Genomic DNA, 72,089 nt, shown 5'->3' with positions numbered 1-72,089 from the left:
CCGTCAAGACCCACGGACCGCTTATCGTTCAAGAGTTTCAAGTGAGCCCCTATGGCTATCTCTCACCTAGCCAACATGCCTTCGATCCTACCGGGGTATACTGAGCTTACCTTGATGCCAAAATGAGTTGCTTCCTCTCTCAAGCACTCCGATAGCTCCACAATTCATGATGCAAGCTCAAGATTGTTCCTCCAAGCTCCATTCTCCATAGCCACGCACGAGACAAGAGAAGAGAAAAGAAGAGAATAAGAAGAGAGGAGATGGCGGAGAGCTTCACCTCCAAGATCCCTCACCCTCACTCACTCACACTCCCTCTCTCAAGCACTCACAAGCAAGCAAAGAGAAGAGAGGGAGAGAAGAAGGAGAGTCCACTTTTACCACACACCAAAGAATGAGCTCTACATTCACTTTTCAACTTTATATACAAAACCCTAAATCCCTTTTGGGCGGTCATCCTCTTATCCCCTTTTTTTACATGGCCTAGGCCCTCTTTCCCATTGTCCTCATATCTTTCTAGCTTCCTTTCTACCGCCCATCTACCTTTACAATTTGCATAGGAGGGAGCCTCGCGCTCTTTAACAATAGTTTTAGGGGCACCTTGCATTCAAAAATGTGATTTTTCCTTTGACTTAATTTTTGAGGAAGCCCTTGCGCTTTTAGTCGTTCTCCCGTGTGCCTCTTCCATTGTGTTTGATTTCCTCTCGGGCCACCTCTTTTAGGTCCTGCTTGCACTTTTCCACTTTTTTCGCTTTCTTCTCATTGATGAGGTTAACAACAATGAGGTAAATCCAATATAATTTAAAGTGATGACAAGGGCTTAAGAAAAGTAGGCAAGTGTCTTGGTGCTTGGACCTAGCAACTTGGATGCTTTGTCTCAATAGGGAAGAAGAACAAAAAGAAGACAAAAAAGAGTTGCGATCAAGATCAATCTAAATATTGATAGTGCAAGAAGATAAGTCCAAGATGAGATAGAGTAATAAGTCACAACACAGTTCTAGTCTATTGTAGATAGTTCTAGCGCGGTAGAGAAATAGGGGGCAAACATAGAAGAAGGTGGACACAAGTCTATTAGCCACATTGGCCTCAACTAAAGTCTCATTACCTCTTGGACTATTGATGAAACAAAATCATATCATATGGCAAGACTTTAAGGCTTGGATAGATGGAACTATGCAACCAATAGTTAATGTAACCATACAGGAATAAAACTTGAAACCCACATACCTAACTTAAGATCTAGCTGCTGCTGATGCAACAATGCATGAAGAAAGTGTTGAAACCTACATACCTAAACACTCAACCTAGTTTTAGGAGCTTTGCATATTAGCACCTTTTAGGAAGGGACCAAAATGCATACAATCCTTTCACTCATTGTGTTAGGGGACACAATCAAAAAAGGGATTATCGACATTGAAGTGGGTGTAAGCATTCTCCATCATGCAGTTCTACAAGCTTGGGCTAGCCCCCTTGTTGAGCTTGCTTGATTCAACATAGCATTGATTAATAATACTAAAGTTAGGCCATTCAAAATCTTAAAATCTTGGCCAATAAAGACCATAGATGTCTAGTTCTCCATGAACTTCATTGTGATGAAGGGAGTGTATTACAACAAGTTGCAAGGTAGACCCTAGATGAGGAGTGCTCAATTGATTAAGGATTGTGTAATATATTGATATTCTTTGAGAACATAGAGATGGATACTTGAAAGAACTCGTCTACCAACCTCAATGCCATCTTTGCAATGCTTAAGGGACACCTATCCAACGAATGCAAAACCTAAACGGTAGGAAGGAAAGGGGGGTTGTAAAAGTAAGTGGTCATTGAAAATGTTTTAAATTCTGATTTATTTGATTATGCATAGCATATAGGCCAATCACCATTTAAATTTAAGAGAGACTAGTAGCACAAGGAAACTCGATGCTAGTCTCTAGCAACGTCGCAATTATGAGTAGCTTAAAAATCATTAAAGGATTGTTTTTGCACCTCACGTTACTATTTTTCTTATCATAAAATACTTAAGCACAAGGTGTGCCATCCACAATTGCATTATGCACATCACATGGTAAACCTGGATGCATAGCAATTGATTGCCAAACACATGGCCTACGCTGAGTTGTGAGGAAACCCAAGCTATAAGCTAGACGATCGAATCTTTGGGAAATTGTCAAGTGAGGAAATTTTATATCCTGAAACATTTGAAATATATAAGAGTGGAGTGTGTTCGTATGTGCTTTATGTTAGAGCAGCGCATCTTGGGGCCAATCCCCGAGGTGTAGGAGAGCTACAATGGGGCCATGGCATTCAGCTAGAGGGCTATACTACACCAAGATGTGTGGGATCTCCCTCCAAGGAGTAAGGAAGGGCAATTGTTGAACTACGTTCCACTACAAATGCAATATCTACATTAGCAATTAGGGCAGTGTATCCCTTAGATACTCCTAGTTGTGAGGCTGAGAGGGTGTGTTGTTTGAGTGTAAAGAGGCCTGGCTAGTGTTTATAGCCAGTGTTGGGCCTGTTGTTGGTCCCACCATAATGTGATGCCTTTCACTATTATTTATTTGATGGCTATAGCAATCGCTAAAGATAGAGATAGCACAAAGGGTAATGCACTACAAAATCACCCATTTGAGGTTATTAAGCCTCTAACTTTCCACAAGTCATATACACTCCCATCAAGCTAGACTATTCTTCATTTATTTACATAGTGATGTGCTGACCCCAACAAGATGTATATTTCTTATGTGTTTTCTATATTATTTTCACCTCAAGGTACTCGGTTATAATTAAATATTGAATTTATTGTCATATTTGTTAAAAAACTGGACCTTTTGTGGACATGAAGTGGGGATTCTTATTAGGTCTTACAATCTAGACGTGGGGATACTTCCATTGCTTTCATCATTAAAGAAATGTTACAAATTCAAGTCCCTTATACAAATATCAAACATCAATTCTTGGTATTCAAAGTTAAAAATATGTTAGGAGTGTTATTAAATTTCTTAGTATCTTTTCTATATAGAAACTACTTTCATAGTATGGTTTTTACAACCGTATATGATTCTTATACTTGTGCCCATTGAGTTTGTGTAGGTAGGGGAGTATTACTTAAGATCCATGCTAAAATATTGAAAGGAAACTAAAGTTGGAATGTAGCTACTTAATGCTTTTACCATATTATTATATATATTTTTTAGGCATACGTGTATGTTAGGATATATGAATCTCTCTCTCTCTCTCTCTCTCTCTCTCTCTCTCTCTCTCTCTCATCAAGCCAAAGCTATAGATGTATCATAAAACCCTTATTGATGAGAGAAAGTTATCACCGTTAATATAAATTTAAAGCTAACATGGGATCAATTGATTGGTCTTAAGGTAAATAATAGCATTCTTTAACATTTTGGGATCCTCCCTTTTTGGGATTTTTAGGACCCCTTTATCAAGCCAGATTCATTAATGAAGATAGTTTTTGAACACTAATATGGCTATATTTTCTAGTTATGAGATATAGGTAGTATTTTTTGTTCCTCCTTTTGTATAATTTGCTTGATTTTTGGAATGACGTGATAAGTATTTAATAGGCTAGTTGCAATCATTATTGTTACATATAAGGTCTTAGGATCCAATGCTCTTATATGTGGGTGACTTATTTTGTTTTCTTTTCATATTTTTTTCCTTCAACTATATTTACTTGCATTTTGGTTTGTATTAACTTCCCTCCTTTTATTTTATATTGATGTAGTATCTTTTTTACTTTTGTTGATTTTGAAAGGACCATGCTACTTGTTCACACGATGTCCCCTTTCCTTTATTTTTATCTCTCTACATATAATAAGCTTGTAGTTGATATTGGTTCTTGTTCATCTCTCTCTCTCTCTCTCTCTCTCTCTCTCTCTCTCTCTCTCTCTCTGTGATTGTGTATTAAAATTTTTGACCTTTTAATTTTGTTAGAAACATAGAATGTCTCCTTTATGGTTCAAGTATTTTAACTAATGTAATCCACTTATGGTTGCATCAAATAGAAATGGATTTTCACATGGCTACACTTTTCATTGAATCAAAAGAACCAATAAAACATGTAAGAGAAAAACAAGTTTCTCCATACAGTCATAAACTGAAATATTTTTATCACAAAGCAATGTTTTCCCCTACATTTTGCAATGGGTTTTCTCCCCAAGTTCAAGATAATGGGGGTCATTGATGTCTTTCTAACCAAATACTTCTTGAAGATTATTTTAGTGCCATGCACTATGGTGAGGAGAAGATTCCAACTACGTATTACACTAATTTTGCAATGGGTTTTCTCCCCAAGTTCAAGATAATGGGGGTCATTGATGTCTTTCTAACCAAATACTTCTTGAAGATTATTTTAGTGCCATGCACTATGGTGAGGAGAAGATTCCAACTACGATTGCCTTGTTTTCTCTATCCATAATAGCTACCACTATCACAAATAGTAACTAGAAGGGAGGCCATGCACATTCCCACCTAAGAATTAGGTTAGGTCAAGTGCTTGTGTGTGTGTGTGTGTGTGTGTGTGTGTGTGTGTGTGTGTGTGTGTGTGTGTGTGTGTGTGTGTGTGTGTGTGTGTGTGTGTGTGTGTGTGTGTGTGTGTGTGTGTGTGTGCGTGCGTGCGTGCGTGCGTGCGTGCGTGCGTGCGTGCGTGCGTGCGTGTGTGGGCACGTGCGCGCACCATGCACATGTGGAATTATTAAAATACTCTTTGTTTTGGGTTGCCAAATGCAAGGGCCATTGCAATCTTTATTAGGAAATTTCAATTTTCTTGAGAGCACAAGAAAGGCATTTGATATGGAGCATTGAAGAATGTGAGAGAAGACTAGAGAAACGATCATGGTTTGCTTTTGTTCTTTACTTTTTGACCTACTCCTCTAAGGTCTTAGTGGTAATGAAATGGACCAATGTTCCTTTTGAGCACAATATAAAATTTTCAAATATATGAAAACCGTTTATTATTTTGCTTTCTTGTATATCTTATATTTTTGAAAAGTGATAATGGTACGACCAATATTTTATGGGTTTGCTTTTCATCTTGCATTTTTGGCTTGCCATTGGAAGGGTTTAATTATCAAGTTGCTTTGCCCCATAACTTAAAGGATTTTTCAAAATTGAAGTATGACCTTTGGTGTATTAGCAGATAATCATTAGCAAACATTCTACGGGCTAGATGTCGTTTTGAGGCCTAATAAATATTTAAATGTTACATAAGCATTGAAGAAAAAGGGTTCCTGTAAGGTGGGAGAGGCTAGCTCTAGTGGGCAAGGGCCCAATAAAATGGTCCAATTGGGTGCCCTAAGGATAATCTTAAAAGGGTTCCTTATAAGGGCCAAGATAATAACTCTAGCCCTCTTTGAATTCCTTCTTTGCTCTCTTTCTCCTCTTTCCTCCATGATGATGAGCAATAATTTGCCTCCTCAATTTGTATCCCCCGTTGTGAGATGTGAACAACAATCTCCCTCTTATCTCTATAGCTCTCATTCTTCAAACTTGTAGCTTCAACTATTGTCTTTGGCTTGCCTCTCATACACTTAATAGATGATCTATTGCCACCTACATATCTCAAGGTCAAATTGATCATAAAAAGAAAGCACACCCTTGATGCTCTCATTAATGAAGGCTTCGATTTTGACTTATTGATTTATGTGTTTTTGTAATGCGTGATATTGTATTTCAAAAAAGTGAGTATTTACAACATTGGTAAAGGGTGCAATAGGCTAAAGACCAAATACAAAATTAGCACTATGGCTAAGGCATTAACTTGAGCTTATTGCCAAAGAGTTTGAAGTTAGGATTCAAAGGCTTTTAGCAACAAGACAAAGTCAACATGTAGAGAACTGATACACTCAATAAGAGGTAGCTGGGAATTCTCTTTGAAAACCAAATTATTCCTCTTGATCCATATAAATTTTAGGGGCACAACAAATAGTAACACAATCAATTTCCAAGAGGCATCATCTAGATTGGTCTAGTCACTAAAAAAGGCCATGGCAAAGCCAAAGTCCAATATCAGATTGGTGCCTTTGAGCCACGTTCTGATCATGTGTCATATAGGCTTGATTGTTAGGCAATCTTAGAAGAGGTGCTTCTAATCCTCTATGTGCATTTTGTAGAAAACACAAAGAGGGGACGAAGGAATCCTCTTAGACAATCTAAATCTAAGCAGAAGCCTCTTTATGAGAAGTGAGCACCTAAAAATTTTCAATTTATAAGAGGGAGTGGTCTTCCATAAGCGCTTCAACTGACACTACCATGTTGATGGTTTAGCCATTAGGTAGCACCCCTTCCAAAACTTAGTGAGGGAAAGGGGAATAGCCGGGGAGTGGGAGTAAAAGTCACCATGCTTGTTGCACTTGATCAGCTGCTTTCCCACAGGGCTCTTTAGAGCCATAAGGGGGAGAGTTACGAACGATGATACATGTAGGCCATTCTGTCCTTACAGAATGAGGGACATGATGGAACCATAGTGCCTCCCTATCAATCAGGTTAAACTTGTCTCTGATTGTCTCAATGGGCATCCAATATGTGTCCACCATCTTATTCTAGACTTGTTCCCAAGTCCTTAGGCCTTTTAGGTAAATGCTCTTGGCAAGGATATATAGTTAGCTAGGACTAGGGCTACTGGAAGATCAAAGGCAAACAAACTATACCAAATGTTGCTAGTTAACAAAGGGTCACTATTTTTGCTAAATTTTGATGATCAAGTTGCATGGGACACCATTTGCTACCAACTTCAAACCATTACATGGGAAAGATTCAATTGGGGGACCCTAACTAGCTATATGTTGCACACTATGTCTTGCCCCAAGACCTATCATGCCAAGCATTTCCCTTTTGAGAATTGAAGCATGATCCAAGATACTAGCACCAAGGACCATGGCTAAGACTTGTCCATTCTATGAATGAGCCTGAGGTTGAGTTTTTTGGCCTTGTAAAGGCCAAGACCACCTTCATCTTTGGCAACAGCAATGACATGCCAACTCATACCATTTGCTTCATGTCCCCTCTCTAAACCAAAGGAGTTGCTTGAATAGTTTTCCAACTTGGTCCCAAGCTAATTTACTAATGGAAAATAGTGATGCCATATATATTGTCATAAAGGTTAGGGTAATTTTAAACCTTGCTTGCTAGTGAAAGAGGAGCATTGTGCCACTTGGCCACCTTAGTTTGTATTTTGTCATAGTACCAGTAGAATCTCTACTTGATCCTAAGCCCAACTCTAATCATGGCTCCCAAATATCTAATTACCTCTCCAAGTCTGATCACTTTAAAGCCATAGTTGAGCATCCACCCACTTGGTCCATCCCAAGTGAAGGGGAGGAATTTTGTCTTAGACTAACTGACAACAAATGCAAATAGTACAACAAATTCTGAGAATGTGTCTAGTAAGGTGTCAACAAACTCCTTCTCAATAGCCACTATGGAAGTGCCATCATCTACAAAGAACTAAAAATGGTTGTTTGACCCTTTCAACATGGGGAGCCCTTTGATGGCACCAATCTAGACTTTCTTCTCTATCTTACAAAGCAAGGGATCAATAATTAATGTGAACAATAAAGGTGCCAATGAATAGCCCTAGCAAATGGATCTCTTCAAAGAAAAGCCCCTAGAGAGATTACTGATGCTTATGGAGGAAGAAGGATTTGTGAAAAGAGCATTAACCATACTTGCAAAGGTGGGACCAAGGAGGAAGGCCTCCAAAATGTGCCTAATAAAGTTCCAACAAGTGATTCTATCGTGGGCTTTGTCTAGGTTAATATTAACCATGACAAAGTCAAAGTGATGTGATAAGGCAAGATCAATTGAAAGGAGCAGATTAAGGACTACATCTTGAATTTGCATGCCATGCATGAAACTGTACTAGTTTGGATGTACAATCGTCCCTAGCAAATGCTTGATCCTTAATGCTAGTGCCTTGGATAATACCTTAGAGGTGAAATTGAGCATGGTAAGTGGCCATCAATTTGAGGTCTTAGTATAGATAGGGAACTTTGGGATCAATTTGATTAAGCCCTAATTCATTTCCTATAGCAATAGCCCAACTTCTAAATGGCGTTCATCATGTTCATCATGTCGGGACCATAGAGATCACATGGTTTTTGAAAAAATTTCCACCAAGAACCCAGAGCATGAAGCTTTCGATGTTTTCATCTTGAAGACAACAAACCTAGCCTCTTCAATGGAGAAGGGCCTATCGAACATAGGAGGAGGGATTTAGCTAGGAGGATAGGAGATATGGTACCTTCTAAAAATTCCTCAAGGTGAGTATCACAATTATCAAGATTTTTGGGTCCCAGCTATGGCTAAAAGGTGCTTCTCAAATATCCTTGAGATGGAGAGCTTGTCTTGGTGATGAGGGTTCCCTTCTCATCCTCTATAGTAGTGATCAATTCTTTTGATTGCTTGAGTTTGAGGGAGCTAAAAAAGAACAAATTATGGGCATCCCCCATGGATTCCCATTTGCCTCTCAAGAGGGTTTTAGCTGTATGGACTACATAGGCCTCCTGCATTCCCTGGAACTATTCAATATCCTTCAATACAACTCGCATGATAGAGTCATCCAGGGACAAGGAGAGGACAAAAAATGTATTCATTCTAGCTCTAGCAGCATCCTCTCTATCTCTTCTCCCGCAAGCAACCACCCTCCGTCTGTGATCCTTGGCAACTCGCCCTAGGGCACCAATGCACTTTTTCCATCAAATTCCAGGGGATACCAAGAGGTCCCTAGATTAATTCTAGGCTTGAGTGGCCCTTGTCATGAAGTTCTCATATTCTAAAAGAAGAAAATGCTAAACCAAAAGTGTAGCAGGCTTCTTTATGCATGACTTGTAACAACAACCTGAAATATGCAATTATCATTGGAAGATGATCCGAGGCAGAGATGGCAATGAGACTATGATATATGACACAGCCACATTGCCACCAAGCTCCCTAAGACATGTAGAAGCAATCTAGTCTATATTTCCTCCATGTTCCATTGATACCCCCCACTCTAGACTTCATGAGCCTATTTCAAGTGCAAAGCAACAATATTTGGACGGGGCAGTTGATGTTATATTCAATGCGTGTGTCACTGAACTTGAACAAGTGGAGGCCCCCACCTGGGCTAGTTTTGATCTTAGAGGGGAAAGACTGGTGTGGTCTTCTCATTCAAAACACTCGACCTAAGCGATAGTAGTCACTACCTCAGCCCAAAACTATTATGGTAAGCTTGCTTGGCTACTATGGACCCTTTCCTATATTGTTCTATTCATGCGCTCAGCCATACCATTTTGGGGTGGGGTGTATGGGGTGGTCAACTGACGTTTAATGCCCCTTTTATCACAAAATTGCTCAAAGGCTTTAGAGACATACTCACCGCCATTATTTGACCATAGGCATTTTAGCCTATACCTAGACTAGTTCTCAACCAATGCAAGCCAATGTTGAAAGATAGCCAAAACATCATATTTCAACTTTATGGGATATGTCCTCACCTTATGTAAGTAATTATCAATGAATGTGACAAAGTACTTTGCACCTTCTAATGATTGACAAGGCATAGATCCACAAACATCAAAATGAATAAGAGCCAAAGGCTCACCCATGCGTAGAGTGCTAGACTTCTTATGCATACTATGTGTCTGCCTACCATACAAACAATGATCACATTACTCAAAACACATAGTCAAGGGGCGGAAGATATTGCAAATGAGTAAGCATTTTTATTCCCTTTAAGGACATGTGCCCAAGGCGATGATACCAAAGAGATACAAGTGGAATTGCAGCCAACAGACAAAACATGGTCTATGAATCCAGATACAACCAAAGGATATAAAGTGTCAGACTGTGCCAAAACAAGGTTCCCACGGCGGATGATCTTCCAAGAAGAATCCCCAAAGGAAACAAAGTAACCCTCATCATCCAGTGTGCCAATAGAGATAAGACTCTTCGTGAGAGCTAGTACATGTCGAATGTTATGCAAAGTAAACATACTACCTAAACCAAACTGCAACCGAATATCACCAATACCAACTATGTGCAATGCCAAGTCATTTCCCAAATGGACAAATCCAGTTATACTACGATAGGAGTGGAACCACTCTCTATGAGGGGTCACATGAAAGGAAGCCCTTGAATCCATCAACCAACACTGAGTAAAACTAGGCAAGGCATCAAACAGCTGTGACTCATCCAAAGAAGAAGTTGCAAGTATGTAATTATCATTAGAATCAAGTTGTTGCACTACATTAATCTCTTCGATCTTAACATTGGACTTAGCAGGGACAATGCTACGATCATCAAGCTTTTCCTGTGCTTTCCCTTTGCCCTTTCCCTTGTGCTTGCCATTGTGCATTTTATGGCACTACGGCCGGATATGTCTTGCTTTTCCACAATAATGGCATGTCAAATCGGAATCCACAAGACTTACATCCACGAGACTTACAGCGAGACTTTCCATGGGACCTAGAATGAGACTTCTACAAGTCTCTACCACTGTGATCATTCCCGCTCTTGCCATCATGGAAACCCCAAACAATGAGAAGTACGAGAAGCATCCACATTCTTCCTATTAATCTCCTCTATCAGGAGGAGTGCACCCTCTACATCAAACAATTTCAGCCCCCATTCTCGAGCATATTTGTACACATAGCACTATGGAATGTGTCACCAGGACTCAGGAATTGTGACCAACAAGAATAAAAGTGGAAGATTGTCCTTAAAGTAAATACCTTGCAATGACAGCTGGCCAATGATAGCATGAAACTCACTCTGCTCAGAAACACTGGTATTTTCCTTCATATGAAGGTCCATAAGCTACTTTAGCCAATACATCTGAGAAGCATGGCTCGACTTATCATAGAGATTGTGGATTTCCTCCCAAAGATCCCATGTAGACTACCCATCTGTGACAACATTATAATAAACCTGCATGTTGAGGGATAGGATAATCATGAACCTACAAAGCTCATCTAAGTCATCCCATACATCCTGATCGTGACCTTTAGGCTTAATGCTTTTACATTGGATCAGGCTAATCTGAGATTTCTACACCAAATCCTACCAAATTTGGGTCTTTCAATAGCCATAATTGTTGCTGCCATCCAACTTTTCAATGTTGAAGATGGCACTATCATTTGAATGACCAGCCATACTGCAGGAAAAAGAGGCATAGTACAAACCAAACAAACTGTTGTAATGCTTGCAAACAACCCCAAAACAACTGGCAAAACAAGCTGAAAGCAAGAGGTATGGATCAAATAATGAGCTGTCCACAAACTATGACCAAAATAGCACCAAATGGAGGAGATTGCTCTCATAAATAGTACAGCAATCTGCAATTATAGCATGCTGAAAATGAGGTACATCAGCATACTCAAGCTCACTGCTGCAAATAAAATCCAAAGGTCAATCTAACATCCAAGTGTCAAGTAAGCGACTCCCACTAGAACAAAAGTCAGATATGCTAGACGAGCAAACAAAGCTCAAATCCTCATGTGAGTGGCATCTAAGCATCCAAGATACATCAAGTATATAGCCGAGAGCATAAGACCCAATAAAAGCTTCAAGCCCATATGGTCATATACCTCTAAAGCATCCAATGAAGTAACTGATAGCCAATGTCAAATTTCTTAGGCTCAAATCAAAGCTCAAATGCATTCAATAGCATAACCAAGCATAGAGCTTCAATGTCATGCACCAATACATCCAATAGAATGCCCGAATAGCATGAAAGAGCATTAGGCATAGACTATCCCTATTAAAAGATTGTTGTCCACTATATGTACAATAGTAAAATGACAATCAAAAGTGAGAAAAAGTGAGCTGAATCAAAGCCCAAAAGCATTCCGAGAGCCTAGTCAAGCATGTGGCATCAAACATAGACATCAATGTATCATCCCAAGTAGCTAGGAAGCATCAACAAGCTCTTTCATTATAGATAATTAGCACGTGTACTAATAAAATAACCTTTAGCCCTACTTATTACAACAATAAAAATGACAATAAAATTGAGCCAAATATAGACTCAAATCAATCCAAAAGCATTCAAATACATTGGCCAAACATTCCCCAAGTGCCCATCATCAAAGGAGCATCCTGGGAGCATCACATAAGCCAAGAGCATGACGTTGACCAAATAAATAGCATTCAGCCATGTTATTATAGTAGTGATATCTATGAGAAAATTGAGCTAAAAGAGTGCTCAATTCAGTCCAATAGCATCTCAAACCAATGATATATGATCCCCCAAGTATCCGATAACAAAACATAGGTATACGGGCATCCCAAGAAGCATATACGAGCTCCAAACATTGAAGATAAGGCTGTCCTTGTTTTATGACATCATGTTGCCTTTTTTGCACGGTTAATAGGTGGAGCTCAATGACTCAAAACCAATGCTCAATGTTAATTGTTAATGCCAGGAGGAGTGGTAAACAATGCCAAACATTTGTCCAATGCCGAGAAGTGGTTGAGTAAGCACAAGTACTTGAAAGTGGCTATAGCTAAAAAAACGTGTTTGTATTTCTAGCCCTGAATATTGAGCTAAATATTACCTAAAATAAGCTCAATGTAGGCTCAAGATTGCCTTGAGATAGCCCCAATAGGTCCTAAAAAGTCCTATAGCAATGAGAGCTCAATATGAACCTCAAGAGGTGGAGCTATGGTTGCCAATGGTGAAACCTTGTTGTAGGTAACTCAAATGAGAGCTGAAGCCATGCCGAATTAAGCTCAACCTCACAAAGAATTTGGCTCTGATACTAATTGAAGGGATAAGCCCAAGTGAAACCTTGTTGTAGGTAACTCAAATGAGAGCTGAAGCAATGCCGAATTAAGCTCAACCTCACAAAGAATTTGGCTCTGATACTAATTGAAGGGATAAGCCCAAGTGGAAGCACGAGAAAGCGAAAGTAAGAGAAGTGTGAGCTATGGCAGATGGACAAAGAGAGCAAGAGAGAGAGACTCGATACGTGGGAACTCCAACAGCACAATGTGTGATTGACCTTTCCTTTATTCAAATGTCACTAAAAGAATAAAGAATGAAGCGACAGTGATGGGTGCCCATCACTTGCAGTGTGCAGGTGTGGGTACTATCAATGTAGTAATACATGGGCGGCTAAGCACATATGCCTTTAGCCCCAACATCCAAATGTAAGTGGATTTTGTAGTGCAAATTTCTTTTGTTAATCAAAGCTTGCATCTTGGTAACAAGTTTTTATGCATGTAGAAGATGAATTGACACATGTCCTCAAATTTTGATCTAAAGAAATTTGAAATCACTACAATTCAACATCTTGTTATTGCAATGCACAGTCATCACACAAAGGAGGTGGCCCAAGCACAGGAATCTACTAGAGATAGCGAAAGAGATAGAAGATGGTGCAAATATAAAGAAGCCCAACTTAGGGTTATGCAAGCCATGAGGTAGTACAAGATTGGCTAACTAGGCCCAATCAAGGGAAATAGTACAGAGGGAGTCATAGCTACAAAGGGAGTCACAAGTGCAAAGGGAATGTGTAAAGGGCATCACAAGAAGCAATGTGGTGTGATATGGTGCCTACGGTTGCTATTCATGCTCTAGAAGCCCAAGATCAACCTACTGTGTAAAATCATGTTGATGATGGATAGAGAGGACAAGACATACTAGCTCCACAACCAATTTTGCAATGCTCTACTAGAGCATCTCATCCTCTTGATCCGTATGAGTCAACTATGTGTTATGTCATGGTTAGAGATTTTAATCAATCCCTTACTTATGAGGAGGCTATGTGTATATGTAATACCTCATCTTGGGAAAGGGCTATGCAGTCTGAGCTTGACTCATTGCAGAAGAATCATACTTGGGATTTGGTTTCCTTCCCTAATGGAAAACATGCATTGCCATGTAAGTGGGTGTATAAGCTAAAGAGCACCCCTAATTTCCCTAAACTAGCATATAAGGCTCGATTAGTTGCAAAGGGTTTTAAACAGGTAAAGGGCTTTGAGTTTGATGAGATCTTCTCCCCTATGGTCAAGTTGACAATCGTTTGCTTGGTTTTGGCCTTGGTTGCACATTGTCTTTATGGAAAAGCAAGTAGCTAGGGAATGGTATCATAAGTTTGATGCCTTTATGTGTTCACAATCCTATAACTGCTGCACTATGGATGGGTGTTATTATAGACAAAGGCCCATGATGGTAGCCGAATCATTTTGATATTATATATTGATGATATGGTGATTTCTAGGAGTGCTCATCATGAGCTAAATGATTTGAAGACTCAGCCCAAGAGGAGCTTTGAGATGAAGAACATGGGGCATGCTTCTCACATACTTGGAATGTGCATTACATGCAACCACTCTATGGGACTCCTCTACTTGTCATAAAAGGAGTACATTCACAGGGCACTTGAGCAGTTTCATATGCAAGGTGGTAAGTCCATTGGTAGCCCTTTACCTTCCCATATTGAAGGGGATGCAATGGCAGTGGAAAAGGAGAAGAGGAAGATGCGAGAGAGAAGAGCACACACAATGTAGGTGTTGTCCAACTGAACTGATAGCCTTATTACACTATCATATTATATATGAATAAAGAATGGGCAATCACAGTGTACACGGGCAAGCCCAGAGGCCTTTTACCCCAACAACCTCCTACTAAAAGGCCAATGTGGCTGAGGAGTGAAAACAAAGAAAAGAAAAAAAAGACAAGGTGAGGAATCATGACATCTCACCCAACGCCCAATTAGAAAGCGAGTTGTGCAAGAAGTGTCGGGAACCTCTGCAGAAGAAGAGTCAAGCATCCCCGAGTCCATGACATCTAGGAGATAAGCGATCCCACAGCTCCATACAATGGAGCAATCCAAGAATGCTTCTCATGAAGCAAGCACAACTCATCAGTGCACGGATGTAAAGTATCAGAGTCGTGCATAGCATCAACGTGGCACGTACAAGACAACAGAGAGCAATAAACCTCTCCAAAGTCAATCACTGAAAGAGGGCCAACATCCCGGACACTCGTCCAATGGGGTCTCAAGACTACATGTGGCCTCAATGAAGCGGAATACTAACATATGACTGGTTGTCTAGCCTGCAAAACTACAAGAAAATGGCTCTCATGAGCCTGCAAGGGGTCTAGCAACTAACCACCAACATCCTGACCCTGACTATTATGCATAGCTACGCCATATGGGCCAATAAGTGCCTCATTTTCAACATAAATAGCTTGTTGTAATGGCACTATAGCTAATATAAAATCAATCATAAAGCGTACTAAATGCTCATCAAGAGGCCTGAGAGGTGCCTGCGTCTCATAGAAGACAGCACGATGGCTGGGTATGACCTGCTAGACCTCCAAATCCCATAATCTGTATGCCTTAAAGTCACCATCTCCATAACTAAGGAGGATACATCTACATGACATAGGCTCATGTGGCATACATACAAATGCCTGGCAGCCAAACATCCTCAAGTAATCATAGGAGGGCTGCATGCCACTCCATGCCTCATGGGGTGTAATACGATCCAAGGTCAAGCAGGGCGTCCTGTTAACCAAATAGACTACCGTCATAAGGGCCTCAACCCAAAAGCCATAAGACAACCCAGTTGTGGTAAGCATAGAAGCAACTGTAAGGTCAGGTACATGCCATGAGCAATCCCATAATACAGTGGGCACAAGAAATCAATGCCATACTGCTGACAAGAGGTCCAAAAGCTGGGAGAGAGAGCATGACTCTCATAATCCATCTGCAAGCACCTAGGCCTGCTACCAATAGAATCCATAAAGCAGTCAAGCATAACTGCAGTATCCTCAATCTGCACCAAGGGAAAAGCCCAAACATGGTGGGTAATATGATAAAAAAAGGTCACAAAGTACGATGCTCCACCAAGTGATTGGAAAGGCATAGGTCCATATACTGCACAATGGACAAGATCTAGAGGAGCATGCCTCATATGATCGCTATAAGCCAAGGGGGCTTTGCAAGGACCAAGAGTACAATCAGGGCAAGCATCAAGATCTGTAAGTGACATAGGAGGCAGTAATGAGTCTAAACGAGACAAGATCTCCATCTCTATGTGGTGCATATGGCCTAGGCAATAATGCCATAACAATGCAAGTGGTATCCAGATAACTACAACCATAGAATCTCCCACATGAGAGACATGCACTAGGTAATGAGAACCAACTCTAGAACCTCTAGCCAAAACCAAGCAACCACGACAGATCTTCCATGACCTATCCTGAAGAGAAATAGAGTAGCCTGCATCATGCAACTAACTGATAGAAATCAAGCTCTTACTAAGCATGGGAACATGTAAAACATCCCTAAGTATAAGAGAAGTTTCATTAGGAAAAGTTAGGTGTGTGTCCCCTATACCAAGAATAGCATAAGTCGGCTCAAGGTCCAAAGAAATGCATCCATCAAACTCCCTATAAGTAGAGAACCATACTCTATGTGGAGTAACATGACAAGATGCCATAGAATGCAACAGCCAATCTGAGGCATAGGCCATATCACTGAGCAAGAAAGTTGTAGGGAAACTAGATGATAGGAGTACATGCTCAATTGCATCATCATGGGTAACAACATGTACCTCACTACTAGTAACAATGGTAACAGTCGCTACATCTCCTGTATCTCTAATTCTCTGTTCACGTCGAGTCTGTCTCTGTTTCTGCTACTCTCTAATCCATCTAAAACATTTTCTTTTAACATGCCCAAGCTTCCCACAATGGAAGCATACATTTGTAGAAGACGACAAGGAATCCAAGTCATCATGAATAGGGCTATCCATAGCATCCACGGAGCTCAAGGAGTTGTGGGCTGTCCCAACAAAGGGAACCTGCTCATAAAGACAATCATTTGCAAGTACATCAGTGGTAGAAGCATGCTGCAAAGGCTCATGAAACTTCAATGGACAGGAGGACATAAAGGCATCAACCAAGGATGCAAAAGCTCCCACATGAAGAAGAGTTGTAGCCAACTGCATGACATAACCAACCACAATACAATAAAGCACAAGACATCTGTCATAAGAGCATATAGTATTCAGCCATGAAATCGGCCCATAATCATATGCAAAAGCATAGCTCTGTAGTACATAATGCCATCTAGGAAACGCCAAGTCATGTTGGGGGTAAAGGCCCCTCTGCCTAGCTGCCCGTGTATTACTATACTGACAGTCACCGCCATTGCACACTGCAGGTGGTGGGTGCTCGTCACACCATCACTTTATTCTTTATTCTTTTAGTGATAGTTTGAATAAAGGAAGGCCCGGTCACACATTGTGACTGTTGGAGTTCCCATTTCTAGTCTCTCCCTTTCTTGCTCTTACTCTTCCGCCATAGCTCTCGAGTCCAACCTTTGATCCATCGCTCCCTTTCAACTGGTATAGAGCTTTGCTTTCCGACTCTTGAGCTTGGTTCATGGAATTCTTAGCATCCCATCGACTCCCTACTTGCATTGGGTCTCCTTCCCGGTAGTCATATCCGACTCCTTCGAGCTCCCGTCACTCCCCGGCTTCCCGAGCACCTTCTTGGCATTGTTGGGCACCTTCAAGGCATTACATCAGAGGTATTTCATCATTTTCTTCAGGGTTTACTTCAGTTCTCAGGTCTCACAGGCTGTAAACAAGTTGTGGGCAGCCATAGCTCACACCTCTTGGAGCTTCCTTCACCTAGATCTTACTTCCAACCTATCAAGGCTTGCTGAGGCTTGGTGTAGGCCTTCTTTGGCCCTCATTTGTGTCCCCTTTGGGCCCCATTGTTGACATGTGGGACAGCAAACCCCCCCAGCCAGTTCACATTTTTTTTGTGCATGTTTCAAAATCTGGCCCAAAAATCACTCTTTTTGTCATATCTTGGGCATTCGGAACCCGATTCAAGCAAGGTAAGAGTCTAAGTTGGGGTTTTGGTATGCTTTGGACATGATGGTGATGTCGAATTTGCCAAATTTTGATGACAGAATCTTCTGCAACAAATTTCAGGTCTGAGATAGTATGTATCTGTATGCCTATGCTTGTTTGGGTATGACTACATAACCGGTTTGATGCCTATTGCATCCCGATTGATTGGGGGATTGAAGCTACATGTAATGCTATGAATTTGGCCTGATTTTGGGGCTGGAAATACACAATTTATAACAGTAAATGCATGCTGAATACTCTTGGACTGAATCTATCTTTCATGCTTTAATATATGCCTATTGGTTCCGGATGTATGTCTTGGGTTATGCTATGATGTATTGATCATCGAGGGATGACTTTGAGCTTGTCATTGAATCCGGATGATTTTGGAAGCTTGAGCTTATTTCAGACCGCACTTATTAACATTAGTATATGCTTTGACAGTGATGCTTCTTGGGTTTATGCATACACGTTGCCTACGGCTTGATGCTCATGTCATAGTTGATTACCCTATGCATACGTTGAGCTTGAGTGCTCATTGAAGCTCCACCTTGGATGCATTTGGATTATCTGGAGTAGTCTTGATGTTACTTGGCTTGTCAGAGTTTGGATTGGGATGTATTTGATGTCTTACATGCTTACGGATGCTCTACCGCCTACATGTTCGAGATGTACTATTGATGTACTGTCTTGGACTTATGTCATTGGCACTGTGTCTTGCCTTGGCTTGAGCTCTTGAGCTCGTACATATGACTTTTGTGCCAATAGGAGCATTCTTGAATGCTTATCAGACATTGAGCAGGCGGTACTTTTATGCATTGAGCCGTTACATGCCATTGAGCAGTTACAGACACTTGAGACTTCAGGATTTCTTACATTTTGGGATGATACATCATATGTCTTGGTTCACTGTATGCTTATGAGCTAAGTCTCAGTTTTGGATCTGTATCTTTGTGAACTGACACCTACTTGTGTCAAGTTTTGGTAGTGGCAGGAACACTTTGCCCCGTTGAGACTGGGGGTGTGCCTACTCATTGGCAGATGTTTGTATGACATACTTGGGTGTTGGACTCATGCTTATCGACCGTCATATGCTTATGCTATGCCCGCATGATGCCAGCTTTGGTCTTGGAAATATCTGGTTGCCTTGGGATCCGATTTTGGCACTGTTAGCTCTCTTATACTGAAATTTGAAATTTATTACAGCAAGCATATATGTATGGACTAACATGGATTTTTCATGCTGAAACACTCTGAAATTATGTATTTTCACTAGTATTTGGTGGGCAGCAGCTATGGTTCCACTTTTCTCGCCATTTTTCCTCGATTTTGGTTATTTTTTGGTCATTTTCTGCAGTAAACAGCAAGCAGTTTTGAACTGTCTATAGTCTTCCAGCCTCTGCATTATGGCGAGTTCGTCCACTGATCATGCTATTTTCAACATCACTAAGCTTGATGGTACAAATTACTCTTATTGGAAGAGCCAAATTTGGCAGGTGTTGGTGCAAAAATCGCAGATCAAACCTTTGAGGTTAAGCGAACATCCGCCTGCAACTATGCCAGATGAGGAATGGCTTGAGCTTGATGAGTTATGCAAGTCCACCATTGTATTGTCTCTCACAGAATAGGTTCACTACAATGTATTTGAGGAAGAACAGAGTGCATGGCAGTTGTGGGATAAAATCAAGAATCTCTATGACAAGAAAAGTCCAGCGAGTCAAATGTATAGGCTGAAGCAGCTTATGGATCTGCGCAGGAAGGAGAATGTGACTATGTCTACTCACTTGAGCCAGTTCCATGCTATACTCAAGAACTTGACTTCGCAGGACATCACTTTTGCAGAGGATTTCACTCCTCTTTTCTTGCTTGTTACTCTTAATGAGTCATGGGATGTATTCCGCACTGCATTATGTGCCTCTACTACTACCTTGAAATTATCTGATATTGAGAGTGCTCTTCTGCAAGAAGAGGTTAACCGTAAGAATTTGGATACCTCTCGTGTGTCGCATGCTATGACAGTTAGAGGCAAGAATGATGGATATGGAAAGCATAGCAATGGCAGTGGCCGTGGACGGATTCTCAAAAATCTCGGTCCAAGTCTCGTGGGAAGTCACGTAGCAAATCCTGTGGCAGGAATGCAGATGTTACTTGTCACCATTGTGGGAAAAAGGGCCATATTAGGCCACAATGCCATGAATTGCGCAATGAAAGGCGCAAAGATAAGGGGAAAGACAAAGTGCAGGATAAGTCTTCTGATCACAGCATGGTGCGTGCAAAATCCAGTGTTAAAATTGAAGAGATCAATGTTATGCAACTTGAGGATGTTGATGATGATGACTATATCTTTGCAGCTTCTTCTAGTGCTTCACAGATGACAAAGATACACTCTATGTAGTGTTGGATCTTGGAGTCAGGTGTATCCTTTCATGTGACACCTTACCGAGAGTGGTTTCATTCATACCGTACTGTTTCGGGTACTGTGCGCTCGGGTGATGACAGCTCTCTTGATATTATGGGCATTGGTGATGTTAGGCTGCAGTTTTCTTCTGGCAGCAGTTTTGCTATGCAGGATGTACGTCATGTACCTGCTTTGACACGCAGTCTCATGTCAGCTTGACAGCTTGATGACGCAAGATATCATGTATGTTTTGGAGACTCTGCATGGAAGATCACTCGTGGTAGACTTGTGATTGCGAGAGGTGCCAAGGCTGGCAGTCTCTACCCCTTGATTGTATCAGCTTCTTCCCTTGATCATGTTTTGTCTGTGGGTTCTATTCCACATGTATCTCTTTGGCAATGCCCGTTTGGGCCATATGTCTTTGAAGAGAATGAAAATGCTTTTTGGTTTGCAGTACTTATTGCCCCTTGATTATGCATGTTTTGATTCATGTGAGCATTGTCTTTATGGCAGGCAGACTAGGTCTACGCATAAAAAGTCTGGTAGGCCACGCATGAGTGAGCTCTTGACATTGGTACATTCGGATGTCTGTGGGCCCATGCCTTGTCTATGGGTGGTGCAAAGTATTTTGTTACGTTCATAGATGATTTTTCACGGAAAGTTTGGGCTTATCCCATCAAATTGAAATCCAATGTCTTGGCTGTGTTTCAGAGATGGCTTGCATTGGTTGAGAACCAATCTGGGTAATAGGCTAAAATGCCTAAGGACAGATAATGGGGGTGAGTATGTCTCGCATGCTTTTGAGCAGTTATGTGATAAGAGGGGTATTAAGTGTCAGTTGACCGCCCCCTACAGCCCCCCCAGAATGGTTTGGCTGAGCGGATGAATAGAACCATCCAGGAGCGTGTATGCAGTATGCTTAGTCATGCAAGCCTACCACAGAGCTTTTGGGCTGAGGCAGTTAGCACAATTGTGCATGTCATAAACAAATCACCTTATAGTGGTTTGGATTTCCAGGTTACAGAGGAGGTGTGGACTGGAAAACCCCCCTCTTATGCACATCTCCGTGTCTTTGGATGTGAGGCATTTTGCCATGTGCCCAGGGACAAGAGAAGTAAGCTGGATCCCAAGAGTTTCAAATACATTTTCCTTGGTTATGGAGATGCAGGCGAGATGGGTTACTGTCTCTGGGATCCGCATGCGCGAAAAGTCATCCGCAGTCATGATGTAGTCTTCCATGAAGACAAGATGCATAGGCAGCCTGAGAGAGTTGTTGAGATCCGCAGGGTCATATTTCAAGAGGAGCCGAGAGCTCCCGCACAGCCAGTTGGATAGCCTACAGCTGCAGTAGATGCTCATGGTCAGGGCATTGGACAGGTAGCTGGGCAGGCAGCAGAGCCTACCATGAGACAATCTACTAGAGACAGACGTCCACCAGATAGATTTCAGCCCTCGATGCATTATGTCTTGGTTACAGATGCAGGAGAGCCTTTCACTTATGATGAGGCTATGCGCAAGGGTGACAATCACTCCTGGGAGAGGGCTATGCAGTCTGAGATAGACTCCCTGTATAAGAATAACACTTGGGATTTGGTTTCCTTGCCTATGGACAAGAAGGCTTTGCCATGCAAGTGGGTGTACAAGCTAAAAAGTACCCTTGGACACCCCAAGCCAGCATACAAGGCTAGATTGGTAGCAAAGGGTTTTAAGCAGGAGCATGGTGTGGACTTTGATGAGATCTTTTCTCATGTGGTTAAGATGACCACCCTGCGCTTAGTCTTGGCTTTGGTTGCTCAGCTTGACTTGGATTTATACCAGATGGATGTCAAGATGGCTTTCTTATATGGGGACTTGCATGATGAGATTTATATGAAGTAGCCTAAGGGCTTTGCAGAACCTGGCAAGGAGCACCTAGTGTGCAAATTAAAGAAAAGTCTTTATGGCTTGAAACAGGCACCTAGGGAGTGGTATCATAAGTTTGATGCCTTTATGCAGTCACAGGGCTACAGCTAGAGTGCTATGGATCCGTGTCTTTATACGAAGAAAGCTCGTGATGGTTCTTTATTGATTTTGGTACTCTATGTGGATGATATGTTGATAGTAGGGAAAGCTCATGATGAGCTAGATGCTCTTAAGGCTTAGCTCAAGAAGAGCTTTGAGATGAAAGATCTAGGACAGGCCGCTCACATACTTGGTATGTGCATTACACGCGACAGGCAGCATCAGGGACTCCTCTACTTGTCACAGAGGGAGTACATTCATAAAGTCCTTGAGCGCTTCCGCATGTAGGATGTAAAGCCTATTGGCTGTCCATTGCCTTCTTATGTGAAGGTATCACAGGCTGATTGTCTGCAAATAGAAGAGCAGAAGGCCGAGCTGGCCAAGATTCCCTACGCATCCGCAGTGGGCAGTCTTATGTATGCCATGATAGCCACTCGTCAAGATATTGCCTTTGCAGTTGGTGTCGATCCGTCGCTCCCTTTCAAGTCAAGCCAAGACCGGCAAGTTGCAAAAAATCCTACAAGAGTCAAGCTCCAGGAAAAGCCCAAGTATCTGTACAACAACATCCAAATAATTGGCTCTTTAAAGTACATGACAGTAGACAAAGTGCATAGCCGGGTAAGCATCAAGAGTAACTACTCTCTGACATGTATGGGCAAAAGCAACCCAACTAGCATAGAAGCTAGGCAACACAGAAGCAATAAAGCCATAACTGCTAAACCCAAGCACTGTCAAGAAGTCCAATGATCAAGGAGTAACCCGCAAAGAACCAAGCATCAATGAGCAATGAAAGCTCAATAACCAACTGCCAAGACAATGGAGCAAGCACTGCTCAAACATGTATCTACATCCAAGTAAATCCAAGATCCATAATCGGGGCATTAAGGGCCAAATAGCATCCAAGCTACATAAGTGATAAGCCGACCAAATGCAAAATGCTCCACAAAATTCTCAAATGCAAGTCGATTCAAGCCCAAAAATCTATCGTAGCCGAACCCAAAAGCATCCACATCAAACATCAGTCCCATAATGGGTAGCATGGGGCATAAACCTTGTCAAAAGTGAAATGCCAACTGCAAAGAAAATGATAGTGAACCAAGAATTGAGCTCTAATCTTTGCTCAAGAAGCATCCCAAATCATAAACATCAAAGTGGCATCATCCAAATACATCAGCACATCATCCCAAGTAGTTGGGAGCACTAGTAGACCATAGGCATAACCAAACTAGAGGTAAAATAACATGTCAACCAAGGTAGCATAAATCCCAACCAACAACGAAGTGTTCGCATCCAAATCAAGGCTCAATAGCTCTCAAATAGCATATCTAGGCATGAACCATGATGACCAAGCATCAATACATCCAACAGGACATCTGAATGTCAACAAAGAGCATTATGCATAAGATGTCCCTGATAAAACCTTACTGCTGCCCAAACAATGTAAAGCAGTAAATTCTTGCATAAATCGAGCTATGGAAGCTCAACCCAAGTCCCAAAGCATCTCAAAACATTAGGCAAACATCTCCAAAGCATCTAGGCATTAAATACCAAGCCTCGGGAGCATCACATAAGCTAAGAACATGGCATTTTCTTGTTGTAAATCAACTCAGATCTGTTGCAAAACATTATGTGATCAAAATATGGAAAATATGACATCGCCATTGCATTTGGAGCATGCCAAAAACCCAAGTTAGACTCTTACCTTGCCTAAATTAGGTTCCGGATGCCTGAGATATGAGAAAAAATGGGATTTTTGAGCCAGATTTTGAAACATGCGCAAAAAAACGTGAGTTGCTATTGTGGAACCTGCTGGTTATGCTAAGGATAAGGGGGCAAATAGGGGACATACAAGGTGCCCAATGAAGCCAAGGAACACTTGCAAAGAGCCTATGAGGGCCGAGGAGAGACGGGAGATGAAATCTTACCTCGGGGGGAAGAAGCCATAGCTAGCATTGAAGCTCCAAGCTCTAGGTCTTCAATTCGGGCTGAAGTAATGCCAGGCCAAGCTCCACGATCAAGCTCTAATACCAGTTGAAGGGGATGCAATGGTAGTGGAAAAGGAGAAGAGGAAGATACGGGAGAGAAGAGCACACACAATGTAGGTGCTGTCCAACTAAACTGACTGCCTTATTGCACTATCATATTATATATGAATAAAGAATGGGCAGTCACAGTGTACACGAGTAGGCCCAGAGGCCTTTTACCCCAACATATATGAAGGTTAGTCATACAAATTATCCTAGCTAGATTATTAGAGGGCCAAGATGGCCAAGATTCCATATGCATCTACAATGGCCGGCATCATAGCCACTAGACCTAATATACCATTTGTAGTGGAAGTTGTGGCTTGTTATATAGCAACACCTGGCAAGCAACATGAGGACACCATTAAGGACAGCATGAGATACCTTAAGGGCTTTGTAGACTTATGCCTTTGCTATGGTAGCTAGGATACTAGAGTTGTGAGCTACATTGACTCAATTTATATAATACATATAGATTACTAAAATGAACGTTATATTTCCTTAGGAAGATGATAGGCATAGGACGAGATGGTGTCTCTCCTCATCCAATACTTAATTTCAAGCCTCCATAGCCATTACTCTCTTGCTTTTCCTTATGCCTCTCTCTCACTCTCACTCTTGCTCACCCTTTTGTCAAGGTGTTAAACCAAGTCTATACCTAAATCGCTACCAAAATGTTAGCGTACATGCTAGTTTTGTGTTCCTACTTTTTGTAGCTCCTTAAGAATTTACCCAAGCGGGTACTATGAATATTCATTTTCACTATTATTAGCTTTATACATGGATGTGACAAAATTTTGGAATACAAAAACAAACATTTTGATTACATAAATTGACTCTCATTGGAGCTCAATTGCCATAGATTGCATTTACAAGATATACTTGTAACTATATTGAAAGTAAAGAGAACTATACATCCATGTCTTTTCACTATGTGCTCTACTCCTCCTCTTTGATATCTACAATATTTTCAATGCAAATGTTTCTCATTAAAGAAGTTAAATCAAACATAGAGACAAGTTTGTATAATGTGATGTAGAAATTTACAAATACAAATGAGATTGGCCATTGAATATCTTGATTATGCAAGTCGGTCCTTACTTGATGTAATGTACATGATGATCTAATCTTGAGAATTGTAATAACTTTCTCATCCAACCATATATGAAGATCCAATATAGAATCTTGGAAAAAGTCATCAAGATTTTGGTCTAAAGCAACCATAATATAATCAAAATCTAAGGATGAAGTTTTGATTAGCCATCATGTATTTACAAGTAATAAATCAGGATCTACCTTGTAAGTTATATTACCTTTATTCTAGTATCCCATCCTTCATAAATAAATTGTAAGACATGATCATATATTAGTAATTTCATTGAGACTTCTAGTACTACAACAAATCAAATATAACTTACATACATCAATTCATGAGATATTAATGGAAAGCAAAAAAATGTTTTAGTGATGACTTAAATATGGGAAATCCAAGTTGTATTACAATGGTGGGAGTGCTTCCATGTGTAATCCATGTGACCTAAACCATGATTGCATCTCTATATGCTAGCAATGCATCTCTCCACTCTCAACTAATTGTTTGGAGGAAGTCAATGCCAAGCATGGATATCCATACTTGAGAAGCTTCCATATCCTTAGCAGGCATGTCATTGCTTGAAATAGGGTCTTTGTAAACACAAGCGTTGCTCCTATCTCCACTCTAACAATCTCGTGGGTATTGATGGTTTGCTTTGTGTCATCTGAGAGATCATCATCACTAGTAGCCTCTCAATATTGTTCCATGCCTTTTTGAAAAGACCTAGACCCCATGTTGAGGATCCATACAACAAGGTTGGGGTAATCAATGTATCAAATAGCCATAATTCAATTTAGGGTTCTTGAAATCAAACATAATTTTCCCCGAGTGCTCTAAGTACCGCATAACCTTTGTCTCGTAATGAGAATCTAATTCTTGTGAATGTGACCCGCAAATATATATAGAATCTAGCATAGTTAACCATATTCCCTCGAAGGGTAAACAAATGACCCACTTGAGTGACCTAAGCTTTTGTGTTATAGAATACCATCACCTTGGTCTCCCTAAGGTTCATTGCCAATCCTCTATCCATGCAAAATTCTTGCAATGTATCCATATCCCTTTGCAAGCCCTCGAGAGAGGCTATGATTAGTACCAGATCATCCATATATAATATGATGTGAATATGCCTAGAAAGCTTACACCTACTCCCCCTAACTTGCCAACATAATTTGAGATCTCATCAATATAAACACCAAATAGAGTAAGTGAAAGTGGATGGTCTTGCTTCACCTAGATCGTAATATCCACCAAATCAAAAATCCCTCATAGAGCTCATACCCTCCTTGTCATTGACTCACACAAGGCATAAATCCTCAATGTAGATCCTCTCAAGTGCTAATATCCTATAATGGCTACATAAGCTTGGCATAAGGTACCATGTCAAATGCTTTGTAAAAATCTACATAGCAATAGTAAATCCTCTTCTCATGTGTTTGACCCTCCTCTATAATCAATTCAAGGGTTAATATAGGATTGAACGTAGTGATCCCTCTCTCAAAACCTACTTGTCATTATGCTCTATACCCATGTCTCTTTGCTCATGTACCAACTTTATGCTCTAAAATGCAGCCACGTACCTTGACCAAGTAGTGATCAAATCATGATTGTCCTATAATTCTCTAGTACCATAGGATCCCCACTCTTAAAGAGAGGTAAGATGGTGTGCTTTGTCCAACTAGTTAGAAAATCTCTCAAACATGGCTGAATTAAAAGTGTGCATCAATGAGGAAGCGAGAATCTTGATGCTTGTATAAAATGATCCCCAAGTGCCTTTCTATAATGTAATTTATGAATTGACTCTATCACCATCCTTATAGTAAAGTATGAACTATAAGATGTGCATGGCCCTTGTAGGGGAGACATAGGGGGCTAGCCTTGTACCTTATATAAATTATTTGCACAATTCTACTATGCCTTTTGGTGTTTTGATCAGGGTACCCACCGGCTATCTCTTGAAACATCTTCCATACCCTCTTACTATCTTGCCCCAAATACAATTGGTATATCTATCTATCCAATTTGGCTAAATATGCTCATTTTTTCTTTACACTAGGCGTCGAAATATCAGTCAAGCTTACCTATGTGTAACAGCCACAATAGCTATCTCCCATTGCAATTGCGTTTGTTCCTCATGATACTTCTCATCATACCAACTATTCTATGGGGCAGTGATTTGTGGATAGGTGGAGGAAGCCCTAGTATGAGGGAAAGCATGTGTGTTTTGATGCATGCAAAACAAAACTTCTCCCAATCTTATCATGATCTCATCCAAAGGGCAATATGGATCCATAGAAAGCACATCATATACTGCACTTTGTTACACATGAGTAGCCTTCTATAGAAACTAGTATCTAGGGTGTCTAAAAATAAGGCCGTCGCTTGTTATTAGTGTGAAACTCAAACATACATGGTTCACTACTACACTATTAGGTTTATTAGAGAGGGTAAAGTCCATGATATCAGGCATCAAAGAGGGTGACTCCATCAAATAATATGCTATACTTGATCCCACTTGGGGTCCCAACATGTGAGTCCTCTTAAGTTCTGCCATCATGACATGTCATTAAAGATGACCATCTTGTGTGCACTTCCTAGTGCAATGAAATGTCTACCATACTCTAATATCTACCCTACAGTCACACAATGCTCTTTGCATGTTCCAATCATCTTGGGAAGTCCCTTGATACATGATGTTATATGTGTCATCTAGCACTATTTACTCATTACCTATTTGTGCATTAAAATCCCCAACTAGAAATATGCCACCCATACTGACAAACCACAAATATCCTCATATAATGGCATGTAAGGGAAGTCCTTTGTTGCATCTCTTGATGGTGCATACCTAGAATTGGCTAGCATAAAATAACAAATTGTTATGTATAATTCTTTGAGTCCATCTCTATATATCTAAATCCATAAAGATCACACCTCAATGTCTCTGTGTACTAGATCACATGGTTTCCCCCAATTGTACAAGATTCTTGGGGGATCAATTATAAATATTTAACAATATCATGTGGGTTCTAAAAGATTCAACTTTTAAAATTCCTCTTTTACACATTTTCAACACACAAAAGATGTTCACTCATTAAATCGAAAAGGGGTGTGTTTTATTTAGGAAATATTCATGAATAATGGTATTTTTAAATAAGCCTTAAATACGTGTGATATAGGGGGTTTACATGTAGTGAACTCCCAGGGCATGATCGAGAGCAAAAGACTAATAGCCATCTATAACCTCATACCTTTGGTAAGTGCCTACCATTGAATATGTGCATCTTGATATACATGGCAATATCAACATTCCTAGATGTGTCCTCAAAATAACATGCATTGGTATGAAGAGCCCCATTACCATCTTCATTCAAGTATATATTCTTCCTTTTCAAGGCTTCTCTCTTGGACAAGGACCGATTTTCTTCCATATCCTCAAACTTAAGAAGTAAGATGTTCATTATGCCCACAACTACCATGTATCCATCATTGGCACCTCATTTGCACCAATTTTTGCTCCAAGTACTTTTGTATCTTCTTATAGGGTGCTTTTTTGGCCCATTCCACTACACACACTCACATAGTTTGCCTTCTTGTCAAGAGTGGCATTTGTGACCTCCACTTTGTGAATGGGTGCCATTTTTTAATTTTTAACCACATCAATCCATTGTGTGGTTTCCTTCACTTGTGCTTGTGTTTTCTTTTCTATTTCAATCCATGAATTAACCTCTTTTTCCATGTGTACACGAATCTATTTTATTTCATCTTGTACTTTTGATTTCACTCTTTCCAACACACACACACAGAGAGAGAGAGAGAGAGAGAGAGAGAGAGAGAGAGAGAGAGAGAGAGAGAGAGAGAGAGAGAGAGAGAGAGTGTGTGTGTGTGTGTGATTGATGCCTATTCAAGGCCAAAACGATGTATGAGACTAGAATATAATCAATCCATGGCATATCTCATTATAGATGGAACAAATAATCAACAACAAAGTAGACTTGTATACATGTATAAGATCTCATGGATTTCCTTCTATCTAAAATGTCTAGCATAGGGCTATTATGAAGGGATCTCCAAACATCCATGAGATGGCATCTCATCTCCATCTCATGAGGCAAGTCTCTTTAAGAATATTTTCTAGTGATGGGATATAATCTCTCCTATCTTTGGGTAATCTTGCAAAAATTCCTAGCCCTAGGAAGACATGGCCTCCTAGCTCTACATTCTAAACAACCCCCTAACTTTTTTGAAAAATATTTGGTAAATTGTTGTGCTTGTGATAGGTGTGCATTCACTCTCTTGGCAAGAATCATGCAACTCTCTTCCTCTCTAGGTGACTCTCTTTGCAATGGAGTAGAGGTTGGGATCTCTCTCTCTCTCTCTCTCTCTCTCTCTCTCTCTCTCTCTCTCTCTCTCTCTCTCTCTCTCTCTCTCTCTCTCTCTCTCTCTCTCTCTCTCTCTCTCTCTCTCTCTCTTTGCAAAGAGAGAGAGAGAGAGAGAGAGAGAGAGAGAGAGTGTGTGTGTGTGATCCCTCAAGCTCGAGTGGCGCACACACACATACATACACACACCTACAACGTAGAGGAATGGTGGCAACCATGCTAGCACCATAGAAACAACACATTTGAGAGCATATTGGGGAGCTTGGGCAAGCAAGGTGCATGATGAGAAGATAGAGCATAGCGAGAGCAAGTGCAAGTAGGGGGAGTATGGCATGGGTAAGGAAATAAAGCTTTGGAGTGGCAAGGATGAGCAGAGCAATAATATGGCATGATCCACTAAGTAGAGAGAGAGAGAGAGAGAGAGAGAGAGAGAGAGAGAGAGAGAGAGAGAGAGAGAGAGAGAGAGAGAGAGAGAGAAGGGGAGAGAGAGAGAGAGAGAGTGTGTGTGTGTGTGTGTTTTTTTTAAAACAATATCTCAAGGAATTCCTTCTATCTAAATTATCTAGCATAAGGATAGTATGAAGGGATCTCTAGACATTCATAATGGAATCTCATGAGATGAGGCTCTCCATGAATGTTTTATAATTATGGGATAGGACGTATCATATCTTCAAATAACCTTACAAGCAATGCCCAGTGCTAGGGAGACATGATCTCCCTTTGATCTCCTAGCTCTACATAGCTTTATGGCTTTCCTAATGTCCACTCTGGGTGGTCCTCTACTCAATTGGGGTGGGGGGCAGGTGGTAAAGCATTCTCTAGACACACACACACACATGCACACGCATGCACGCACGGATAGATGTCGAGTTGCACGTGAGCTAGCATCCATTGTCGAGTTACACGTGAGTTAGCATCCATTATTAGGATGTTTGATAATCGACATGGAGCATATAAAAGTGATTCTACAGTTGAACAACACCCACAGACATGCCACTCTTGGTTATGGCACATTCATTGTGCCATCTTATCTATCCTTAACGGGTTCACACTTAGTGACCACATGACACACATTTAATACTTTCATATTAGTATTTTATCATGTTGTAGACAAAGTCTTTTTGTGCCAAAGAAGAAGAAAGAAGAAGAAGAAAATCTCGATGATACGTTTGTGTGTGTATGCTTTATGTGATTGCTTCATCTCTCTCCACTCTTGTTTCTTTTCATGGTATTAGAGCCATCCCATGGCCATGCAAAGCTTGTGATCAAAAGTTGAAATACATGTGATAGAGCATGAAAGTAAGCAAGCAAGAAACTTTAAGAAGCTTTTCCATCTTATTTAGTTTGGCTTGGAATATAGCCATGGGGGGCTTCCAAGGCTAGTTGGATTGTAGTCTTTAATTGCAGCCCTACCAACTTTGCAAGGATGAAGAGCAGTGTATAGATTGCAATTAGGTTCTTTAGGATTAGCCATCCACATGTGCAAAGATTATAGATTTTAAATTTGCAAGATTTCAAGTGTTTGCCAAGTTGCAAATGTCGATGACAAATGCATATAGATCACAGATTGCAGTTATTTGTTGTGCAATCAATGGAAAATACTACATGCTTAGTTACAATGTATCTTGTATTAACTTGATACATTGTCTTGGTTGTAGATTCTTATTTTGCAAGGTTGTATGTCTTGCTAGAATGTTTGACAATATACCATCAAATTATTAGTGAGAAGCTTAATAAGAACAACTATTATATATTGAAGTTTAGGATGACAAAATTCTTGAAGTCCAAAGATACTTAGAACTAATAAAAGCCAACAATGTAGTGGCACCCAAAGTTTCTCTAAGAAATGTTAGTACAAAATAAATAAAGGCTAGGAAATATTAGGAACCGACACAAAGTAATTTGTTGGCTATCTATCAGTGTCACAGATAGCATGATGGATTATCTACAAGGATATGCAATCTAGGCCATTGCATGAAACAATCTAGCAAGGCTGTTTGAAGTAAACACAAAGGCCAAAAAGTTTTAGCTCAAGTTAGAGCTACATTGGAATAAAAGAGGAAATTTGTTTGTCAATGATTATGCATTAAATATCAAGAGTATTGTGGAAGCTTTTATGTATATCAATGTAACATGATGATGATGGTGTTGTGCATGCACATTCAGATGGACTTGGAGATGAATATAAGAGCTTCAAGTTAGCTATGAAAACAAGGAATGATATCCCTAACTTTCTAGATTTGATTTCTGTGTTGATATTTGAGGAGAAGAATCTCCGGTTGTATTTTTCTTCTTCTCAAAGCAAGAACTAATTTAGATAGGTGTTTTACTCTTCTAGTAGAGGTAAAGGTCGTGATGAGGCCAAGGTGGTGATCATGATCAAGGTTATGATACACAATAGAATAGAAGAGGACAATCTTGAGGAAGAACAAGCCAAAGAGGGCAACATGCAAGTTTTGATAGATAACAAAATTTTGATGATAATAAGGAATGTTGACATTGTGGAGAGAGAGGCCATATTTCCAAGAATTGATTCAAAGAGAAGGTTGGAATTAGAGACGGAAAAAAGCAATAAGGCAACTATGCTTCTACTAGTGAGAGAGGCCATATTTCCAAGAACTGATTCAAAGAGAAGGTTGGAATTAGAGATGGAAAAAAACAATAAGGCAACTATGCTTCTACTAGTATAATAAATTATGAGAGAAGTGAGAAATTATTTGTCATGTAGCATTTCATGAATACAATGGCTATTGATAGTTCATCTAAGAATGATGTTTTGTATGTTTACTCGGCAGCACAAGAGGTGGATGCTAACGAGGGCTCATGTAGATATCAAAGAGGTATTTTTTAGGTTGTAGGGAAAAGGATAGACTCAGCATTGGGTCTAGATGCAAGTGTGAAGGGTCACATAGTGGTGAATCCCTTGAAGCATGAGGTTTTCAAACTAGAGACACCTAACTCAAGTGTCAGGCATATGAGTGTTATGATGTGCACATTGCAAAGAAATTGCTAGGATTTCATGGATTGTGTTGCAGAAGGAAAAACATATTTGTATGCAAGCACCTATACTATGTGTACCCTCGACTATTTGGAATGGATGCAAATGGCAACATGTTTATATATCAACCCACACTCACTGAAGAAAACTTACACATTGTATTTGGAAGCAGAATAACTTTTCCAACACCACCTACACTATGACCAGCAACACAATGCCAAGTCTTTAACCACATAACTTTGCATAGACAGTGTTTTAGAGAAATGCATAGTCCAAAATTTCTAGGCTATGTGAAGACAAGGGATGACATAGCTCATCTCATTACCCACATTGGCAATGTTCCTTCGAGTATGCCAAATGGTAAAAAAAAATACTTAGCTTATATGTTGCATGTACTAAATATAACTAAACCTTGGTTTCTATTGGTCAAATAATAGAACGACATTTGTAGGCTTGGTTTCCCTCCAAACACAACTATTTTGTAGAGAACCCTGGCAATGGTGCATGTTAATTGCAAAAGGTAAGCATGCCAGGGGATTATTTACTTTTAAGTCTACTTGAAATGGATATTGCTATGTTTGCATAAGGTTTAGGCGTCTTTGTTGATAATGAAAATTGGCATAAGTGGATTAACCATGTAAATGTGTAGTATCTAAAAAATATGTAGTCAAAATAGATTGTGGATGGTTTGCTAAAGTTTAGAGTTAATGGGATGTATAAAGTGTATGCAACATGTCAATTTGGAAAGCAAACAAGACATACATTTTTGCATGAAAAGAATGTATGTGAGAAGCCACTTAAGTTGATACATTTTGATGTGTGGGATCCTACAAAAGTTACAACTATACAATGATCCATATATTATATCTCTTTTATCGATGATTGTATTCGAAAAGCATAGGTTTATTTTATCCAAAAGAAAGTGAGGTATTCACTCGCTTTAAAAGCTTAAAAGCTTTAGTTAAGAAGGAGACATGGTTGCAAAAAAAAAAAGTTTAAGATTAGATGGAGCAGAGTAATACTTCTTCAATGAATTTCTCATTTTCTATAAGAAATTTATATACAAATGTCTATATTTAGGTGAACTCCACACAAAATTGAGTTGTTAAGCAAAAAGATAGGCATATTGCAAAGGTGACTCGTGTATTAATATTTGAAAGAAACTTGCCTCATTACTAGTGGCCTGAAGTAAGGACTACTTATGGTTGTTATACATGATGTGACATGTGAGGAGAAGTATATAGGTAAGAAAGCCAAATCTGTATTATCTAAAAGTATTTGGATGTATTTTTTACATGCATATTCTCGATGAGTTGCATAGAAAATTGGAATCCAAAGAAAAAAAAACGTGTTAGCAAGGTTGTTTTCTTTTATGAAGTGAGCAGCTAGTATAGTAATGTGCATGATACTGTTGTGATTGGTGTGCATGAGAGTCTAGCTATGAATAAAATGGGTTAGTAGTAATAGACATTGAGTGGGTCGTAGGAGTGTCCTAGTCATGGGCCTGTTGATAGACCTTGGAGTGGTAGATTATGGTCACAAGTAACTCCACCAAGTATATCGCATATGACAAGAAAAGGTAAGGAGAAGGTTAGGGGCTCACCCATTATGGGATTTGGTGTCTTTTTCCAAAGGCAAGAAAGTTATTGGCTACAAATGGGTTTACAAGGTGAAACAAGTTGGATCTATTGAGCAATATAAGGTATGATTGGCTGCCAAAGAGTATACATAGATTTGTGGCATTCATTATAAGGAGACCTTTGTTCCATTGGCTAAAATGTCTATTGTAAGGGTTGCCATAGTAGTGGCTGCATGAAAGAGTTGGATTATGAGATGGACATTAACAACACTATCTTGCATGGGTAGTTATAAAAAGAAGGTTATGTGGAGTAGCCACTTGGTTATTTGGATAAGAATCATTCGTATTATGTATGTAGGCTTCATAAGTTCTTGTAGGGGCTAAAGCAAGCACCCAAGGCATGGCATGGTAGGATTGTAGAATATCTTATTTGCATTAGATTTTGTAGAGTACATATTGATCACTCACTTTATGTACATGGGAGTGATGCACGTACTGTGGTTATCACTATGTATGTTGATGGCTTGATCATTGTGGGTGACAATGAGATAGAGATTGTTCATGTGAAGGGTTTTCTCAATGCCAAGTTTAAAATGAAGGAGTTGGGAGAGTTGTACTATTTTCTTAGCATCGAGATAATTAGGACTCTAGAGGGGATATGCCCGTCACAAAGACAATATGCTTTGGATATGTTGAAAAGTGTGATATGGCATGGCAAGCCAAAATTTATACCTTTGGATATTAATGCTAAGCTTAGTACGCATGAGGATGATGTACTCAAGAATGTCATTATGAAATATCTTGGGTAGCCTTATCTATTCGATGATTGCTAGGCTAGACCTAAGCTACACAATTAGTTTGGAGAGTCAACTCATGCAATTTCCATAGAAGCTACATTTGGATATAGTGTGACATACATAATACTATGTCAAGCCCACACTTGATTATCTTTTGTTCTATGTTGTAGGTGTAAGTTATTTACACATATGCAGATTGGGCTAGTAGTATTTTAGCTAGGAGATCTACCAAGGGCCGTTCTATATTGTCATTTAGGAGTGCCACTATTACTCAGAGCAACAAGGAATAGTCTACATATATTAGTATGGAGGATTAGGCTATAAATATTTCCATCGAGGCTTTGGGAGTTGAGAAGCTTTGATGTTTCAAGACTATGCTTGGAGTTCATGAGCTCCTGAGAATCATGCTTAGAGTTCATGAGCTCATGTTGAGCTTGATGGGGAGTGTTGAGATGTTGAGTTCCATATGAGCTTACATCCACTACATGCTTTGGTGATGTGGTAGGACTTTAGTCACTGGCACGCTAGGTGATCGAAATGGACCATATACTAGTGACTCTACAACTAAACACCAGCCACATAGTCCATTCTTGGTTATGGCACATTCATTATGTCACTTTATTTATCCTTAACATATTCATACTTAGTGACTTCATGCACATATGTTTTAGTATTGTCATATTAGTCATTTCCCATGTTGGAGTAAGTTCTTTTGTATGAAAGAAGAAGAAAAAAGAATAAGATTTTGGCTCTACTTCTTTGTATGCTAAAGTCTTAATTGTGTGTGTGTGTGTGTGCTTGTGTGCTTATGGTTACTTCATGAGAGAGAGAGAGAGAGAGAGAGAGAGAGAGAGAGAGAGGACAACTCACTTCATGTGACCTTTGTGGGAGACCTTAGGGTGTCATTTTATTGTGAAATTATGAGAGAGAGAGAGAGAGAGAGAGAGAGAGAGAGAGAGAGCTCACTTTATGTAACCTATATGGGAGAGCTCATGGTGTCATTTTATTGTGAGACTACATATTAATGTGAGAGAGAGAGAGAGGACAACTTCATGGGAGTTTGGTGGGAGACTCTAGGGTTTACTTTCATTGTTGTGAGACTACAAAAGAAAGGGGGGGGCGTGGAGGAGAGAGTATTAATCTCTCTCTCTCTCTCTCTCTCTCAAAAGTCCAATGTGACCTATGAGACTACACCAATACATATAAAGAAGCTCTTATCTAAAACAAAAAAAAAAGACATGCTTGTGAGGGTAGATGGTAGATTGAATGCGCAACTATTAGCATTACCTAATGTGTGGAGACTAAAACAGTGATATGAGTCATGGAGCCATGACCAGAGTCCACAGGATAACATAAACATATGTTATGTATATTATATATGCAAAGGAGAGAGAGAGAGAGCGCTCTTTGTCAAAACTTATGTGAAATTCCTAGTAAATCATTCGCAACGCTACCTAGGTAAATCTAATCATTCGCAACGCTAATTATCCCCCAACAGAGAGTTTTCTAAAAATTATTATTCTGGATTTCTGAAAGTTCCTCCTCTGTGAGTGTGTCACAGATTGTGTTTCTCTCTCTCTCTCTCTCTCTCTCTCTCTCATCATCGGTATTGAGAGTTGCAGGTTAAGACAGACAACTGCTTGTGATAGTACCTCCACGCGGTGCCGTCCTTTTCAGCGAGCTACCAGCAGCCTGCAGGCCAGGACGAGCGGCAGGCAGGGGAGCAGAAAAGCAACAGCTACCAACAACAGCAAGGGCCCCTCCTTTTGCAGCATCGCATCTCTCTCTCACACACACAGACCCACACACACCCACCCAGAGTCCCACACGTGACACGGGCCACACCCACTCCAGTCCTCTTCTCGAGGGGGACAGGAAAAGGCAGCAGGAGGAGTGGCGGCAGAGTTCGCAAGCTCTCTCATCATCATCGTTTCATCATCATCATCACTAGCACCTTCTTCTTCGAGCATTTCTCATCCCAAAGACAAAACGCTGGACACTCAAAAAGTTTTTGACAGACATTGGCTCCACATCAATGCGCATGACCCTGGCAGCTCAGCGTCCTTCTGGCCCTCCCTCCTTTGGGTAAACCCTAGTTCGGAACATCAATGGTCTTATGTGCGCAAGACCACCGCTTCTGTGACTCGCTTGAGTAATTCCAACACTTAGGATCTTGTAAGCTTTTGGGACACGCTTATTTCTCTGCTTTGAACAATTATGAATCCCCTCTGCTCTGCAAAGGCACCAGTTCCAAGCAGCTAGAAAGATAAGCTCCCGAGCGACTACATTGTCCCATGACTTGTGCTATGCACTCCTGCAATGGTGAAATTGCGCTTCTGCAATGGTGAAATTGGAGGTTCACTGTCAAGCCATTCATCAGTTCTGTTCTAATTTCTGCTACTTTAGTTAGCACAGCGACTGAAATGCAATGCTGGTTACAATCTTAGGTGCCATGGGCTTCGCTTGGCACAAAATTCAAGGTCTCTGGAGGTTCCTTGCCTAGGAATTCAGGCTCATTTCTGAGCTCTGAGTAAGAATTGGATGTGCTCTGGAGGCTTCATTTGGTGCAAAACTGAAAGTCCTGGAGGTGATTGGCAGTGCTTGTATATTCAATAATGTTCCCAAAGACATAAAAGTGGTTTGCTATGGCTGATCGCCGTGCACAGGTTGTGCTAAGTATAGGATGCCTAAAGGTGGCGCATGCACTGCCTCCTTCTTCTTCATTGTTCAATGGCAGCAGCAGAGCATCCTCTCCTGTTACTTCTTCTCATGGAACAAATACAGTGCGGGGACCATTCCAAGGTCTTGTGATATGTGTCACAGGGTTGTCTAAAGGTGATCACCAGTCTCAAAAAAACCCATATATCATCAATATATACGACTGCTTCTGTGTATTTATCTTACTTGCCTATGGTTTATAATGCGTGGTCCATTCTTATTGCCTTCACACTGGAGCACATAGTTTTGAAATTATGATGTCCTCAATGTGCACATAATGTTTTTACCAAAGACTGAAATTAACAAAATTGTTTCAACAGTAACCAGCAATTTTTGCTGCAGACTAGTAGTGTGAGTCTGTTAAAATTCTTCTAGTCTTGGGGCATAAAGCAGTTGCTTGTTTTAGCCAAGCGAAAACCCAGTTTCTTGCAGCATTTTATATTGTGTTGTTTGTTCACAGATTCTGAAGTAGGACTGGAGTGAGTATACTGAGCATGCACGTTTGGTTTTTGGGTGTTTGCCAGGCTGTGATGTTCTTGAAGAGAGTTTTCTACAGACCATGGGTTTTGTTCCTGCTAATTCATATAGGCCATAGATTTTTTTGCTGTTACCAAGCATTTTGTGTGATCTAAGTGTTTGTACATGCCTGGCAGTTTATGAGTTTGTCATGTGTAGTGCATATATGACCTGAAATAGGAGTGAGTTTGTAGAACCCTGTAATTTGGCCATTTATGCTAGGTGAGTAACACCATTGTAAGCCAATCTTGTCGCAACTGGAGTTTTCTAGTATTGGTTATGGTATAAAAGATATGCATAGGGCATTCTAAAGTGTTTTAGCTGCAGGCTGCAATTGGGGGACTACCCGAGCCATAAAATATACTTGCTTAGCATTTGGAAGTGTCACTTGATATCTGAAAAGATGTTTCAAAATGTGTCATGATAGCATGGTAGTATCACTCAAATCTGAAAGTCTTTTTTGACAGTTTATCAGGTATTTGCATCAAGAAAGCTATACCAAAGAGATTTTTTGCAGGGCCAGATCTATCTGAGATGTTAGAACAGTCATATTTTTCATAGTATCTTGAATTGGTTCCCTTATTCTAAGTGCCCTTTCTTGCCACAATGATGGCACTTCACATTTTTCCCCGCCTGCTATGTGCTTTGTTGTTAGAGCCGCCCTTCTGTTGGGATTTGCCTCTAGTATGTAGTGCATTGGAAGACTTGTTTACTGAAATATTTTGTCTATTGAGCTCCTCCATGAGTAAAGAGCTCTCCACATCTGAATATAATAGCATAGCATTAGAATTACTCATTGCTGTCCTAAAAGTGTCCCAACTTTCAGGCAAGGTGCATTGCAAAGAGCTCTCCTCCATGAGTAAGAGCTCTCCACATCTTAATATAATAGCATAGCTTTAGAATTACTCATTGCTGTCCTAAAGGTGTCTTAACTTTCAAGCAAGGTGCATAGCAAATGAAACCGGTCTATGACTTACATAAAGTATTAGTTCCTTCAATTAACACCTGGTCTTTTCACTCACACACACACACACACACACACACACACACACACACACACAAACAGAGACCTCACTCCCTCGCTGAACACTAGATTGGCTCCAAAGACCAGTGCCCCTCTTGGTATTTCTTTTTCAATTAAAAGATAGAAAGTTACAAAAATGAAATGTTCCAAAATACATAATCTGTGAACAATTGGTTTTCATCTTTTCTGAATAAATCCCAGCTGTATAGGGACAATACAGCATGACCAGAACAACATTCCTTTTAGGAAAGCATTATCTGTGACCATAACTCAATGATTCATGTGCAGAATTGCAGTCTGCAGAACTATGTGTTTACTGTTTTTACTGTCCAACATATCCAAAACAACATCCCTTTTACGGAAGCATTTTCTGTGACCATAACTCAATGATTCATGTGCAGAATTGCAGTCTGTAGAACTTTGTATTTACTTTTTTTACATTGGCATTCTATTCTTTAGTGCCCATGCAATATGGAATCGGTCCTAAGGCTCAGACAAACCATTAGTCTTTGCCACATATCATAGGCAAATTTCAGTTTCTCGATGTTGCAAAGCAAAGTGTCTGACACTGAAAGCTCTATGGTAGAGCGTGCAAGCTCATCTAAATCATCCCACTCCTCTTGATCCATGGTTGTTGGTATTACTCCTTTTGTCTCGATGGGCTTCACCTATTTCTTTTGCACCAAGATATTATAGCACTACTTCTGCAATGTATAGCAAAGTTGTGTGCACCCTCAAGCTTCTTAATGTGCAAAAGATTGCCGCTATCACTACACAAACATATCATAGGCAAATTTCAGTTTCTCGATGTTGCAAAGCAAAGTGTCTGACACTGAAAGCTCTATGGTAGAGCGTGCAAGCTCATCTAAATCATCCCACTCCTCTTGATCCATGGTTGTTGGTATTACTCCTTTTGTCTCGATGGGCTTCACCTATTTCTTTTGCACCAAGATATTATAGCACTACTTCTGCAATGTATAGCAAAGTTGTGTGCAAAAGATTGCCGCTATCACTGTTGCCAGCCATGATTTACAGCTCAAAGATAACTCAAACGTCAACAAATGTGAGCTTAACTGTCACACAAATGACCAAGGTATGAAGCAAGTACCAACCAGCAATGAAAATTCAAGTAATTGCAGAAATTTCAGATCTGCAAATGAATTTTCAAAGGTATAAAATGTGTGCTACAGCATAGCACAAGCAATTGCAGCTGTATCACATGCTAGTACATTAGTTACACGAGAAAGCCCCAAATTTTAGCTGCAACTTTTACTCCAAATGCATCCACAAGTACCAATTTGACTCTCACGGTCAAAAGCCCCAAAATTTCTCTACTCAAACTGCTCAATATGACATCATAACTTCGGAAGAGATTGCACAGGCCAATTTTGCCAAAATTTCACAAATCTTGCAAAAGCCCCAAATTTGTCCGGGGTCCCAAGTGCTTAGTTTTCATAGAAATTGCACATTGCAAGTACATACCAAGACTAAAATTGGCTCAAATTTTGCAAATTTTGCAAAAGCCCCAAATTGTATGTGGTCTAATGTGTCAAAATTCCAAGAATTGCACCTGTCTTACTGCAATTTCTGCACGTATGTGTAAAGCCCCAATTTCTGAGACCCAAGAGTATATAAGAATCCACAAATTTTATTTGTCGAGTAAAATCTTCATGGGCACACCAAAATCCCCAGATTTCGGGAGTAGAAGCGTGCCTAATCTTTGGGATTTGTTAAATTGTGCTTGTGTGCGTGTGACAGCCCACAGATTTTTAACGAAGGATAGGCTTTTGAAAAAAAAAGATTACTTCAAGAGAAAAAAAAACCAACGGCCAACGGTTGATTGCCCTGTAATACTTGCGCCAACTTTGATCGTGCTGCATTGCCATCGAACTATCCCTTATTGACTTGTCACCTACCTGTCGAGGGCATGTTGGCTGTTGCTTGACTACTTAGCTTGACAACCTGCTGTGTTAGGGCTTGAACAAACTCTAGAAGCTTGGTCGGGATGGCCTTAGTTGTGATACCGGTTTGTGGTGGTCTACGCGCAGTGAAGGTTGAATGTTTGGCATTGGCAATGGCGGGGAGAGAGAGAGAGAAAGAGTGAGTAGTAGTAATAGAGAGTGAGATGCATGATATGTGGGTACAAAAGAGTTGTACCTCTCTTTAGGGGGGGGGGGGGTTTGATAGTTATATGCAAAGGACTAAAGTACAAGTGCTAAAGGTGTGTTCACATCGGAGCATGGGCTTGAACAAGCTCCAGAAGCTCTATTGGGATGACCTTGAGCTTTAATACTAGTTTGTGGTGGTCTATGCGCAATGAAGGTTCAATGTTCAGCAATGGCAATGGTGCACACACACACACACACACACACACACACAGAGCAGCAGCAGCAGCAGCAGCAGCGAGTGAGGTGCACGATATGTGGGCACAAAAGAGTTGTACCACTTTTTAGGTTTTTTTTTTGTGATAGTTATATGTGAAGGACTAAAGTACAAGTGCTAAAGGTGCGTTCACACCCGAACATGTATAGAAGGCACGGTGGCCCTTTATTCCCAACACACTTGGGCTCTGCTAGCTGAAGAATCACATGGGGTGCAATGTAAGAAGCTGGTACTAGGCAGGGTGTGTGTGTTTGTATGTGTATATTGCTATCCTGATAGCATTCATTCACATTGAAGTGGTCTTGGGGTCCTCACCCCTTGCATGGAGGTCATCTGAGCTGCATGCTCTCCCCTGAACAGTAAGCCATGTTAATTAGGCATTAAGATCATTTGAGTTGGGGCCAGGTGACTGGCTTAAATTGCCACGAATTTCAGAAGAGTTGACATTTATGCAAATTTGAATGGGAAGGTGTTCTTGAAAGCCCTTTCTTTGGGCTCACTTGCTGGTCAAAATAATGGCCTGCTTTTTGGATGCACATGCAATCTTAGCTTCTTGTTGTTGAGCACATATCTAGCAAAAGTTTGAGAAGCATAATACACGCTTATGTTTGAAATTACAAAGCATTGTGAGTTTCTGTGACAGTTCACCTGGTGCCTTGGGCTTTGGAAATCCTTCTTTTCTCAGTACACTGACCTCATTTTGTCAAAAGTAGCTCCTTGATTTCAAATGCATGTATACCGATTTAGTAAGTGGTTGATGCACTTTCTGACTGTATGGAGCCGTGCTGGGAGTCAGGAGTATCTGGAATTGGCTGGGCAATTTCATCTGCAATCACAAATCACATCCAAGCTGCATGTTACCTTTTGCATGTTAGTTGCCATATGTACGAGTATGATTCTAGAAAATGATAAAGTTACTTTTATGTGCTACTTTATACTTGTAGTCTGCTTTGACAATATACCTATTGATGTCTATTTGTTGCAGATACTCGAAAGCAAGTGCAAGAGGCAACAGTGAGGATGGGTGGACAGTATAGTCCAGATTTGCATCCTCAATGCACACATCTTGTTGTCCAAATATCCTTTTGGCAAGATCTTGTAAACAGTATTTGACATCTCTTTTAACACTGTCGATTAAGGATATGTCCAAGGAAACTGTCCTATCCAAGTCCTTGACTTGTTTACAGCTTAAGTGGGCGAAAATATGAACATGCTTTGAAACATGGGCTGAGACGTGGACTCCATGTTGTGACACTAGCCTGGTTTGTGAACTGTGTCAAACAAAATGGTCAGTCTTTTTCTTAATCAAAATGCATCTGTGAAGAAAAATCTACTTTGCTACATTTATTGAACAGGAAATTATGATTTTCTGTAGATGCTGAAAATAAGAGCATAAGTATGGGAATAAAGCATTTATTTAAATATGGCTTCTCTTGACAACATTGGGTTTTATGTTTTAGCAGGGGCTCATGTTATTATATTGAGATTTCAGCAGGCAAATCACAAGCTAAATCTGAAGTGTGAACTCCAATGTTGCTTGAAACAATGAACACTACAGATTAAGGGAACATGCAACATTTCCTTCTGGAATTTCTCACATACCATGCATATGCTACCTGGCTTTTGTACAAAACCAAATTACCAAAAAGCAGTGTCCCTAGTTGCTCAATCATAGTGACCTTTACGAGAGTCTGGTGGTTTGCTCAATTGAGTGTGTACAAATGAATGCTGACACCCTTGCTAGAGAATGAGTCCTTGTAGCTGTTCCAAACAATTCCTCACTTTTGTGTAACTAGCTGAGTCCTTGTAGCTGTCCCAAACAATTTCTCACTTTTGTGTAACTAGTTGATGGAGTGTCTTGGAAGAATTTCAACAGTACAAGATGGAGAAGAGGTGATCTGTGGATGAAACACATATATCCTTGGAAATAGAAGGAAAGGAGGGAGTCTAGGCTTCCAAATAGTCTCCCAAGTTGAATGTCGATTTTTGTGGAAGCCATGCTGTTATTTTGTTCAGCTTTAGGAGCATTCATTGGTTGGCACAATTCTTGCAAGCTTTGCTCGATCCCTTCATGCAAGTCTTATGTGTGACCTAACATTGGAAGCTAGTTGAGGGAAATGGATATGGGACAAATGTGTGAGGAGAGAAGAAAAGGGGGGAGGGTGAATTCTAATGGAGAAAAAGGAATTGAGTGTGGTTATGGCTTTAAACTATGTGCATTTCCTCATATTTGCCACTTGGCATGTCAAATCCCAGTTAATGTCAAAGGAAACATTTAGAATCCAAGCAGAATCGCTAAATGGTGCCACCTTTCTGTTCAGAATTTCCCAAGCCATTTCGGAGTTTTGGGCCTCTCCTATAGGCATTTTAGGAATTTTCCAGGTTATGTGGTTGTATTGGCTGAGTAGTAGTAGTGGCAAACTAGGTTCTTTTGGCTACTATTGTGGGGGTCTTTGAATTGTGCGATGGCCAAGTTGAGTGAGTAATCAAAACAATGTTTGGAGAGGGAGATGGACCCCTAGCTAGTGCCGTGGTCATGTCAGTGATTATGGATTCAGTATGGATTCAGCCTAGGGAGAGGGGAGTATGAAAATGGCAATGTGGATCCTCAACTTGCAGCAGGATATCATTATGGAACCTTGTGCTTAGGGAATTCTGCGAAGCATAGAGCTTTGGATATTGATACTTCATAAGACTGCAAGAATGTGCTTTCATGTTGTGAGCTTGGGAACTAAATCCTGGGCATTGACACATGATTTGAGAAGTGCTTTGTTTCAGCCATCATCAAGGCTTTGAAGCATATTCGCTGAGCTCTCCTCAAGCCCAACCCATTTGGATTCTTATGCAACCTTGTGCTTAAGGGAATTCTTCTTAGCATAGAGCCTGTGGGTGCTTGGTGTCAGTTTGGGTCTAGGCCATTAATTGGGCCATTAAAATGTCCAGTAGTGACATTAGGGGATTAGGCATCAATTAATAAACTAATGCTAGTCCAAGGCCAACTAATGTTGGGACTATTAAATGTCTCATGGGGGTTAGTATATAATTGTGAATAGGCACTATTAGCCAATTCTTGGTGTTGAGGGTAAAGGCACATAGTGACTGCACACTTGTACATTGCATGTGGCTGGCGCCCATCACTGTCACTTTTTTCTTTATTCTTTCAGTGATTGAATAAGGGAAGGCTAGTCACACATTGTGATTGTTGGAGTTCCCACATACACACACACACACACACACACACTCTCTCTCTCTCTCTCTCCATCCGCCATAGCTCTTGCTTTTGCTTGTGTGCTTCTAGTTAGGCTCTACCTTTCACTTGGGCATGGACAAAGGAATAATTAATTAGAAATTAAATTCTGAAAATTAATTAATGAACACTAGAAATTGCTTTTGGAAGGTTGCCACTGTGAGAGATTAGTCATCCCTTGGACTAGCATTTCTTAGGCTACTATTGGTGCAGTTCTCTCGGAGGGCATTATGCATTTTTCTTGTCAACTTGTGGGCATTTCCAGCAGTAATAGTGTATGGGCACCTTGGGCAGGTGACAATGCCACATGGCAAGCAGGCTGGTTAGTGCTGATTATTTTATTCATTTATGATGCTGTTGGCTGGTTGCTGATCAGGTTGGCCTTTTTCTTACTGAACGATTGCATTATTTTATGGCTTTTATTCGGGCTATTTATGCTTCATTGGCAGCCTGCCCTCCTCACTTGCTTTTTAGGTGTCGGTGGGAGAGATTCGACTTGTGAAGATACGCCAACAGCCCTTGTACATATGCCCTTCTCATTTTAGCATTCATTGATGGCATATTTTTGTGTTCTTTTGTCTCTTTTCTCTCTCCCTTTCTCTCGTGTTCATTGTCTTTTTGTTTGTCCATACGCTTCTGCAGTTGCACTCTGACATGGTATCAGAGTAGTGTTGAAGGGCTGATTAATTGTGGGTAGACTTGATTAGGAGGATTCTTTGCGACAAAAGTTTGAGTTTTCAGCCTTTAGAGGTTGTAGTGGACGAGTTGTGTGGGGAGGAGGAGCGAAGTTGCTTATTTTTGCAGGTCCTTGCTATTCGTGAAGGAGAAAAGCCTGCGTTTTCAGCCTTTGACTATAGATTTTGAGTTTTCATCGCCTCTAGGAAGTGAAACTCTTTGATGACGAGTGGAGAAAGCCCTAGTAGGCACCGACACCATGCTGGAGTCAGAGGGGGACTACCCTTGTTTTTGTGCATGTCATTCCATTTATAATGTTGATCGAAATCGACATGGAGTTTCAGGCTACTATGGACCGTAAGGTCCCCATCTTGCTGGCTCTTCCTTTAGATCAAAAGCTTGATGGGAAGAATTGCTACAAATGGCGCGTAATGATGCTTGCCATCTTGGAGTCTTATGATTTGGCAGAGCTTGTAACCAAGGCTATAGGTCCATTCTTCCTCTTTCTCTCTTGCACTCTAGCTGTCATTGCTTACATCAAGCATTTGATTGCGGCTCGAGAGATATGACTTGAGCTGATTAAATATACAATCTGATGATCGTGATGAAGTGGGTATCTTTGGAGGTTCAGATGAGGACTTTGAGTTCTAACAAGTCTTCTTTTATGCGGGAGTATGTTAATAATCTTCCGCAATTGCAAATGTAGGTCTAGATTGCAAGGAATGCAATTATCTCGGAGGATATGGCGATAACTCTTATTTCTCAATTACCGCTCCGATTTAGTGCGTTCTACTGTGCTTTGATTGCTTAAGGGTGGACGGAAACCCTGAAGTTGGAAAAGTTGGTTCCTTTGGTCTTGGACCAAGAGGAACAACTCAAAGGTCAGAATGCTCCTAAGTCCGAGGCTTCCATCGGATAGTCTTTCCAATAGAAGAAGAAGAAGAAGAAGTCCAAATAAGACAAAGATAAGGAGTCTACTTGTTGCATGTATGGCAAGATAGGTCATTGGAAGAAAGATTGCCTTGACAAGGACAAGAAGGACACCAAGAAGGAAAAGACTACAAAGGGCTCGACGGTGGTTGCTCCTTCATCAACTGCCTTTCTCCATTTGGAGGTGATAGAGGATGTTTCTCTGATGGCCATTGATGTAGCAATGATGGTTCCATAGTCTCATGAGTGGATTGTGGACAGTGGCACTTCTTGCCACATGACTTCTTCTTCAGAAGGGAGGGCTGAATTAATTTTCAGAATTAATTAATGCAGCCCTTAATCCATGCCCAGAAAATTGACCCTGCCCATCCAAAAATTAATTGGCTAGGCCATTTGCAACCCAAAGTGGTCCCATGCATTAATTGACCCTTGGACAAGCATTAATCCATTAATTAATGCCTAGTCCCTAGTGTCACCACTGACACTTAATGGCCAATTAATGGTCCTAGGGACAAACTAACACCAAAATTCACCTAGAATCTAACAAGTGTAACTTGTTACAACTTTTGCCTTTGACATTCATCTTTTTCACAAGGTCCTTCGGTCTTCAAGTGTGAGAAAGTAGCTTGCACCTCACATGTGCAACACATGTGCATCTTTTAATTGCACATTTGATTAATCTTTTAATCAAATGTCAATTAAACATAAGTAAAGCATAAAATTTTCACGTCCTCGTGACAAAGGGAAGGGTAAGAAAATGGATGATAGCAAGGAAGAGAAGAAAGAGAGTTAGCCTGTTAAGAAGAGCAGTGCAAAGATCAAAGAGGTGAATGTAGTTAGCCATGAGAGCGACAATGGGAATGATGCACTCTTCGTCTCTTTATGTTTCAATGCACATGCTTTGATAGCCGATACAGATGATGACATGCATATTTGGATTTTGGATTCAGGTGTCTCTTTTCATGTCACCCCTCACCATGAGTGGTTTACAAACTATACATGAGGTTGACATGGTGTTGTCCATCTTGAGGACAATTATGCATGTTACATTGCAGGCATTGGCAGTGTGCAACTGCAGTTTCAGCATGGATCTGCCTTCACTCTTCGGAATGTAAGGCATGTACCTTAGCTCAAGAAGAGCTTGATTAGTATTGGATAGTTGGATGATGATGGATTTCATATTACCTTTGGCAATGGGAAATGGAAGATTTGCAGAGGATCTAGGGTTATTGCCAGAGGTTCAAAGAGTGATACTTTGTATCCTCTCCATGTATCTAGTGTGCGTGACCATGTTGTTGTTGTGATCGAGCAACCAAGTGTTTCCTTGTGGCATGGCCGGTTGGGACACATGAGTCAAATAGGAATGAAAGTATTTTCTCGTTTGGGTTACTTGCCTTGTCTTCGTTATGCTGATTTTGAGCACTGTGATCATTGTGTTTATGGTAAGCATGCGCATGCATCTCATAAAAAGTCTCTTTCACTGAAATCTTTGCCTCTAGAGTTAGTATATTCCGATGCATGTCAGATGCTAGGGTTATCCCTAGGAGGAAAGAAATACTGTCACATTTGTCGATGATGCTACTCGGAAGGTATGGGTTTACCCTATTTGTAGCAAGGACGAAGCGCTTGACAAGTTTCGGAAATTCGTGGCATTGACTGAGAATCAGACTGATAAGACACTTATGTGTCTTTGCTCTGACAATTGTGGGGAGTATGTATCCAAAGCCTTTTAGGCATTTTGTGATAGCAAGGGGATAAAGAGGGAGCTCACTGCCCCTTATAATCCACCCCAAAATGGAGTTGACAGAGCGCATGAATTGGACCATACAAGATAAGGTCCGTACGATGTTGTCTAATGTAGCGCTACTCCATGGCTTTTGGGCAAAGGCTGTTATGATAGCCGTTCATATGATTAACATGTCACTGAATAGGTCTTTGGGGGGGGAGAGTCTCTAAGGACAAGTTGTTGGGCAAGATACCTTCTTATGCTCATTTGCAAGTGTTTGGCTGCAAGGCTTTTGTGCACATATGGAAAGAAGAACGCAACAAACTGAAACCAAAGTCTTGTAAATGCATATTCCTAGGATACGGTGACGAGGGTGAGATGGGGTATAGACTTTGGGATCTCGAGAAAAGAAAGATAGTACACAGCAATGACGTCATCTTCCATGAAGATTGCATGCATAAGCAGCCTAAGAAGACTGAGGAAGTCAAGAGGGTTGTTTTCAAGGAGGATGTGTTAGAGATCATCACCCTAGTCGGACTGCACAGTCCAGTTGGACTGCCACGTGGCAGTCCGACTGACTGCAGTACAGTCGCGGACAGGCCTATTTCTGGCGTCTGTTTTCTGGCTATTTATAGCCGAGATTTCTGCAGTCTACATATACTTTTTTGCTCGCAGATTACAGACTGGTGGCTTGCGTAGATTCCGTCTCTGTTCGCAGATTTCAGACAGGAGACAGTGCAGACTGCAGCGGACTTCCAGGTGAACAGCAGGTTGCATCGTTGAGGTGGAGACACACAGTCCAACGCACTGTGCCCGTGTATATATCTGCATATCTTTGTATACAACACACTTTATACAACAGATCTTTATCTTCCACTGTCTCTTTCTCTCTCTTCTCTCTCTTTGCATTCTCTCTCTCTCAGTCCTACGCTTCCGCACCGCTGCACTCTGACATGGTATCAGAGCAGTGTTAAAGGGCTGACTGAGTGCAAAACCAACCTGAAGAGGAGTTTCTATCGCGACACAAGGCTGCGTTTTCAGCGTTTGAGGGCAGGCAGGAGGGCTGCACCTTGGAACAAGGCTGAAGCGAGCGTGGGCGCGCGGGAAAGGAGTCCAGGTGGGGGATTTACTGCTGTTTGATGAGGAGGAAGTTTGAGTTTTCAGCTTTCAAGTGCAGGTTTTGCTTTTTCATCGCCTCCGGTGGGTGAATAAGTTTTGGGATGTGGAAGAGCCCTAGCAGGCTGAGTTTTCACAGTCAGAGGGGGCTGCTTTTGCGTTTGTGAAGGCATTACAGGTAAAGATGTCTACAGAGATTGATTTGGAGTTCCAGACGATTGTGGACCGGAAGGTGCCTGTCTTACTGGCTCTTCCCGCAGATCAAAAGCTCGATGGCGACAACTACCACATGTGGCGTGTGATGATGTTGGCCATCCTTGAGTCCTATGATTTGGCGGAGCTTGTACAGGAGGAGATCGACCGGCCCTCGGTGAGAGATGAGTCCAAACTCTCTTTCGATGCTCGTGCGGAGTTGGCCAAGGCACAGTCTCACTGGGACAAACTGAATGCTAGGATTCGTTCCTTTCTTTTTCTATCTTGTACTACAGCCGTGATAGCTCATATCGAGCACTTGATGGTGGCTCGGGAGATATGGCTGGAGCTTGATCAGATGTATAACCAGATGACCCTTATGAAGTGGGTTTCTTTGGAGGTTCAGATGTGGACCTTGTCCGTGAACAAGTCTTCTTTGTTGCGGGAGCACATCAACAAGCTTAGACAGCTTCAGATGCAGGTTCAGAATGCGGGGAAGCTGATTTCCTCCGAAGACATGGCGATCACACTCTTGTCCCAGTTGCCGCCACGATTCGGTGCTTTCTACTCCGCCCTTATTGATTTGGGGCGAGAGTCCACTCTTCGGTGGGAAGAGTTGGTTCCTATGGTCTTGGACCAAGAGGAACAACTAAAGGGATAGAATGCTTCCAAGTCGGAGGCACTGACAGGTTAAGCCTCTTAGAAAAAGGGGAAGGACCAAAAGAAGAAGAAGGGGGATAATAAGTCAAAGAAGGACAAGGACAAGGACAAAGAATCCACATGCCATATTTGTGGAAAGACTGGCCATTGGAAGAAGGATTGCCCTGACAAAGACAAGAAGGACACCAACAAGAAGGACACGAAGGATTCTGGAGCGGTGGTTGCACCCTCATCAGCTGCATTTCTTCATCTAGCTGTCATTGAGGACTCTACACCGAATGCTTCTGATGCTGCGATGACAGCTCCCCAGGCTCGAGAGTGGATCGTTGACAGTGGTGCCTCCAGGCACATGACTCCTTCATCAGATTGTGTTGCCCAGTTGCGACCCTCGCGTGGGCAGATTCTCATTGGAGATAGCTCTTCAGTATCTATTGCAGGATGGGGTGAGATGCAGCTTATTCCAGATGGACGCGGTGGTATCCATACCTCAGAGGTCTTGCATGTACCAGGTTTAGGATATCATCTTCTGTCAGTTCATAAGATTTGTTCCCTTGGACTTTTGGTGGAGTTTGACAGTGATTCGGTGCGAGTCCTTGATCGTGGGTCTAGGAAAGTTCTCTCATCTGGATATGAGGAGAACGGCATCTATAAATTGAAGTCTTCCCCCGCCCTCTCTACTCTTCTTCTTACCTCTCAGACACAGTCAGAGTTATGGCATGCTCGGTTTGGTCACCTCAACTATGAATATCTTCGGAGGGCGTCACGTGGACAGCTTGTTCGAGGGTTACCGGATATAGTGGTGAGCCAGCAGCCATGTGTCTCATGCATTCGTGGGAAGCAGCATAGGGATGCTATTCCCCACAAAGCTTCGCGGCGGTCTACTTCACCGATGGAGCTTGTATCTACGGATCTTTGTGGCCCTATGAGGAACGAGTCCTTGTGCGGGAGCTCGTACTTCATGCTGATCGTAGATGACTACAGCAGGATGACATGGGTCTATTTTTTGGCATTGAAGTCAGAAGCTTTCTCCCACTTCAAGGATTGGCTTCTCTTTGAGGAGAACCGATCAGGCCGGAGATTGAAGACCTTGCGATCCGACAAGGGTGGTGAATTTGTTTCTAATGAGTTTACTCGTTTTTGTGCAGATAAAGGTATTCACCAGGAGTTTGCTAATACCAACACTCCTCAAGAAAATGACATTCTTGAACGGAAAAACCGCAGTGTGATCGAGATGGCGCGCACCATGATGGAGCACCGAGAGGCTCCTCAGTTTCTGTGGGCCGAGGCCGTGGCTACTGCAGTCCACATCCTTAATCGATCCCCCACTTCGGCCGTTGATGGGATGACACCTTTTGAGGCTTACTTTGGGACTAAACCCGATGTTTCTTATTTTAGGGTTTTTGGGTGCCTATGTTCACATTTCCAAGGCTTATCGTGATAAATTTGAAGCAGCTTCTCGAAGACAGGTTTTTGTTGGCTCCCAAGGCTATCGTTTGTATGATCCCGTCAAGCGGGATGTGTACACCAGTCGAGATGTGCGGTTTGTGGAGGTTTCGGCCATATCAGCGGGTGAGGAGCATCCCGTTCTTGGAGATCCAGGGGAGAGTTGGGCTCTTCCTATAGTTCCTTTGGAGCCCGTGCGTTTTGATTCTGATTCTATTTCTGACACAGAGTCTACTGTTCCACCGGTCACCCCTGAGGAGTTACCACCGGTGGATATCCCAAAGTCTTCAGCTGATGGAGAGAGACGAGGGGAGGTCCGGCCTCCTCCTCGTTGGGCCCGTGACACACTCCGTGATTCAGGGATCGAGGGGGTCCTTGAGGAGTGGGAACCGCAGGATGGTCCGCGGCGGTCACGGAGGCACCAGGCACATTCTACGGAGCTTGTTTGCTCTAACTATTGTTTGATGACCCGTGTTATGTAGGATTGAGAGCCCACCTCCGTGAAGGAGGCTTTACAGTCCGCACCATGGAAGAAAGCTAGTCTACAGGTTGAAGAAGGCCTTGTATGGCCTCAAGCAGGCTCCGCGTGCATGGAACGAGAAGATTGATTCGTTCCTTCAGTCACAGTTGGGATATCGGCGTTCTAAGGCCGATCCGCAACTTTATGTACACACTTCCGAGGATGGTTGTGTGCTTTTTGTGTTGTATGTTGATGATTTGATTGTCATAGGTGATCATGCACAGAAGGTCCAAGAGATGAAGGCAGCTTTACATCAGACGTTCGAGATGACGGACTTGGGTCTACTCCATTTCTTTTTGGGCCATGAGATTTATCAGTCTCAGAGGGGGATCTTCATCTCTCAGCTGAGATATGTACAGGAGCGCTTGGTTTCTTTTGCGATGGAGGATTGTCGGACCCTTTCTACTCCTATGGATCCGAACTGGAAGGCCTCTTCCCATTCAGCTTCTCCCATGGCGGATGCTTCCCGCTATCGTCAGTTGATTGGATCATTGATTTGGCTCCTCAACACTCGTGTTGATCTTTGTTTTGCTGTTGGGCTCTTGGCAGGGTTTATGAGTGAACCTCAGACGGTGCATTGGTAGACTGCTCAGAGGATACTTCGGTATTTGAGGGGGACGTCTGATTTAGGGATTCATTATCCCGCAGGCACAGGTGGTTCAGATCTTGTTCTTGCAGGTTGGAGCGACTCGGATTGGGCCGGTGATGTGGACCACATGCGGTCTACTACAGGTTACTGTTTTACCTTGGGTGCAGGTGTTGTCTCATGGAGTAGCAAGAAGCAGCCCACGGTAGCCCTTTCGTCTACTGAGGCGGAGTTTCGGGCCGCGTCTTCCACCACATGTGAGTCTGTGTGGCTTCGGAGATTGTTGGAGGAGCTTGGCTGCCCCCAGCCTTGTCCTACTTTGCTGCAATGCGACAATGAGAGTTGCATCGCCTTGGCACGGAATCCTGTTTTTCATGCCCGGACGAAGCACATAGAGATCCAGTACCACTTCATCAGAGAGTAGCTTCTGGATGAGACCATTACCGTCAAGTACTGCAAGACGGAGGACAATCTTGCAGATTTGTTTATGAAGGCACTTTCCCAGGCTCTACTTTGGAGACATTCGAGATCCCTCAGGCTTCTGCCCCGCCCAGGCTCTAAGAGGGGGTGTTAGAGATCATCGCCCTGGTCGGACTGCACAGTCCAGTTGGACTGCCACGTGGCAGTCCGACTGACTGCAATACAGTCGGCTGCATTTAATGCAGCCGACAGGCCTATTTCTGGCGCCTGTTTTCTGGCTATTTATAGTGGAGATTTCTGCAGTCTACATACACTTTTCTGCTCGCAGATTACAGACTGGTGGCTTGTGCAGATTCCGTCTCTGTTTGCAGATTTCAGATAGGAGACAGTGCAGACTGCAACGGACTTCGAGGTGAACAGCAGGTTGCATCTCCGAGGTGGAGACACGCAGTCCAGCGCACTGCGCCCGTGTATATATCTGCATATCTTTGTATACAGCACACTTTATACAGCAGATCTTCATCTTCCACTGTCTCTTTCTCTCTCTTCTCTCTCTCTGCTTTCTTTCTCTCTCTTAGTCCTACGCTTCTGCACCGCTGCACTCTGACAGGATGTACCTTTTAGACAGCCATTTGTGCCCAATGGACAGCAGCGTATATCTGCTGTAAATACTTTTGAAAATGCAGGAAATGGTGCTGGAAATGACTAGCAAGGTATTGCCCATGATACACCATAGTTTCAGCCTGAAAACATGCAGTTAGGATAGCTTGAACTGTTAGGACAGCATGCTAGAATTTCAGGACAGCAACCTGTACATGCAGAATTGCGAGCCCGTATTTCAGGATAGCAACCTGTAAATGCAGGTTTGCAGGCCCAGCAGCCAACAAATGCAGAACCTTTGCTGCGTAGGTCAACCCGATCTTCAAGGCAGCCAAATAGGTTTGTTCTTGGTGCGCAGTATATTCCAGATTATGTAATGGCTACTGACTGTGGTGAGTCTTCATGCTTCAAGGAAGCAATGACTAGTCCGGAAAGCAAGAAGTGGTTCAAGACCATGTTGTCAGAATGGAATTACTTGATAATAATGGTACTTGGGACTTGGTGCAGCTACCTAAAGGACAAAAAACTTTCATGCAAGTGGGTTTACAAGATGGTCACTTCTGGTTCTTCGCCGAAGTTTTCTGGGCAAGCCAGCTTCCCACCGCCAAGCCTCCATATGCCACCCGCCATAAAAAATACGATACCCTTCTCGGCCTCCAGCTGTCCCATAGGCGGTGTCAGAAGGTCCGTTGAAACGGCTCCGTGATGCTGTGCTCTGCCCAGTCCCTGCTACGTGACGGTGCCCAATCCATATCCTCCTGCATCAGTACGTGTCTGTCAATCTTGGCGGTGTACTCCAGGAACCTCGATGGCTTCTTGGTGACCACAGTGGCTGGCCAAAGCTACTCTCTCGGATCCCACTCCAGGTCATCAAGTGGCCTTTCTTCCTAGATCTAGAGGCGCCACTCCTTGAGATCTTGCCAAAAGACCAAAGGGTCTAGTTGCCATATCTTCCCCTGAAGGCCAATCACTCGGATCCTCTTCCATGAAATGACAGCTATCCCCTCATCCTGCTGCCCTTTGTCAAGAGCCATACGCCCCCCCTCCTGCACGATGAAAAAGGTCCCAAGTGGAGCGCCACCCACTCTTCTTGCCACCTATAGGGGGATGCCTGCTGGTGAAAACCTAGCGGCCCATACCTCCACGGGCTCTATCGGCTCTCGTATCGGAGGAGCAAGCCACTCTTGAGGTATTGGTGCGTCTGTCTCCTTTCTCCTCAGCTCCACTCTTTGCTGGCAGCCTAATACTTGCTGCAGGACCTCCTCATCCCGTATGATGGTCGCCCACGCCACCTTGGCCTTGGAATCCCTGGAGCCGTCTGATCCGGATGAAAGGAAATTCCACACTAGGCGGCGAAGCTGCATTACGTAGGATGAGGAGAAGCTCCAACATGAGGCGATGTACTAGGCCGTCGCTAGGAGGATCTGGTTAACCACCAGGGCTCGGTCGGCTAGTGAGAGGTGAGCCGTGCTCCAGTAGGTTAGCTTACTCCGAATAGAATCGAGGACTGTAAGAAACTGCTGGGCGGGAGTGATGTTGAGTCCCACCTAGAACCCTAGGTACTGGACGGTCTGCCCTCTGCTCACCTATCTAAATCCCAGGTGGACGCCCCACTTTGTGCTAGAGTCCGGGTCTGTGAGGAAACGAACCGACTTTCGCCAGTTGATTTTTGCTCCCGTTGTAGATTAGAATACCCCAAGAGCCAGCCTCACTCTCTCCAGCATCAACTCGTCGTTCTCTATGTAGAGTGCTGTATCATCTGCATAACAACTCGGTCTCCTCTCTCACTGGAAGTCAAAGGCCACGTAATCCGCTCACACGTGACCTGAGGAAGTGAGACATCGCCTCTGCAAAGAGAAGGAACAGGTACGGGGCCAGGGGGCAGCCCTGTTGGACCGATCTCTCCAGCCGAAACTCCTCCCCTCGCCTACCACCTATGAGAACCTTGCTGGTGGCCGATCTTTAAAGTGCGGAGACCCCGCAAATCCAAGCCTGGGGGAAACCCAACCTCACCATGGTGCCCTCTAGGAAATCCCAATCCACCCTGTCATAAGCTTTCTCGAAATCCAAGAGTAGTATGACCAATCTTTTCCCATTGTGCTGGGCCTACTGTGTCGCCTCAAAGAAGGTGAATACATTGTCTAGGATGCTCCTATCCTGGGCAAAGCGTGTCTATGTCATGGATGATGTCTGGAAGCACGGGACGTAGTCGCCTACCAATCATCTTTGCGAGCGCCTTATAGGCCACTAATAATAAGGTGATCGGTCTCCACTGGGGAAGCTCCAACCGGTCTTCTCCTTTGGGGAGAAGACTGATAAAGCCTGCCGAAAGACTCCTTGGCATCTGTCCTGAAGTGAAAATCTCCTCAAAAGGCCATTAGTAGGGGGTCCTTTACCACTTCCCATAAGGTAGTGAAGAAAGCCTTAGAGAGGCCATCCTCGCCCAGGCATTTCTGCCCGTCCTGTGTATGGAAAGCCTTCTCTAGTTCCTTCTCTGTGAAGGGGGCTAGGAGGGAGCGTCCCATCTCCTTTGTGACGAGGGATGGGATTTAGATATGCTGTCTACATTGTTGTCCTCTAGTTGAGGCTGTCTCCTACTGGAAGAGGCGTTTGTAGTAGTCGGTGGCGATCTCCATCACCTCGTTTGGGCTAGAACAAGTTCTTCCATACTAATCTCCAAGGCTATGTATTTGCTATCCTCATCGTGTCCCCCTTTCGTGCCCAGTAAGCTGTTGAGGTGCGGAATGAGGACTCTGAGCGCTTGTCCTCTAGGCCAGCAATGGCTGCTCGCGTGCACACCTCCCGTGCGTGGAGAGTGGGATCCCTTGGTGCCTCCTGTAACAATCTCTGCGTCTCTCAGGCATTTCTGCTTGTCCTATGTATGGAAAGTCTCCTCTCCTTCTCTGTGAAGGGGGCTAGGAGGGAGTGACCCATCTCTGTGACGAGGGACGGGATGTTATCCCAGATTTGCTGTCTACATCGCTGTCCTCTAGCTGAGGTTGTCTCTTGCTGGAAGAGGCGTTTGTAGTAGTCGGTGGCGATCTCCATCACCTCATCTGGGCTAGAATGGGTCTTCCCATACTGATCTCGGAGGCTGTGTATCTGCTCTCCTAAGGTGTGAGGGTGGTGCACTTGGAAAAACTCCTTGCACATTGTGTCCCCCTTCCGCGCCCAGAAAGCTGCCGAGGTGCAGAAAGAAAACTTTGAGCGCCTGTCCTCTAGGCCAGCAATGGCTGCTCTTGCGTGTACCTCCTGTGCGTGGAGAGTGGGATCCTCTGGTGCCTCCTGTAATAATCTCTTCGTGGCTGCAAGGTCTTGCCGGAGTGCTCTCTCCTTCTCCCAGCTCTGTTGCCTGGCCTGCATGCCTGCCTCTTGGTAGATTTTGCTCGATTCAGCTAGGACCTCTGCAACCTCCTCTGCGATCTGGTCCCTCGTGCCCCACCCTCTGGTCCAAATCTGCTCTATCTGTCTGGTCACCTCTTTCCTCCTATAGATCGAGTCAGGGATCTGACAAGATTGTGTATCTAGGGCAGATGCTGGGGGATCTAGTGTCAGGAGAACCAGGCAATGATCGGACAACGTGGTGCCCGCCAACTGTCCAATTTGGCCTCCCCGAGAGTCTCCCGACTCTTCCGCGTAAAACCTGTCTAACCGCTCCAGCAGGACTCCACTTAGCTGCTTGTATCCCCAAGAGAGGTCCAACGACCTCTCCCTCCTGTGGAAGGCAGGGTCTCTCCAGGCATCACGTGCTCCTACTGCCTGTAGAAAGACCTCCCATGCCTCCTGCTCCTCCTTGGCCATGCCTTGGTAGTTTCTCTCTTTGCCCTGTTGGTCCTCCAAAGCCTCCAGGTTGTTGAAGTCTCCTCCAACAATCCAGGAGTCCACCTTTGGGAGTCCATCCACAATCTCCACCCAGAACCTGCTGCGTGCCCTAACCTCCGTAGGGGCATAGACATTAACCCCAATATCCAATCAGATCTATAGAACCCTCCCTACCACTATCATCCTGTGGTCTCGTACACAAGCGGTAAGACTCGGACCATTAGAGGTGCATACGCCTCCACTCTTGCCGTGGGCACCTATGGCGTGCTCCCAGTAAGTGTGCGAGCTGCCTGGGAGTACCTTCCCTACCCGTTGGGCCTGGGTGGGGGTGAGCTTGTGCTCCTGTAGAAGTAAGATGTCTATCCGTCCGGCAAGGGCAGGTTGCAGCTCTTGCTAAACAATCATCTTCTTGGAACCACGTGCCCATTGTAGTGGAGGCTATTCGCATTCCAGGATGCAATGTGTAAACTCATGGGGAAACCTGTGACTAACTGAACAGGTATCTGTTCGGTGTGGAGGCTGTTGATGAAGAGAAGTTATGAGGCATGCAAGTACGCTTTGCTGCCGGTTTGGACGGTCAACTCCAATCCCCCATGGTGGCCCTCGGACGGACCATAGGGGTGATAGATGTTCCAGGTGGTACTATCAATGCATCTATTAGCCATGTTGAAAGTCGGGACTCTGTGCACTGGTAGAAACAGGCCGCCTATGCCAGGGGCCACTCGATCACATCCCTCGGAGCTCTCCACTGTGGAGGGGCTCGAAAAATAATGCTCAAGTGAGGGATCTCGGCACCAGTCCACCAGTTAATATCCATCGCGCAACCAGGCCATTGCTGTGCAAACAATGCTAGTCCTTCTTCTCCCATCCATTGGGAGGTGTGGTCTGTCACCCGACTCTTCAACTCTTCCTCTATTTGTGTCGTCGTCCACTTCCCTGAGTGAGAGGACTAAAGAAAAAAGACGTAGTTTGGTCCATCCAGTGGTGCTAGTAGATGGACCTTGCCCCTCCTTGACTTACGAACCATGAAGATCCCCCTCTTTAGAGATAGTGGGAACTCTCCGCGCTTCGCAACTCTAATCAGGACCATGGGCCACTACGGAAGAACTCCTGTGGCAACAAGTGTGCCTGTCTCGGGAAAGTGTGACGGGCGGTAGGGGTGGATGAGCTGGTGGCTGTATGGGAGAGGGAAGACTGCTGGTGTGAGGAGGATGTAGGCGTGTGTGGCTCATCACCTTCTGTGGGAGAAGGGGGGTCGGTCGGGGGGGGATCACGTGAACCATGTGCAGATCAGGGGGGGTGCTCGGTAGGGGGGGTGGTGGGGGGGAGGATGATCGAGGGATGGTGGGATGGACGGAGGTACATGGCGGGTGTGGGGGGGCTGGCGGCCCTGGAAATGGGGGGCTGTGGGAACTCAGGAGAGGTAGTTTGTGGCGCGGGTGGTGGATGTGGGGGGCTACGGTCCTGCCGGGTGGGGCAAGCAAAGGGGGGCTGTGAAGTGCTCTCCTGAGGGGGCGTCACTTGCACACCTGCTTCCTACTGTCAAGGCTAGTTCTGAGACGCTGGTTGCGCCTCCCCTTGCCGTCTCTCTCTTTGTCGTCTCTGGACTCGTGTGAAGCCATTAGCATCCACCTGCGGGCCTGTCAGTGGAGCCACCTTGGCTCTGAATCGCGTGCAAACTGCTGCATGATGCCCAAAGTCGTAGCAGCGCAGGCACTGCCTTGGCTGCCTCGTCACAATGACCTACTGCCTAAAGAAGTGTCCGCTTGCCTCAATCTCTAGGAATTGTGGTATATTCTTGACCTCTTTCACTGCCACCCATATCTTTGGGACTCTTGCAGCTGTCACTGCATCTGCGAAGGACGCGGGAAGGATAGTGCCGAAGAGCCGTCCAAAGTCTTCCACCAACTGGCGATACTCTATCACTAGGCCGGGGAAAAGAAGGGTGATCGGGTGCCGAAGAAACGTGTTGTGGAGTGCAAATGCCTCCACAGTAAAGCCAGTGTACCAAGGGACCATGTATATGACCCCCTTTGTGGACGCAAATGGTGAACTGGCAAGCAACTCGTGAGCTGCGTCTACTGAACTGAGCCTGACCATGAAAATCCCTTGGCCCATTAGGACCACCTCCACAATCTGCGCTGTGACAATGCGCAGCGTGGAGTGAAGCCAGTCCGGAAGTTGGGCCCTGGCTGGGGAATGTCCTACTACCTGACCATAAATCACTGTTTCCTTTAGCTTCAACCCCTTAGCTCGGATGGCTAAGAGTTGCTCCTTAGAGAGGATGATATGCAAGGTGTTTGACTGGGAGGCACTCTCAGAGTGTGTCGGCGTCTGACCAGAGGTTTCCGTTGTGCGACCCTTCTGAGAAAACTACCAATCACGTCGCAGTGCTACCTGAGGGGGAAGAGTTGTTGCAAGAGAGGAAGCAATTGGAGGGTGGGGGGGAAAGTTGCTGTTTTTGGCAGTTTGGGGGGGGGGGGGTGTTGGACCCCGCGGACTGAACCAAGGTCGTGGACGAAGGCAGTGCACCGGCAGGGGGGCGGGGGGTGGGTATGGCGGCCGAGTCCGTTGGAGCAGTGGAATGGCGGGTCCGTTGAAGTAGTGGAATGGCAGGGGTGGAATTGCGGGTTGCGGGTGGAGACTGGGCGGCCGAGTCCGTTGGGGGCGGGGGGAAGGACGGATAGGTGGGGCGGGCTGTCGCGAGCCGTCGGGGCGGGCTATCGCGAGCCGATGGGAGGCGAACTGTCGGGGGGGGGGACAAATTGTCGTAGCGGGTGTTGATGATGGCGCGACCGATTTGAGCGGGCGTGAACTGACATGACTGGGGGGGGGGGGGCACCTTGCGACGTGAGGGACATGAGCTTTGACATGTTGATGGTAGGGATACTCATGCTTTGGATTCAATGAAGCAAAGTCTTCATGGCAACTTTGACATGAAGGATCTTGGTGATGCCAATCACATTCTTGGGATGCAGATACTTAGAGATAGATCGAAGGGGTTACTCTTTCTATCTCAGCAAGAGTATGTATCCAAGATATTGCAGCGTTTCAATATGGAAGGGGGGGGGGAAAGCAATCGGAGTTCCATTGCCTCGATATGTGAAACTCAGCGAGAGAATAACCCTACATGTGATGATGAAAAGGCTGAAATGGCCAAGATTCCGTATGCTTCAGCCGTTGGCAATTTGATGTATGCTATGGTTGCTACACATCCAGACATTGCCTTTGCAGTGGGAGTGGTTAGTAGGTACATGGCAAACCCTGGCAAGAAGCATTGGGAAGCAGTGAAATGTATTATAAGATACCTCAAGGGCACAAAGGATTTGTGCATCTGCTTTGGTAAGCAGAAGATATCTGTTGTTGGCTTTACTGCAAGAAGTCCACCACAGGGTATGTGTTTAACTTCACAGGGGGATCTGTCTCTTGGATATCTAGGCTGCAGAAGTGTGTTACAGTGTCTACTACGGAGGTAGAGTATGTGGCTGCCATTGAGGCATGCAAAGAAGCCTTATGGCTGTCACGTTTGGTTGCTGAGCTTGGGATTACTAAGGTTCCTATTCTCCACTGTGATAGTCAGAGTGCTATCATGTTAGCACAGAACCCTCTCTTTCATGCAAAGACAAACTGCATACTGGTCAAGTATTGTTTCATCATAGAGATACTTGGCAGCAAGAGCATTGAGCTGGTCAAGTATCTCTGTCTCTTGGATATCTAGGTTGCAGAAGTGTGTTACAGTGTCTACTACGGAGGTAGAGTATGTGGCTGCCATTGAGGCATGCAAAGAAGCCTTATGGCTGTCACGTTTGGTTGCTGAGCTTGGGATTACTAAGGTTCCTATTCTCCATTGTGATAGTCAGAGTGCTATCATGTTAGCACAGAACCCTCTCTTTCATGCAAAGACAAACTGCATTCAGGTGAAGTATTGTTTCATCATAGAGATACTTGGCAGCAAGAGCATTGAGCTGGTCAAGGTGTACACTTATGATAACCCTGCAGACCTTCTCATGAAAGGTCTTCCAATAGAGAGGTTTGCCCATTGCTGGTAGATGATGGGTATTGGATAGGTATAGTCTCTTCAGCTTTGTACATACTTAGAGTTAAGTGATTCTTTTCCTCTACCTTTGGGCACATTGCCTTTAGGGGGGAGGTTGTTGGGATAAAGAACAGTGCCCGTGTCCGCCCATAAGGGGTCAAGTTGTACATAGTACATATACCTATCTAAAATCATTATTGAGGTACACACTTTAGTACCACAAATCGTGTGTCTCTATCTCTTCTCTCTCTCAACCTACATCTCTACACAGAAGCCCAATTGCAGCTATCTCAACATTGGACAAGCTATGAAGTCCACTCTTGCTTGGTTCTCAGCATAGGATGTATTGGAGAGTGAAGTGGTGTGAAAGTCATCTTCCCTCAAATAGTTTTTGTTTTTGACAATGAGCTTTCCAATTGAGGGCCTAGGTTTCTTTAGAGAGTACCTAGCATTGATACCATGTAAAGAAATACTTGTCTATAGATAACAAATACAATCGTAAGACAAAGCATAGAGTGATAAAAGAACTTAAGTAGGGTTAGTGTAACTTAGAGACAATGAACATAGAAGCTGAATAAAGAATAATGAATAAATACAACACAATGCAACAAGCACACTACGCAAGGTGAGTACAAAACCTTGAACTCTCGTGTCTCTAGGATTGTGGTAGAGAGTATGAGCTAGAGATTGTATTTTGATGGATCTTAAAACATAGTTGACAACCTTCGAAAGTACACCATCAGTAGCAAAACACAAATTTGGGATTGTCTGGATCAGTGTTGGATGAAGCTAGGCATCACGATCAGTGTGAGCATAGGTAAGAATTGTCATTGAGGACGTGAAATTAAGAGCTAATCAAATGTGCATATGTGTCTTGCTTATGTGAGGTCTAGGTTAGTTGTTTCACAATGTGGGACCTTGGACCTTGAGATATCAATTGATGCCAAAGGCAAAGGTTGTAATAAGTAGTGTTTAATAGGTAGCAAGTGTTAAATATTGACGTAGATCCCTTTTTTAGCCATAACTTGGTGGTGCCACTAGGAACTTGGCATTAATTGATTGCCAATTTAAAGGCTAATAAGTGCTCAGCTATACTTGGAGGCTTGTTGGTCATTTGTCACAGCAAGAGCCAGTTGGAGAGTGAAAGAGATTCAGGGAATCTTAGTGTATTTCATCTAGATTGCAATAAAAGATAAGGAAATACCACAAGGGGTGCTAGTTTTGGGGCCAATAAGCTGTCCATTGTCCAAGATTAAGTGGTAAATTTGTATTTTCAGTTAATGTGAATTTTAATCTTGCTGTAGTTAGTGCTTGATTAGGTTATTACCACCCTATCCGAGAAGAAATGCTGGTTTCAGCAGGCCTTCTAGTTATAGATGTGGATCTAACCAAAGTTTGGGTGTTTGCTCATGGGACATTGAAACTGGTCATGGGACATGGAATCTTTGTAGCTTGGGGCTGTTTAAAATGAGTGAGGTTTAAACTGAAACGCACCTGTTCAGCTTAACAACAAGTAACCCATATCCCAAACATATTGGCTTTGAAAAATGAGGAAATGTACACTCTCCCCCCTGTTACTGCAGCTCAACAATTTCAATTGTGATTCTCGTATGTTGAATGTTACTGAATTTCTTTTTCCAGAAAGGCTCGATGAATCCCTTTACAACGTGAAGAGTTTTGTCAACGTGGGGGCACCGATCGAGGAGCTAACTCATGTAATGAGGATCTCTAACGGAGAGCATTCATGCCTGCCTATAATCCCTCAGCAAGAATCCAGAATGTTAAGCCTTGATGTACACACTTCATCCGTCCCTTTTCGAAAAGACTTCGTAAAGCATGGGGGACTTTTTTCAGGAATGTGCTTCTTTGTTGATTTGGACTCCAGAACTGAGTTGCATAAGAAGGTAATGGCTCTGGATCGGTGGGAACTGTCAATTCTACATGAAGTTTGATTTGGTTTTAAATAAAAGCGTTACGTTGTGTTGTAGCTAGCTGAGGCTTTTCTTGAGCTGCCAATTCTTTGCTCCGAGATGTTTCTGGTTCCAGATTTTGAACAGTGCATTACATCAACTAGTGCAGTAAACAGTTTCCAAAAGGCTGATCACTGGCAGCATTTCTGTACAGGTGGTGGAAGCTGTAGCAAAAGAAGGTGCAACTTTTGTTGATTACTGGTTCATTGGTTCTGAGGCCACACATATAGTGTGCGAGGGTGGGCTAATGTTGAAATATCTTGGTTTCAACGTGAATCTGGTGACGGTAAGTCATATTCTTACCTTGTCTTCAGTGTTCATACTAGATGCTCAGCTGAAATCGTCATACTAACTTCATTCTTTGTTCAGCCTTTTTGGGTGATGAAGTCTATCAGAGAGAGGCAACTTCAACGCCTGGTCCAGTTATCAGTTGACTTGGCTAGGCATGTTTCAATAGTGCTTGGTGCAGCTCAGAACAATCATGTTTTGGAGGTAGTATGAAATGTTTTGTTAAACACACTGGCATGCGTTTTCTTCTGACTGCTCTGAGATGAATATTTGGATATGTCATATGAGCAGAGTACTAGAGATAATCAGGAAAGGACTTTCCCTGCCCTTTGTGCACCTGCTACGGATCGAAATCTGGATTCTCAAGTTCAGGAAAGAGAGGATAAAGCAATTGCTGCCAAAGCTTCTGTAAGGAGGCGTCGTGGTCCTCGTATGCAAGTAATGGCTATGTGCTTTCTTTCTCAATAAAATCTGAATGAATTGCTTCATGGTACTGCATTTGACAAGATTATTATTGTAGCCTTGTCGTGCTTTGCCCAGGCCAATCACTCCCAGCATACTTCTTGAATCAATATGCTGGTCAATTACTGAGCCACCATCTGCAGCACATGTCTATGAAGAGAGCTCCAATGGTACTTTGCTTGGAGCTGAGAATCAGCTACTGACTACACGAGATCATCTTAAATCTCATGAAGATGTTGAAGATTTTCAAAGACTGAGTAATATCCCAGAGGATGTAATTTATACAAGACCACTAAATGAGAGGTAATAACCAGTAATTGTAGGGCTTCTGTTGCTCACTTCAGGTTCCCTCATTGTGTGCTTAGAGATTTTTATTGAATGTCAGAACTGAAAGCCATATGGTGTACCTTGGTCCTTGTTCTGTGGAGTGCCATTTTAGTACATTCTATGCTTGGTCAAATTCATTAATATTGTTACAGTGAAAAGGAGGAGGTGGTTTTGAAGGCACCTTTTTTGACGGTGCTTTTCCCGATCGATCGATTTGCTGAAATTGGTCCCACTTCCAGAAGTTTTTTCAGTGAAAAGGGTTTCTGTCGACAACAAATTCTGGAATATATCTGGGCCTTTTACCAGGTTGGTGCAGTTCCTGCTTGCTTTTTCAGAGTGTGCAGGCTGTGTTTAATTTTGATAGTGTTATTGCAGGAATATATGACACCAGGTGAAATTGAAGTGGCTCTTTACACAGATTCCAAGCATGCAGACAAACTGAGGTCTGTGTATGCCGATAAAGAAGCCATAAAGTCAGCGCATGTTCCTGTTAGAAGATATGAGTTTTTAGGAAGCAGGAGGAGCTTTGAGGGTTTAAAACGGTCTGGAAGAGAGACTACCAGTCATGTATATGACTTATGTCTTGGGGCATGAACTCTTTCTTTACTTGAATAGGTATTGGGTCTTAGAAATGCTTGGATGGTGTGTTCTGAGATGATATCTGATTTTAACAGTAATATGTTCTTTTGATCATTAAGATGGTGTGGTTTGGTTATGCAGGTAAAAGTCTGGTTCCTGTTGTTTGTGGGGAAAATACCTAGCTGCAGCGTTCACGCTTCAATCACTGATAAGCCCAAAAAGGCTCAAAGAGCAGTGATTGTGCAAGCTGGCTGGTATTGGAGCTGCAGTTAGATATCTTGGTTACTTTTTCGGACTCCATTCTCCACTTGTATACTAGAAATCAGTTGCACCACCCTTACCTATGTAATATAAACTCTAAAGATAGCAGGAACACTCAGTTCCTCTAGTGTTGTACTTGCATTTGTACTTTTAACTTTTCTTTTGATGTAATAAGGAATTTATTGGCTTATTGTGTTTTTTGTGTTCAAGTTCATCGACATTGGAAGTAGTCCTATGGGTTTTGTAAGAGAGTAGATGTGGGGTACCTCGTTTGTTAAGAGTGTAGATGTAGGGTACCTTGTGTCCTATGATATGCCATGTATGTCAATGAAGCATTGCCTTGTTAGCCCTAATGGATTGACTTGTATTATGGCTTATCTGGTTTGATTTACGTGTTACTCTTTCATAGTGTATCAGCTTTCTTATGGAGTCTTTTAGCTCTCTCTTCCATTCTTTCTTTTTTTGCATGATTTTAGCTTCAGACTTTGGTGAAAGGCAAGGCATGTGCTTCTTGATGTTGCAGAGTCAAAGGTGCAGTTGCAGTTTGCAAAGGGAGACTTCGGATGTGCTTGTAGATAGGCAGCATCATTCACATTGCAAGCTGACCTGAGAGGTGCACGGCTCAAAGAATGTGTGCAAGTCTTCTTCATTCAAGGGGTGTTGATATTCTAGGGTCTATATAGCTTTAGTAAAGTGTTGAAAGGCGAGAATGTCTGGAGGCAATGCAATGATGTTAATGAGTGCCATGTTTTGTCCAACTTTTGTGCTAGTCTGCAAACATGGGACAATCAATAGAGCTGCCATTCCATCAGTTTCTCTTCATTGATGTAAACCGTCACTATTGGGTCAATAGAAATGCCTTGCAAATCAACTGCATGGCTACATCTTTCTCTAGATCTTGGAGAGAGTTTGCAATATGCCTTGCAAATCAACTGCATGACTACATCTTGCAGTCCTAATAAACAAAGTGATGATAATGACAATCAGCCCCTCAATCCATTCTGTCTGCAAGATGGTTGACATGGGCATGTGTGAGAGTGCGCAGCAGAAAGGAAAGCAAACTCTGACTAAGAGATAGAATAGAGAGCAGAAGGAACATAGAGAATAAAGGAACAATCTAACTGAGAGTGAACGGATACAATGGCTGATCCCTGTCAGTCCCAACACACAGCTGGGTGCCAGATAGAAGCAGGAGGAGATGACAATGGAGGCTGGCTGGAAATATGATTTGATGGATGAATGAAGTGAAGGGGAAGGCTGCCTATAAATAGGCAAGTTGAGGCTACAACTGGCATAAGATTAGCCAGGACCAAGAAGTGGGTGCCCAAGTACGCCTGGCCGAATTGACCAAAGTGGTCACCGTACTGAAAATGAAATGCATTAGTATCACCTCCACTGGAAGTGTCTAATGAAAGGTGGAATGGGTGAGCATGATTGAGAGCACAAGCAGAAGCAACAAGTAAGTTGTGGAGATTGGAGCAAGAAGATAACAATACCATATGTTGGAGCTCCAACAATCATAGTGTGTGACTTGCCTTCCTTTATTCTATTGTCATAGTAAAAAATAAAGAATGAAGTGACAATAATGGGTGGTTGTCACTTGTAGTCTACAAGTGTGTGGTAGTAAGTATAAGATAAATAAGGGCGGCTAAGCATAGGTAGTCTTTAATAATCAATAATTGTCCACTTAAATGCGAATTTTTGAGTGAGGAGGAAACGAGAAAAAAGTGATGAAGTACAATGTGTACATATAAGTACGATGGGATGAATAATAAACACCATCTCATCCTACATCCATCATTTTTCCAAGAAAGGTATAATGTTGCACTAGGAGACTTTTAGTAAGTAGATCAGTAGGATTCTCATTTGTAGAGATCTTGACAGGCTCAATTTGTTTGTCTCGAACCACCTTTTTGATAAAGTGATAATAGACCTCAATATGTTTGGTCTTCGTATCAAAGATTGGATTACATGTCAAATGGATGATACTCATAAGAGTTTGAATGCAATGCAAGAGTTATATCTATGATATCAAGGTTTGTAATTAAGCGATTTAACCATAGGGTCTCCTTGCAAGCCTCAATGGTTGCAATGTACTTGGCCTCAATAATAGATAAGGTAATGCATTTTTGTATCCTAGATATCTAAGAAATAGCACCTCCAAGAAAGGTGAAGACATAGTCAGAGGTGGACTTTCTACTATTTGCATGTTTTGTATGATTTAAGACTGTGTAACCCATGATTCCAGTGTCTTGGCTACCATAGCAAACACACAAGTTTATATAGGGCTCTTAAGGTATCTTATGATACCCTTCATGGTGTCTCAATGTTGTTTGCCGAGTGCTTAATGAGCTATAACTTCCACTATAAATGCTATGTTACTTCTAGTGGCTATCATGCTATGCATCAAGTCACTCACTATGGATGCATATGGGAAACTTTACTACCACGAGTCGCATTTGCATCACCATATCCAAGAAAGATTCATTTGATGGACTTTGAATCCAACTTGTTATGTTTTGTCTCTAGGAATATAGGAGAATCTCTCATATCCAAATACTCGCAAATGGATATATGAAGGAGGTTTACCAGATTATACCTCCTCTATAACTCTACTACTAAGAGTAGTATATGAGGATCTATTAATCAAGTGAATGGTAGTGGTAATTGTCTCAACCCAAAATGTGTGTGGTAGGTTTGTATGATTAAGCATATTGTGTACTCTTTCTTGAATAGTCCTATTCATGCACGACAACACCATTTTGGGATAGGGTGTAAGGGACGGTCAATTCATACTTAATACATGTTTCATCATAAAACTGCCTAAAAGCACATGAGATATATTTATCCCCATTGTTAGATATTGGGCATTTGAGCCTATGTTTCGACACAAGAAATTGATGAAAAGTGGATAAAAATTTTGACTTTTACTTTATGAGATAGGTCTAGAATTTATGCAATAATTATCAGTAAATAGAATGTAATATTTTACACAAGTGAAGGATTGATAGGACATGCGAATGAACAAAAGGCAAAGACTCATCTAATTTATGCAAATAATTATCAATGAATATAACATAATATTTTGCACTACTAAAGGATTGATAGGGTGTGGGACCACAGACATGCGAATGAATTTATGCAAATAATTATCAATCAATATAACATAATATTTTGCACAACTGAAGGATTGATAGGGTATGGGATCACAAACATGCGAATGAACGAAAGGCAAAGGCTCACCTGTGCATATAGAGCTAGACTTTATGCGAGTTACAAGTTTGCTTGCTATATAAATAATGATCACATTAAATCAAAATATGAAAAGTCTAGGTGTGGGAGATATTATAAACGAGTTCATTCCCTTTAGGGACATGTATCTAAGATAATGATGCTCAAAGAGATACATGTGAAAGGTTAGTCATAGTCAAAGTATGATAAGTAGTGCTATATATAAGTAAGAGATAAGACTACATGTCTTGGCATCTCTAGCCAAATGAGGTTGCCACAAGTGATTTTCCATGCAAAATCACCAAATAAAATTTGATATCTAGCATAATCTAATTGTCTTGTAGAGATAAGGCTTTTGGTCAAAGTTGACAGATGGCATATATCATCCAACACAAATGAAGTACTAGTAGCAAAATGTAGATGAATATTATATATGCCAACAATGTCACAAACATGAACATCTTTCAATCTCAGAGAATAGATATAGAACCAAGCATGATGCGAGGTCACATTAAAGGAAGTCCTTGAATCAAGCAATTGACATTGGCAGAAAGAAGATCAAGTATCAGTCAACTGGACATCATGTGAAGAAGTAGCTAGAATGTACTTATTAAAATTGTACTCAAATGCATTTATCTTCTCAATCTTGATAATAGACTTTGTGATGCTACGATCATTCGAAGTCTTAGTATTATCATGCACTTTTTCCTTGACTTCATCTCACCTATCTTGTCCATTTTATGGCAATGTGACCAAATATGGCCTTGCTGCTTGCAATAATGGCATATAAGAAATGATCTGAGACTATGGGATTTATTGTGACCTTGCCCACCAAGAGATGTAGACTTTGACTTGCCTTGTTATGTAACTTTGCCACGATGGCCATTACCATATCTACCATCATTATGGCCTCTAACAGTGGGTGTTCAAGAGATGCGGGCTCCATCAATATTCATTTTATTTACTTCCTTAGTAAGTAAGGCATCCGTTATATCTTTGAGCTCAAAACCATATGTAGGACCATTAGCACTTACCATAGTTGAGAAAGTATCCCAAGACTCGGGGGGAGTGATAATCAAGAACATAGTACCAACATTTTTCTTAAAGGTAATTCCCTTCAAAGTAAGTTGGTTGGAAATGGAATGAAACTCATTTAAATGAGAAGACATAGTAGTGTCTTCCTTTATACGAAGATCCATGAGTTTCTTAACCCAATACAATTGTGAAGCAAGGCTTTTCTTATTATGAAGATTACATATTTGTTCCCATGACTCCCCATCATCACCTTAGCCTCAATGACATTAAAGTAAACCTACTTTGACAAAGACAAAATAATAGCGAGTTTTCATAACTCAGCAAGATTAGCTCAAACCTCTACATCATACTCTTCGGGATTTATCCCTTTAGTCTTCAATGGTCTAATTTACTTATTTTAAACCAAAACTTGCTATTCTTCCAATATTGAATTTATTGCCATCCAACTTGTCTATGTTAAAAATGGCACTATCCTTGAAAGCACTTGAAACAGATGCCATTATGATTGCAAAGCAAAGAGTGAATGGATGCTGTAATAACAATAAATTAGTTCCATAATCAACCCAAAATTGAATGCAAGAGGCGAGGTGCAATACAATGTACGATTGTTCACAAAATGACTCAAAACTAAATTTTAGTATTGTTGTTCATAAAATTGCAATAAAAGAGCATGCAATTGTAGGCAAAAGACAAAAAATACAAAGCTTTTACTACCAAGGAAGTCTGGGTAGCAACTAGGCTGAAAATGCAACTAGTAGTGTACAAGAATGAGCATAAACCTCTAGGTACTAAGTATTGTTAGAGAGCCAAGGTATGCCACGTACATAGATGCATCCCAATCAATAAGGTAACCTTGTACAGAAACTGATTGTGTATGAGAGATCTCTCAAGTAATAGAGAAATCTAAAAAACTACAAGTGAATTCACTACGTATGAACAACAAAGCTCATAAACATAGTGTGTATCCACCACTAACAACTCACTTGACATGAGTAAGTAGTGGGTATCAAATTAAATCAAAATTAGCCCATAGTCATCAATGTCTGCAAAGACAGTGTATGCATTAAGAGTCTTCCATTAACCCAAAAGTCGAAGCTCTGCAAATAAAATGCCTAAGTACTCCCACTAGAGGCAAACTAGAGTACCCAATGAGCAAACCAAGGTCAATACAATAAATCTCAAAGCATTCGAGGATCCAAGATATATTGAGTGCACATTGGGGAGCATATACATCCAATAGGTAACCAAGCTTATAAGTGGGAAATCACTGAAGCAAAGAGTCACTACAAATTTTATGCAAAGCTCAAGATCAAAGCTCAAATTTCAATGAGAGTGTAACTCATACATGTAATCAATGGCAGACATACACAACCAATAGACATCCCTAGAGAGCATGTAGGTATCAAATACATAAGCATTCACTGTGTATGCTTGCTGCCCACAGGGTATAACAATAAGAAACCTTCCAAATGTTGAGCTAAAAAAGATCTAATTGATCTAACAAGCTTTCCCAAGCATCAATACATCATTTGGGCATCAAATTATCTTCACATAAGCATCAATGGAGCATTGCATGTCGCCCCAAATAGTGAATAGAAGGTTTTCTCTAAATTGTGAATCAATGGATAACCTTACTCACTTCAAATGATGCTCAAAACCAAGCCAAAGTACCCAAGAACAAGTGGCAAAGGTTTTCCCAAGTGCCAAGAGCCAAGCAATGGTTGAAGGAGGTGCTGCCCAAACATGTGCCAACAATGTGAGTTGTCTTGCAGGGTATGCTGGTTGCTATGGAGCACAAATAGCACTTCGAAATGCTTCGGAGGTCCTTTGTAAGCCTTGTAATAAGCTTGGAATAAGCCACGATGGAGGGGAAGCTTACTTTACCTCAAATGGATGAAGGATGCTATGAAAGTTATGATGAGTGAAGCTCATCTTGACTGAAGTGAATGTGGATGAAGCTCCTCGAATGCCCACTCTGATATTAGTTGGAAGGTGGAAAGTGTGAGCAATAATGAGAGTAAAAATGAAAGCAATAAGTAAGAGTTATGGAGGTTGTAGCAAGAAGAGAGTTATATCATTTGTGGGAACTCCAACAGTCGCAATGTGTGAACTACCTTCCCTTATTTATTGTCATTGTAAGGAATAAAGAATAAAGTGATAGTGATGGATGGCCACCACCCGTA

General features: G+C 42.3%; 1 protein-coding gene across 1 annotated transcript; it reads left to right on the top strand.

Annotated features, from left to right (window-relative positions):
* Nucleotides 1-36,725: 36,725 nt before the first annotated feature.
* LOC148021060 (uncharacterized) lies at nt 36,726-65,835 on the top strand. The gene is made up of 12 exons (XM_087698911.1): nt 36,726-37,496; nt 37,588-37,975; nt 42,766-42,858; nt 42,967-43,068; nt 63,395-63,657; nt 63,878-64,009; nt 64,093-64,215; nt 64,303-64,449; nt 64,532-64,776; nt 64,953-65,106; nt 65,176-65,415; nt 65,521-65,835. Exons 2-11 carry the CDS (start codon nt 37,786-37,788, stop codon nt 65,392-65,394), a joined length of 1,668 nt encoding a protein of 555 aa, XP_087555037.1. The 5' UTR covers nt 36,726-37,496; nt 37,588-37,785; the 3' UTR covers nt 65,395-65,415; nt 65,521-65,835.
* Nucleotides 65,836-72,089: the final 6,254 nt, after the last annotated feature.

Source organism: Lygodium microphyllum, chromosome 18, assembly GCF_053477565.2.
Source record: "Lygodium microphyllum isolate KBCC chromosome 18, Lygodium_microphyllum_v1.1.10, whole genome shotgun sequence".
In the NCBI taxonomy this organism is placed as follows: Eukaryota; Viridiplantae; Streptophyta; class Polypodiopsida; order Schizaeales; family Lygodiaceae; genus Lygodium; species Lygodium microphyllum.
This window is presented reverse-complemented; position numbering and strand designations above follow the sequence as displayed.

Bases quoted from the DNA above. Each gene is read 5' to 3' on its own strand.
- LOC148021060 (XM_087698911.1), top strand. From the start codon at position 37,786: ATGGCTGATCGCCGTGCACAGGTTGTGCTAAGTATAGGATGCCTAAAG. The intron at 63,658-63,877 runs GTAATGGCTCTG...ATTTCTGTACAG, and splicing joins GAACTGAGTTGCATAAGAAG to GTGGTGGAAGCTGTAGCAAA. The intron at 64,777-64,952 runs GTAATAACCAGT...ATATTGTTACAG, and splicing joins ACAAGACCACTAAATGAGAG to TGAAAAGGAGGAGGTGGTTT.